The sequence below is a fragment of the Thermobia domestica genome, chromosome 10 (genome assembly GCF_964235325.1).
Source record: "Thermobia domestica chromosome 10, izTheDome1.hap1.1, whole genome shotgun sequence".
NCBI lineage: Eukaryota > Metazoa > Arthropoda > Insecta > Zygentoma > Lepismatidae > Thermobia > Thermobia domestica.
This window is the reverse complement of record NC_137463.1, coordinates 66,392,436-66,464,524: the sequence shown is the minus strand read 5'-3', so window position 1 is coordinate 66,464,524 and position 72,089 is coordinate 66,392,436. Positions and strand designations below refer to the sequence as shown.

Below are 72,089 nucleotides of genomic sequence, written 5' to 3'. Positions count from 1 at the left end.
CAGAAAACCATCACTCGCTATGCTTTACTGTTTTAAGCATATCGCGATAAAGGTTGAAACGATAAATCGTTAATTTCAACCACTTCCGGTTTGAAAAGATGGTTTAAAAAGCAGATGAAGCTTTCGTTTAGGAACCTGAATCTATTCAGAAAGAGATTGCATCTCGATTTCTCTTACCGTTTTTGCTTTATGGAAATCGAAGAAGTAGTAGAACCTTCCAACCACTTTCGGTTTTGGTAGAGTGCTGTGGGTTGTGACGATAAGTTTCCTTGACACCTTGAATCGATTGCAGAAAATAACTTGCCGCTATGTAATATCATTGCTACTCTATGACGATAAATGTTTAAACCGGAAGTTTATTTCCCCCCCCAAAAAAAATAACTGCATCTTAATATTCCATACCGTTTTTCTATGAAAACTACAGTAGTATTGAAACCCTGCAAGTAGTATTAAATTACAATCACTTCCTGTGTGTGCAGGTTGTGAAGGTATTTTCTCTTGACCCTTTCAATCGATTCCATAAAATAACTTACCGCTATATACAGGATTTGTCCAAGAACTAATGGGACAGTCTATTAACAGGAATTTATTCATCCGATTTTAATAACTCTTAACTTCAAAATAGTCCCCTTGGACGTTGATGCAACGCTGCCAGCGCGATTTCCATACTCTCTATAAGTCAGCTTCCAAAATGTCTTTTAAAGATTTGGTTACGGTCTTCTGGTCAGTAGCAACGTTATCAAAACGGTTACGTTTCCGAGCTGTTTTCACTTTTGGGAACAGGAAAAAGTCTGTTTTACCTTCCACAACCACCACCATTTCACGGCATACGGTCAACTCGTCGTCGTTTTTGTTCAACACTCAACACTTTTGGTACCAAATTTGCTCAAACTTTTCTCATGTTCAAATTGTCGGTTACTATATTGTGTTCCGTTGATTTGCACATGTTAAGTTCTTCCACTTACTAATGGCAGGCTCAACGACGGCCAGAGTCTAAGAGTTCTTTCACCTTTGACAGGTTTTCATCCGAAGAACTCGTCGAATAACGTTCAGATCGATCTTTGTTCTCAACTACTATGGTAATGTACGGTGTACCAGTACCGTGATTAGAGGAAGTTCCGTATTACTTGGACGATCCTACCGGGAGAGGAGCTTCGGATTCCTGCCTGCAGGGGGACTGAACGGAAGTGGCGGAGGGGCCAATCCCAGGAATCTGGGTAACGGCTCTGATTCCCTGAAGGGAGGAAACTCACGTCCGTGAACCTGCCCCCCCCCACTGTGAGCACTAACGATAAAATTAGTGTCAATCGTTAGTGCATCGTTAGTGCTTCTTATTGCACAAACCCCTAACGTTAGTGCTTAATTAGTGTAGGAGCTACAAGCAAAAAACCTTTGGGGGGCCAAGTTCACGCTGCCCTCCCACTTCAAGCACTAACGAAATAACTAGTGCCATTCGTTAGTGCATCGTTAGTGCTTCCTATTGCACCAACCCGTGACGTTAGTGCTTCATTAGTGTAGGCTCTAGAGCCAAAAAAATGGTACGCGCTGCCCCCCACTTCAAGCAATAAGGAAAGGAATAGTGCCGTTCGTTAGTGCATCGTTAGTGCTTCTAGAAAATACTTATAGTTTCGTTAGTGCTAAAATATTAGTGTGGTTATGACTTATTGCATGTTACGAAACTCCCATAAGAAATGCATGGGGAATTTTTCATTGCGTCGAATTACCGCCGAATACAAAAGCATTAATGAATTCTTGTAGTGCAATCCTTAGTGCATCGTTAGTGCTTCTTAGTGCACCAACCCTAACATTAGTGCTTCATTAGTACAGGAACTACAAGTAAAAAACACTTTGGGTCTAGCGTGAACTTGGCCCCCCACTTTGAGTACCAACGAAAATATTAGTGTCATTCGTTAGTATATCGTCAGTGCTTTCAGAAAATACTAATAGTTTCGTTAGTGCTTCACTATTAGTGTAGATATAGCCAATTGTAAGTCACGAAACTCCCATAAGAAATGCATGGGGAATTTTTCATTGCGTTAAATTACCGCCAAATTCAAAAGCACTAATGATATCTTTTAGTGCAATCGTTAGTGCATCGTTAGTACTTCTTAGTGCACCAACCTTAACGTTAGTGCTTCATTAGTACAAGTACTACAAGTGAAAAACTTTTTGGGCCTAGCATGAACTTTGCCCCCCACTTTGAGCACTAACGAGAAGAGTAGTGCCATTCGTTAGTATATCGTTAGTGCTTCCAGAAAATACTAATAGTTTCGTTAGTGCTTCACTATTAGTGTAGATATAGCCAATTGTAAGTCACGAAACTCCCATAAGAAATGCATGGAGAATTTTTCATTGCGTTAAATTACCACCAAATTCAAAAGCACTAATGATCTCTTTTAGTGCAATCGTTAGTGCATCGTTAGTACTTCTTAGTGCACGAACCCTAACGTTAGTGCTTCATTAGTACAAGTACTACAAGTGAAAAACTCTTTGGGCCTAGCGTGAACTTGGCCCCCACTTTGAGCACTAACGAGAAGAGTAGTGCCATTCGTTAGTATATCGTTAGTGCTTCCAGAAAATACTAATAGTTTTGTTAGTGCTTCACTATTAGTGTAGATATAGCCAATTGTAAGTCACGAAACTCCTATAAGAAATGCATGGGGAATTTTTCATTGCGTTAAATTACCACCAAATTCAAAAGCACTAATGATCTCTTTTAGTGCAATCGTTAGTGCATCGTTAGTACTTCTTAGTGCACCAATCCTAACATTAGTGCTTCATTAGTGTAGGAACTTAAAGTAAAAATCCCTGTGAGCCTAGCGTGAACTTGGCCCCCCAGCTTGAGCACTAACGAAAATATTAGTGCCATTCGTTATTGCATTGTTAATGCTTATGGAAAATACTAATAGTTTCGTTAGTGCTTCACTATTAGTGTAGATATGGGCAATTATAAGTCACGAAACTCCCATAAGAAATACATGGGGATTTTTTCATTAGGTCAAATTCTCACGAAATTCAAATGCAGTAGTTGTCTCTTCTAGTGGCACCGTTAGTGTTTCGTTGTTGCTTGCTAGTGCAACAAGACCGAACATTAATGCTTCTCATCGTGAATGCTTTTATTGGCTAGCGTATAGTTAGCTCCCCTTAAGTTTTATTTTCTACCGTCCATACTGTTGATGCATTAATGTTTGGAGTTCTGCAATAAGAGGTACTAGCACTACACTATATTATAACCATTTCACTATATGTGGTTATCAGTGCTTTTAAATATGTGGGAAATTTACAAAATGAAAAAAGCTGTGTCTAAATTTAGCCCCGCACGATTCTCAAGTGCTAGTAAAACTATTTACATGGTTAATGCTAAGTAATTTCAGATTAGTGTACTAAACCGTAACGATAGCACTATCATACTTTAGTAGTTATTAATGAATAACTCGTTCGGAGCTAACTTTAGATTTTTCAACTTTTACACATTTTTTTAGTAATTGTGCCACAAAAGTGGGACTAACACCAGTGGGTAGTGCATTAATACAGCCCTATTAAACACTGATGCTATCATAGTTTAGGAGTTATAAGTGAATAACACATTCCGGGCTAAATTTAAATTTATCAAAGTTTACAATAATTGTCTCACAAAGGTTGAATAATCGTCAAAGGTTAGTACAGCGTTAATACTCCAAAAAGCTCTAACGTTAGTGAAATTGTAGTTTGGGAATTATTAATGAATAACTCGGACGAGACTGAATTTAAAAGTATCGAAAAACACTAACTTTCTCACAAAGGTAGGTCAAACTTTAAAGGATAGTGCATCCTTAACGCTTCAAAAAAATAATAAGTACTAACGTTAGTGCTATCATATTTTTGGACTTATTAATGAAAACCCAACCAGGTCTAACTTTAGGTTTTTCAACTTAAACAGTTTTACACTAATTGTAACAAAAAAGTAGAACAAACACAAGCGCTTACTGCATTGCTAGAGCTATAAAACATTAAGCATTCTCGTTAGTTCTTTCATGAATAGTCCGGATAGGATTGAATTTAAATTTTCGAACTTCACACTAATTGTCCCACAAAGGTAAGATAACCGCCGAAGGTTAGTGACTGTTAGTGCTTCATGAAACACTAATCACTTAATGTCAGTGCCGTCACAGTTTAGGAGTTTTACCAAATAACTCAAGCGGGGCTAACTTCAGGTTTTTCAATTTTTACACAATTATTGTAAAATTCGATAAATTTTAATTGAGTTCCGTCCAAGTCATTCACTGATAACTCCTAAACTGTGATAGCACTATCGTCAATGCTTAGTATTTTCGAAGCACTAAAAAAGCACGATCCTTTAGCGATTATCCTACCTTTTGATTGACAATTATTGTAAAATTCGACAAATTTGAATTAAGGCTCGTGCGTGTTATTCGTTAATAACACTTAAATTATGATAACACTAGCATTAGTGCTTATTCAGCGGAGGACTAAACGCTGGTTTGGTCCATTTCTGTCAGACAATTAGCGTAAAATTGTACAAAATTTAAAGATCTAAAGTAGCCCCCCCCCCCGAGTTATTCATTTTTAACCCCTAAACTAAGATAGCAGTAACATTAATGCTTAGTGTCTTTCAGAGCACTAACGATGTTCACGCTAGGCCCAAAGGGTTTTTCACTTGTAGTTCCTACACTAATGAAGCACTAACGTTAGGGTTGGTGCACTAAGAAGTACTAACGATGCACTAACGATTGCACTAAAAGAGATTATTAGTGCTTTTGAATTTGGCGGAAATTTAAAGCAATGAAAAATTTCCCATGCATTTCTTATGGGAGTTTCGTGACTTACAATTGGCTATATCTACACTAATAATGAAGCACTAACAAAACTATTAGTATTTTCTGGAAGCACAAAAGATATACTAACGAATGGCACTAATCTTTTCGTTAGTGCTCAAAGTGGGGGGCAAAGTTCAAGCTAAGCACAAAGGGTTTTTCACTTGTAGTTCCTACACTAATAAAGCACTAACGTTAGGGTTGGTGCACTAAGAAGTACTAACGATGCACTAGCGATTGCACTAAAAGAGATCATTAGTGCTTTTGAATTTGGTGGTAATTTAACACAATGAAAAATTCCCCATGCATTTCTTATAGGAGTTTCGTGACTTACAATTGGCTATATCTACACTAATAATGAAGCACTAACGAAACTATTAGTATTTTCTGAAAGCACTGACGATATACTAACGAATGGCACTAACATTTTCGTTGGTACTTAAAGGTGGGGGATCCAAGTTCACGCTAGGCCCAAAGTGTTTTTTACTTGTAGTTCCTGTACTAATGAAGCACTAATGTTAGGGTTGGTGCACTAAGAAGCACTAACGATGCACTAAGGATTGCACTACAAGAATTCATTAATGCTTTTGTATTCGGCGGTAATTCGACGCAATGAAAAATTCCCCATGCATTTCTTATGGGAGTTTCGTAATATGTAATAAGTCATAACCACACTAATATTTAAGCACTAAGGAAACTATAAGTGTTTTCTAGAAGCACTAACGATGCACTAACGAATGGTACTAATTTTATCGTTAATGCTTGAAGTGGGGGGCAGCGTGAACCTCGCCCCCCAAATGTTTTTTCTTTATAACTCCTACACTAATGAAGCACTAACGTTAGCGGTTTTTGCACTAAGAAGTGCTAACGATGCACTAACGATTGCACTAGAAGAGGTCAATAGTGCTTTTGAATTTGGGGGTAATTTGACGCAATGAAAAATTCCCCATGCATTTCTTATGGGAGTTTCGTGACTTATAATTGGCTATATCTACACTAATAGTGAAGCACTAACGAAACTATAAGTATTTTCTAGAAGCACTAACGATGCACTAACGAACGGCATTATTCCTTTCCTTATTGCTTGAAGTGAGGCCAGCTTGTACCATTGTTTTGGCTCTAGAGCCTACACTAATGAAGCACTAACGTCACGGGTTGGTGCACTAGGAAGCACTAACGATGCACTAACGAATGGCACTAGTTATTTCGTTAGTGCTTGAAGTGGGGGGGCAGCGTGGACTTGGCCCCCCAAAGGTTTTTTGCTTGTAGCTCCTACACTAATTAAGCACTAACGTTAGGGGTTTGTGCACTAAGAAGCACTAACGATGCGCTAACGATTGACACTAATTTTATCGTTAGTGCTCAAAGTGGGGGGGGGTCAAGTTCACGGACCTAGGAAACTGTAGGATATGGGCCGGTACCATTCGGTCCGGGATGAGATACGGGAGTATGTCGATGTGTGTATGGTACTCCTACACGACAAGGCGGTTGCCAATTGAACGAAAGAGGTAGGCATGGCCGGGATTGAACAAGCCCCCTCGGGTATCGTCTGCGGCCCCGAATTTGGGTTGAACTCTGCCGGGCTCTGTTCATACCGTGTGATTTGGTCTCTCATGGGAATGAATCCCAGGAATCTGAGGAATTGGTGAACATTGCGTGAGGTAAGCTTGCCATGAAACGCTCGGGCGCCATGCCTGCAGGTGACTCGCTAGCAGTCTGCCACCACCAGTAGGTTAGCTGGTAGACATTCAGGACTTCGGTCTGGCCGCGCAGTGGACATATCCCACTCCCTCAGAGAATGGGGTTTACATCGCTTAGGCGAGTCAGGATTAGGGGCCAAATCCTGGCCGTACACCTCATGCACGAGGATTAAGGTCCTAACAAGAGCAACTATGGGCGGGGTGCATTGTAGTCGTTACCCGTCCATTAAAGAGACCGAACTTCGCGGGCATGCTCTCCATGCATGCAATTAAGCGTGGCAATAGTAGACCACTAGCATCAGAATGTCTCCTGCCCATCTTGGAAGTCCTTATGCCAGCAAAAATCTGAGATTTCGACATGGCATTGTCTTTCTGTAGGCCTGATCAATCAAGGCAAGAATCTCTGAAGCAGTTTTGTCAAAGCGAACGCAGAATTTGATGGCGTATCGCTGCTCTATCGTCCGCTCTATTTTTCGCTATTTTTTTTTATCCCTTTACCAAAATAAGAAAAAAACACTTTGCGCAAAGATCGATCCTCATTCTTTCACTGCTCAGAAGCGACCGCTATCACTAATACCACCCGTTGAGAGCGATCTGGTAGCGCTGCGCGACCGCCAGTCTCATTACTTCTTGGACAAACCCTGTATTGCCATTTTTCTTTCAATGGCAATAAATGTTGAAAGAAGAAATCGTTGATGAAAACCACTTGTGGTTTTAATAGATGGTTACTAGAGAAGACAGAAAACATTTTTAGGAAGCTGAAACAATTGCAAAAATCCACATCTCGATATATTGCTTTTGCATCTGAAGTAGTAGTAAATTTCAACTGTTTTCAGTTTTGGTAGAGTGTTCCGGATAATCATGATACGTTGCCTTGAGACACTGAATTGTTTGAAAAAAAACTTCTCCCTATTTATTACCGTTTTCATTAACATTGAAATCAGAAATTGTTAATTTGAATCACTTCTGGTTTGAAAAGAAAGTTTATATAGAAGATGCGACCTGTTCTTGTGATGCTGAATCGATTTCTAAAGACTCCATGTCTCTGACACTTTTTGCTAAGATAAAGTAAGTATTGAAACAGGACGTAATATTAAATGTAACCACTTCTGGTTAAGGTAGCGTGTTCAGAATAGTCACTGTGCATTACTTTGAGACATTTAATCGTTTGCAGGAAACCGCTTCTCAGTATCTATTTCCGCTTCCATTGAAAGTGATGATATGTTGAAACCAAAAATTACTAATTTGAACCACTTCCAGTTAGAACACCCAGTTAACGGAAAAGATGGTACCTGTCCTTTCGACACTTAATCGATTACACGAAACTGCATCCCGATATATCTTGACGTTTTTGCTCGTATACCTTCCAACAGACGGATAGACGGACAAATAAAGCAGTTCTATACGACATTTGACGCTCATAGCATAGTATGGATGTCTAATAATTAATATTATGTAGAATACATTCTACTAACATTTTCACTTTTCTCGCCTCCTGCTGATAGCGGCACTCTTCATCAGTGCTGCCGTGGGTGATAAGACAGTGAGTCACAACTAGAGGAAAGAAAACAGCTTGAGAGACTTAACTGGATTAGCCATTCATCCTACTTTATTTTACTTCACAACAACAATATTTCCAGTTAAATTTGTGAACAAAACACCTTCTAGAGTATGACACCTCCTAGAGAATATTTTGACCCCCTTTAGCTCAAAAACACAAAACGCGCTTTGTTGTGTGTTATGGTATACTAAAGGAGTAATTATTCCCAAAATTTCAGATTTTCTTATCCAGGCCCACTGACAGTAAAGTATGGCAAATTGGCATAATTCCCCAAATTTACGATATTTTTTCAGGCCTTTGGGAGTAGCTACAGGTCTGTAAAAATTTTAAGTATAAACGTATGACCCCAGACTACATGTAGACATAAATTCAGACCTCTACGTCAGTTGCTTCCTCTTCTCAAACATGTCTTCAATGTCCAAAAATGTTGCTACTGTAAGCCCTGATTTTACCCCTTTCAAATGGTTTTAGGCAAAAATGTTAAGAGAACAAAGGATTAGCTCTACACAAGTTGGACACGCCCACAGGCCCGTAGTCCCCCTAGACCCCTCTGGATACGGGCCTGCACGCCCAGCAATTTTCAATTTGCTAGGAGAAATACATGCTGAGATAATCAAAACAACGCCTGAAATCGAGAAAACGCAAAATTGCAGCAGAAGTTGCGTCGCTACGAAATGTTTTTAAAAATAATTAATTGTGGTTTTGAAGTACCCTGATATAGTATAAACATTTATTAGAAAGATTAGATTTTTTAGCGGCAATTTTTCTTTTTTCTCGATCACTTGGCTTGGATTGACCAAAATGGCAATATAAAAGCGTTTTTGCAACCAATTCAGGAACTTAAGGGCAGATTCCATTTTCTACTCCATCTTTTTACTGAGACCTCAAGTCATATAAATACACTACTTAACAATTTTCATCTCTCACTATCCCTATATTGCTGCTAGAGGTTATAGATGTGTTCCAGTTTTGAATTCGGATAGTTTGGGAGTCTACCGCAATTTCACAATTCGTAACGAAACTTACGTTTTATCACTGATAAATCGCCCAACGCGAGAATGCGCTTACGTTCATATTATGGAATTCGTTATACCTACAGTGTTTTTTTAATTGCTCCTAAGAAGGGAAAGGGGACAATAATATATACATTTCACATTATTTATTCGTGCAGTGCAGGCTGAAGTGTCCCGATTCAAGATTGTAGTTAATACTCTTGTGTTACTCTTGTAACTATTTGAATTAATATTTTGTGATGCTATAAACATGTGTTATGTATAATATTCATTTTTAATTTTGTTGTATTCTGTTTTGTGGATTAATTGGTTTGTATTTTTTTTCAAATTGATTTATAAGGTGAAAATTAGTCGCAAACTTATTGATATTGGTAGAGGGCGAATATGACCTGTGGTGTATTTTATTTGTGTATTGATTGGTAAAAGAATGTGATTTCAGAGGGTGATAGGTATCATAAAATTTTACTTGTGTCCACGTTAAAAGCGACATTATTATTATTATTATTAATATTATTATTATTATTATTATTATTATTATCACATCATGCTAAAACGGCTGAACATTTTAGAACATATTTAGTACCTACCACGATCTAAGGTTCAATCATCACTGATTAAGCGGCGTATCCTAAGTAGGGGTACGAGGTTCTTATTTAATGCGGAAAGGAGAGTACAACTTTCACCACATGCTCATTCCGGGCCCCGAACGTGGAACTATAAATGCTGTTATAACACTACATCTAAATAATATTCATTAGTTTTGATTGCTGAAGGCAAAATTACATGCGGATGCAATTTTTTTAATTCTTTAGCTCTTATGATTATTGAAATAAACAATAAAAAACGCAGAATCAGCTGTTTTTGATTCGTGACCTTGAAACTAATCGCGTAACTATTTACTAATTAACTATAAGAGCTGGAAAAGTTTTATTTTGGGAACTAACTATTCTCAAACATGTCTTTCAATGTACAAAAAAAAAAAAAAAAAAAAATCGAACTCTGAGATCATGAATTTTCATCATTGATTGACTTGAAATAGAATGACTCAAATGGACTTGAATTAAATTGCTATATTTAAGATTAAGCTTGGTAAACTATAACTTTCTATAGAGCTTAGTTTCAACAAATTACAAACCAAACTTCTTCACGTGCCCTTGTACCCTTGTACGATATTTCTTGTATCCTTTGACACAGTCACTTGTTTCAAGAATAATAAAAGCTTTATTTCAAGAGAAAGTCAGGAACAAATATTTCACCCCTTTTCATAAAAGGTGATCTCTCATCATGAGTCACAAAAAAGCAGTGCTACACAGAAAATCGTATTAATTAATAGTTAGGTTAAGAATTAAGATTTTTGAGCTATCGATAGCTACAGCCATATTAGCTCTTTACATATGAAGGATGACGTCGCACAGCGATTTGGCTGGTATGAATGAAGAAAACCAAGGTAAAAGATCACTCAGGCTCAAGCAACAAAACTTGGCCCAGTAGTGGAGGACACAACACACATATCTCAATTTACCTAAATACGAATGTTATTTAGTATGGATACACATGTTTCTTGTAATATTTTTCCGTAGATGAATTTGAGCATTTACGCGTTACTACTAGAGATTATGAGCTTTCTACTGCCAAGAAACATGTAATTCGAAGTAAATCTTCGTCTGGTAGAACTGCTTGTAGATCTTTCCTGAGCTCGGACATGAGTCAGTCTACCCAACCAAGACTCACTTGCCATCTAGTGGGTGTTGCGTGAATTACGTGCAACTTGGCACGAGCGAGTGAAACAGTGTGGCAAGGAAATTATATTTCTTATTGCTTTGTCAGCGACTATGGATTGTTTTTGTATTTTTTAAATAAAATCAGTATGACAGTGCATTCAATGTGGCAATTGGCCAATTAACAAAGAACACATACTTTTCCCACCGCCACATATTTTTGGTATTTGTTCTAGTAATGAGTATCACAGTTGCAGAAACAAAATTCATTGATATTAGCAATCCTTTATTGTTAGTACACACTGCAGTTATAGTTTGAGATTTAACATCTAACTAGTTTTTAATGCGCTCGTTTCATATAAGGTTCGACCGAAGCTTTTATCTTTTTTTTTTTTCTTATGAGAATTACCCTGGCAAAGTCATTCTTACACAATGATGAAAGATATACTCTATATACACACACTACACATATATATGAAAATGGGGAAATATTTCCCTGGCAATGAAGAAACTCTTCTTTGACTAGAAGGGGAAATCACTTTATCCCCCTAATCTATTCAAACCCTAGTCTCATATGCTTCCCCCTAATTCAGAGAGGCCTGCAAGATTTTACTCAAGGAGGGTCAAAATACCGATACACAAACACCGTCGAGAATACTACTTACAAGATGAGAATTATCGGCGGGATGAAGAGGGTTTCTCCACCCTATCAATCAAATTTTTCATACCTCTCAGAGAAATCAACTGAAGCATCCGTGCTCGAGATGCCCCCCCCTAGCATGTTTAATGACAAAATGTTTGAGTACATTGCAAAATTTCACTGCATAGATATGTTAGCTGTACCTATTTCGAAATGAGAGATGTTAAACATTTATTTGAGGTCTCTTCTAAGTTTTTAGGCCACTAGACTCATAACATTCTTCGTGTGGAGTATTGTACTGCAATGGGCAGAAATATGAACATTACGTAAAAATGATGAAAAACGACTGGAATCCTTCGAAACGTGGGTGTGAAGAATAATGGAAAGAATTAGCTGGGTCGAGCTTCAAACGATGAAGGGTGTTAGAAATGGTGAGGCAAAAAGAACTATTTTAAATATTATTAAAAAGAGGAAGAGAGAGACTGGTAGAAGCATTGGCTAAGAAAGAACTGTATCATCATGAAGGACGTGCTAGAGGGAGGTGGCGAAGGTGACTACAATTAATGAACAATATTAAAACAGAAAAATCATACGTGAAGACGAAGAGGTTAGCGGAAGACCGTGAAGCATGGGAGCTATTCAATTTCAGCAGCTGCCTATCAATAATGGAAGAATACTTCTCCCTGTTATATTACTTTCAATCGAAGATTCTCACTTTTAGCTATATTTTCTTTACCACAAAGGAGTAATGTAGTGTCTTGTTTAGAACTGGTTACCAATTTATCTTTGAGAGCTATGTGCCTTTACTCACAGTCAGAATTAAAGATTACCAATCTTTCTTCGAAGAGCTATTTGCCTTTACTCATAGTCAGAATTAAAGGTTACCAATCTTTCTTTGAAGAGTTATGTGCCTTTACTCATAGTCAGAATTAAAGGTTACCAATCTTTCTTTGAAGAGTTATGTGCCTTTACTCAGAGTCAGAATTAAAAGTTGCCAATCTTTCTTTGAAGAGCTATTTGCCTTTACTCACAGTCAGAGTTAAATAACCAATCTTTCTCTGAAAAGCTATTTGCGTTTACTCATAGTCAGAAGTAAAGGTTACCAATCTTTATTTGAAAGGTATGTGCCTTTACACACCTCAGAATTAAAGGTACAAATCTTTCTTTGAAGATCTATGTGTTTTTAATCACAGTGAGAATTAAACGAAACATATTTGAAAAAGTAAAATTATTTTAAAAAAATATTAGAATTTCTCAAGTACAGTTGTCAAAATGTGGCTTTATAAAGCAAGTAAGAGGCCAATACTTTTTGGACAAGATTGTAAGTATGTAGTGTAAGATATGATCAATGCAATATTTTAACACGATAGGGAAATTAGGTGCGATTATGTCAGGCAATATATACTAGTGAGTTGACCTATTGATTGATTATTACTTTAGTTTTATAGCAAGTATCTTTAATTAAGTACTATATACTTCTATTAAAATTTTCGTATTTATTACCACAGTCGCGTCATTGCTCTATTTTGAATTAGTGCAATTTTAAACATCTTTATTCAGCTGGACTTTATTTTACCTAATGTCAATAAAGTAATTCACACACTGACTTCACACTCTGATGTAAGCGTGTACAGTCACTGACAAAAGTTCCTTCTGTTTAATGAAATTAGTATCGTAAGTAACTTCAGAATTAAAGGACAATTCGAGTACAAGTAACAGAAAATTTAAAAGAACATGATTTTCTGTACGTTCCAGCCATACCAAAACAATTTTACCAATCGAAAAGAACTTTTGTTGTTGACTGGAACATAATACTTTATGTAAAAAAACAATTGTTTTCACATACTGGATAACTTTATCAACTACGGTACATACACTATAGTGTGTGAGTAGTAAAATCCAATCTTTTAATACATATTTCGAACACCTGAATCCAGTTCGAAAATACATGTAGGGCAGTTTTACGCTCATTTTCACACCCTGCGATCGGCAATGCTCGGAGTATTATTATTCCAAACAGAAGTGAGTAATTTCTTTTGGGAATATTGTTATAAGTAGCAGTTGATTTTCACCTGAACGTGTGCCGTGCTGTGAATGGAAGATGATGACATGCTGACGCACTTTAGCATTATTATTATTATTATTATTATTATTATTATTATTATTATTATTATTATTATTATTATTATTATTATTATTATTATTACAGTACAATGTGTTCTGGTATTGATTGTTTTTACGCTTAACAAATTATTTGAGTTGCCAAACGAATCGATGTAGACCCTAAAACCCAAGTGCCATCATTCCTGTACAGCAGCCACACGAAAATCAAACATGCCTCAAATGGAGAAATTTACATTAACACGTTATAGTATTTTAACACAGTATAGCCTTTTACTTTTGCTAATAAGTTTTCTTCGCACAATGGTTGGTTTCTTCTGAATATTTTAATGTTTCCCTTTCGTATTCATAACATTTATATTTTTGTTGTCTTCCTTGTATTACACTTCTAACTTTATCCATGCTTCTCTTTAACTTTCTTTTTTTCTTTTGCTTTGAAGTAATATAGTGAATTTGTCAAGTTTAGAATCTTCTCGGAACAAAAAGTTCGCGGAAGGTGGACAACCATGGCACACAAATTACTTGGCTACATTCTCTGCCGACAACAAACCATTAAATGTATTTTATTTTCAATTAATATCTTTGACGGCATAGTCATAGATGTAGGCTTGCAATCAAGCTCTTTCGAGGAAAAGACAGTCTTATGAGAAGCGGCCTATACACAAGGGCGTATTCAGAAATTTTTGTTGGGAGGGACCAAGTTTTGATTAGGGGGAGGGGCAATTTTAAGAGCCACTACGTCTATGTAATATTGAACGGGTATTATTATGCATGAAAAAAGACGATAAATAATTGTAAAACACTTCCATCTACATTAAAAAAGTTTGTTTTTATAACAGAAAGAGTACAAATGAAATGTAAGATCGAATTTTAGTGATACATGAATCATTTTCCTGTTAAGCAAGTATAGTTTTAATGAGAAAGAGTACAAATGTATGTTGAATTAGGAAGTTTTGGGGGAGGGTCCGGACCCGTTGGACCTCACCTAAATCACTTACGGCTCTGATGTTGTGTAATGGTTTTTGTATTTGCCAACAGCAGAGAATTCGATCCCCAGTCGTGGTATGGAGCTTATGTTCTTAGTAGGTCCCATCACCCTACGACCTCTAGGTGGCATAAGGAATACAAAACGTATAAATTAAGTATAAACTCACGTAACGTTTTCGATGGAGAAATAGCAAAAAGTTCCTAAACCTCCGAGGATTTAAAATAATGTATATGAGAATCAGGTGAGCAGCCAGAAATTTTCTTGGGGGAAACTTAAGTTTTGGGAGGGTTTAATACTACATGACACTGCGTATATGTAGACTTAAACCGGTGTTATTTTACAACCGAAAAGAAGATAACTAATTGTTAAATATTTCCACCTGTATTCTAAAAATAAATAAATAAAACCCTGGGTTGTTTTTAGAACGAAAGAAAGAGTAGGGGAGGCCGGGGCTGGTTGGCGAACTTCTCATTCCTTATTTTTTATGAGCAGATGGTGCACTGTATTGCAATGTAATGGATGTGTACGGACAGACCAATGTTTCCTCTAATAAATTATTTTTTGTTTTTGTTTTGTTGCTTACAGTTTTCAAGAATTTTTTTTCCTCCTAAAACGGAATATGCCAACCGACCCCTAGTAAGAGGCTGTTTGGCTGATATTGTAGTGCTAGTTGGCATACTTTTTAAATATAGCAAAACTCAAACAAAAATTGAATTTATTAGAAATAAATGTAATTTTTCTAAATTCGATTATATATATTGCAATGAAGTAGGCTATTTGTAGTTTGAAATGAGTTTTATTCACGACATTTAAAAGAATCAGCATTATGAAATATGAAAACTTCTTTCTTTCATTCTAGCTTGGTTGTCATGACATTGAAAGCTACAAGATTATCAAACCACGTCAGTTTTAATATGATTTGGTGTAGGTTAATTCTTCATATTATTTCAAAATGTAATTAAAATAAATCAACTATCAAGAAAGGTAGTTTATTTCCCGCTGTTCACATAGTAGCTAAGAGAAACTAAGAATATTTTAGCTGAATTATCGAGAAATGCAGTTTATTTCCTACTTTCCACAAAGAAAGAAAAAGCAATAGTTAGGCTTTTATTTTTGTAACAAAAGAGCACATACAAAATATTCTTGATCTGGAGAATTAGGCCTATTCAGAAAATTCAAAGTCTGGCATACAGTCTTATCTCGATTTTTAAATTTTGACAGTAATCCAATACGTACATGCTATTCTATAATATTGAAGTAAAAGATTGGTAGAACTGTAAACTACATAACAATAAAACAAACAATGTAACAACAATAAAATTAAAATGAAATAAAATTCCACACGGGGTTGTTTGGCGCACTTGCCAAGCAACCCCAAATGCTATACGCCAACTAACTCCAAGCCCATGTTGTGCAAAAAAGCCGTAATTACTCAGCAATTGTTTGGCATTTACGTTTTATTGTTTGAATATCCACAAAAACAAAATTCACATCTAACTAATGCTATATTACTTACCTCTGTACCAAGGACCCCCATTGTTCTGTAAATTTGGGGGGGGGCATTCAGATGCAGAAGGTATATAAAGGATTTTAAGACAAATTGCATTCAAATTATGCCAAATATTGAACATTCATAAATGCAATAGGGGGGCCCACATGAGCTTTGGGAAGGGGCAGGATAGGCGCCCTTGCTCTGTACTCCAAGTAGTGACGATTCTGTGATGTAACGGAGAACTGAAAAAAAAAAAAATACTTCAGACTGGCAAAAACACTCTTTATCCAATAGACGCTATAATCCGCAAGTTACACATTCCATATGAAGGTGGCAGCTGCATCTATAGGCCGCTCTTTTATGACTGCAGCAACAGCTCATTATGTTAATTAATGAAGGAGTTATATGCAGTTCGTCAACCAGCCCCTGCTGCCAACCAGCCCCGGTCTTCCCTACATATAAAGTTCAGGATGAAAATAATTAGACTACATCAATCATTTCTCTGTTCAGCATAGTTCTGCTAAGAAAGTGTACAAGTATATGTCGAGTTACCAAGTTTTTGTGGGGTCCGGACCCGATGGACCGCCCACGTGGGGGCACCCCTGTCTGTGAGAATTATGATGCGTTGCTGGTGAAACTCATGAGAATTATGGCTCTTACCTCCTGTCGAATTGAGTCTGTCTAATCATTTGTTTGGATTATCCCCCCACCAATAAAAGAAAAGAAAAACGTTGTAATAGTGTAGAGAAATAATCATGATTCTTTTGCAAAGAAAGGTAGCACAACCACAAGGAACCAGACGCAATTTTCTATACTTTTGGTTTATTACGCTCATATAAATAATATTTCCTCCATCAATGTGATTGTAATTGGCTTGTAACTTCTCTTTTTTTTATGTGACAATTTGATAAAGGTAAGACATCATCTAGGAAGATAACTTCACTCAAATATACAATTTCCGTATTAGCACAACCGCTTCTTATCCTGTGTAAAACATTGTTGTTATCTTGTGACGCGAAAGACTTATTACGTATTCAAAGCGAGTTAGAGGTGTAGCAGCCGTTGAGCAGATAAATTGTATTTCTTAACGTCCATCGGTCACCAACAAAGGAGGGTCATTTGTCTACTGACGTCGACCGATGTCCACTTGATTGCTGGACGAGGGATCCATTCCAGATGGAAAGAATTTGTCTTCCTTTCCATTGAAAGAGGGTTGAGCTTTCGTAGTTTTCAATTTTGTACACCATCGTTGACAGCTATTTGTTAGGAAGTTCAATGTTTTAATCCGATTCTTTTATTGCGTTGAATGTCATTGTTCTTAATACTTTAACAACAAATTTGATATGCAGTTAGCCTTAACTTAAAAAAGAAAAGATAAAAAAATGTCACATATACGTTTACCAATTAACATACTTCGTTAGTCGGAACTAAATCATATGTGTGCTTCTACATCCCCATGCGTAGTTTTTGAAAAATCACACTGAGAAAAATCAATTGTTCGGAGAGCAGTATATTGCACAAATATACGGAATCCATAAGTTCACTACCGAAATCTGCACGGCGCATATGCTATCCATATGCTTCATACTTTTCCCGCTAGGATGCGATTTTCTCGAGAACCATCACTGAGAAATGTACTACTTGTATTTAATGGAGTAATATGTCTATTGCGCGTTGTTAATTCGCACGATTTCGTTTTAAGATAAATATAAATACTAGCCGATATATGCATCATTTTACTCTATTTTTCTATGTATTTTAGGCTTCCAAATTACGCTATGTACACATATAGGAGTTCTTACAGAATGGCTCTGTTCATCTGTCTATTGACATGTATTCTAGGAAAGAGATAAAAAACGAATTTTCTCTAGGTGTTCATTATTTCAAGATTAGATCCCATGTCACTGTTTATCCCTCTTATAGAATAAGAAGTGATAAAAATGTTCATTTTCCAGTTCCTTGTATATTAGATCTACATACATTACAAATGAGCTTCATTTCGCATTGTGGAATTACGATATACTTCCAAACTGTGCGAGCGTGGCCGCGGTGGCTCAGTGGTAGAGTGTTCACCTCTGGTGCTAGGGCTCTCGGATTCAAACCCTGCTCCCGTCGAATGAACTTTGTGGTGGACACTCGGGGCTCTCCCGTTTCCTCCCACTTTCTTCATTCCACCATTTCATTCATTACTCATTATCACCGTCTCCATTAGCCTAACCGGCATTACCGTGGGACGTAAAACTCAAAATGTCATTTGATTTCAAACTATGCGAGTAGAATATTGAAACCGTAAGTGGCACTAAATTTCAACAACTTGTGGTTTTAGTAGAGAGATACGGCTGAAGATATTATCTTATAAGAGACGCCGAATCGATTCTTAAAACAGCTTGATGCTTGACCGTTTTGCTTCTATGGTTCAAACTGGAAATGGCTAATTTCTACCACTTCCGATTTTGAATAGAGGACGCCGATTTCTCTGTAAATTTAGAGGTGCCCATTCAGATGCAGAAGGTATATATATGAGGGTTTTAAGACAAATTGCATTCAAATTATGCCAAATTTTGTATATTCATAAATACAATAGGGGACCCGGGCCCCCTGGTCCCCCCAGGATCGTCGCCCTTGGATGTATAATGAAAAGAGAAAATCTATTTGTGAGACGCTAAATCGGCTCAAAAAGAAATGCGGAAACTTACAGTTTTTGCTCTATGAAAATCAGGCGCGCAAACAGAAATTTTTGTTGGGAGGGTCCAAGATTTGAGGACGAGGGGGGGAGTTCCAATAATACAAGACATTAAATTTATGTAGTATTGATATTCGGGTGTTATTCTACAGCCGAAAGAAAAAGCACGATAAGTAATTTTTAAGTAGGCTACTGACACCTACGCGTATATTCTCACGAAAAATGATAAATTAGGTTGTTTCTATCAGAAAATAAATAGTACAGATGATGATTAACGTCAAATCTTAGTCTATATCAAGGATTTATTTGCTAACAAGTATAGTTTAGTTAACAAAGTGTACAAATGTATACTTCAAGTTACGAAGTTTCGGATTCGTTGGACCCCCCTCGTGGTTGCGCCCCTGATGAAAATCAATATTGAAACTGAAAGTAATAATAAACTTCTACCACTACCGAATTTAGTAAAGAGATGCGAGTGAAGATAACACATTTTTCTTGAGACGATCAATAGATTCCAAAAACAGCTTGTCGTTGTATATTACTCTTTTTAGTTTTATCACGATCAAAGTTGAAGCAAATAATAATAATAATAATAATAATAATAATAATAATAATAATAATAATAATAATAATAATAATAATAATAATAATAATAATAATAATAATAATAAATAATAATAATAATAATAATAATAATAATAATAATAAATAAAAAGTCGGTATGAAAATGAAAAGAAATTTTTAAGTTTTACGTCCCACAGTTATGTCGGTTAGTCTAAAGGAGACGGTGAAGATGAGATATGAATGGAATGGTGGAATGAAGACAGTGGTCGGAAATGGGACAACCCTGAGAAAACCCACGAGTAGGGTGTTTGTCCACCACAAAGTCCACACGGCGCAAGCTTAGATATAACCAGGGACACTAAGCACCGGAGGTGAACGCTCTAGCACTGATCCACAGGTGCATTTCGCCAGCCCCCGCACCTTGGAGTTTCGAAACAAAACTTATGCCAATCGTTTGTGCTACGATTGTGCCGGAATGTACCGCAAAAATTTTCGTTTGTACCACTTCCGGTACGAAGTTATAAGGGTTTTAAAGTGGGGAACTGGGGAAATGGCAGACTCGAACCTTGGAATTTCGAAACAAAACCTATGCCAATCATTTGTGCTGGAGTGTTTTGAAGTGGAGAGGCTGCAGAAACGGAAGCCTGCAACCTTGGAATTTCGAAACAAAAACTATGCTAATCGCTTGTGCTACGTTTGTGCCGGAATGTACCGCAAAAATTTTCGGTTGTACCACTTCCGGTACGAAATTGTAAGGGTTTTGAAGTGGCGGGATGGGGAAACGTCAGCCCCCCCACCAAGGAATTTCAAAGCAAAATTTATGTCAATCGTTTGTGCTAGGTTTGTGCCTGAATGTACCGCAAACATCTTCGTTTGTACTACTTCCGGTACGAAGTTATAAGGGTTTAAAAGTGGGGGCTGGGGAAACGGCAGCCCCCCACCTAAAAATTTCAAAACAAAACCTATGGCAATCATTTCTGCTACGTTTGTGCCGGAATGTACCGCAAAAATTTTCGTTTGTACCACTTCCGGTACGAAGTTATAAGGGTTTTAAAGTGGGGAACTGGGGAAATGGCAGACTCGAACCTTGGAATTTCGAAACAAAACCTATGCCAATCATTTGTGCTATGTTTGTGCCGGAATGTACCGCAAAAATTTTGGTTTGTACCACTTCCGGTACGAAGTTTTAGGAGTCTTAATGTGGGGGCTGGGGAAATGGCAACCCCCTACCTTGGAATTTCGAAACAAAACCTATGCGAATCGTTTGTGCCGGAATGTACCGCAAAAAGTTTCGTTTGTACCACTTCCGGTACGAAGTTATAAGGGTTTTAATGTGGGGGCTGGAGAAACGGCAGCCTCCAAACTTGGAATTTCGAAACAAAACCTATGGCAATCGTTTGTGCTACGTTTGTGCCGGAATGTACCGCAAAAATTTTCGTTTGTACCACTTCCGGTACGAAGTTATAAGGGTTTTAAATTGGGTGCCTGGAGAAACGGCAGCCTCCAAACTTGGAATTTCGAAACAAAACCTATGGCAATCGTTTGTGCTGGAATGTACCGCAAAAATTTTCGTTTGTACCACTTCCGGTACGAAGTTATAAGGGTTTTAAAGTGGGGGACTGGAGAAACGGCAACCCCCTACCTTGGAATTTCGAAACAAAACCTATGCCAATCGTTTGTGCTACGTTTGTGCCGGAACGCACCGCAAAAATTTTCGTTTGTACCACTTCCGGTATGAAGTTATAATAGTTTTAAAGTGGGGGGCAAACTTCAGAAACACAAATTCAATACAAATAGAGATAGAAACATTGAGTTAACGGGAATCGTTAGTGCACTTATAAGCACTAAGCACTAACATTAGTGCTATCGTATTTTGTGATTTATTCAAGATTTTTGGTGGGGGGGCCAACTTCAGAAATATCAAATTGTATACAAATAAAGGTAGAAACATAGTGTTAACAGCAATCATTAGTGCATCATTAGTTCACTTAAACGCACTAAGCACTAACGTTAGCGCTACTATATTTTGAGATTTATTCAAAAAATTTGGTGGGGTGGTCAACTTCAGAAATATCAAATTCTATACAAATAGGGATAGGAACATAGAGTTAACGGCAATCGTTAGTGCATCGTTAGTGCACTTAAAATACTAAACACTGACGTTAGTGCTACAATCTTTTGGGATTTATTCAAGATTTTAGATGGGGGCCAACTTCAGAAATATCAAATTCTATACAAATAGAGGTAGAAACATGCAGTTAAAGACAATCGTTATTGCATCGTTAGTGCACTTAAATGCACTAAGCATTAAGGTTAGTATTACCATATTTTGGGATTTATTCAAGATTTCTGGTGGGACCAACTTAAGAAATATCAAATTTCATACAAACATTTAGTGCTTTCTAGAAGCACTAACGATACACTAATGAATGGCATTAATTTTTGGTTAGTGCTTGAAGTTGACGCAAGTTCACCGTGCCCTCCAAAGATATTGTACCTGTAGCACCTACACTAATGAAGTACTAACGTTAGGGGTTGGTGCACTAAGAACCACTAACAATTGCACTAGAAGATATCATTAGTGCTTTTGAATATGGCGGAAATTTGATGCAATTACAAATTCCCAATAAATGTCTTATAGGAGTTTAGTGACATGTGATTGTCCATAACTACACTAATATTGAAGGACAAACGAAACTGTTAGTGTTTTCTAGAAGCACTAACGATGCACTAACGATTGCACTAGAATAGATCATTAGTACTCCTGAATTTGACGGAAATTTGACGCAATGAAAAATTTCCCATAAATTTATTATGTGTTTCGTTACATGTAATTGGCCATAAGTAAACTAATATTGAAGTTCTAACTAAATTGTTAGTGTTTTCCAGAAGCACTACCAATGCACTAACGAATGGCACTAAGTTTTAGTTAGTACTTGAAGTGGGGGCGCTAAGTTCACTCTGGCCTCAAAAGGTATTTTAATTGTAGCACATTTACTAATGAAGCACTAACCTTAGGTGTAGATGCGCTAAGAAGCACTAACAATGCACTAACGATCGCTCTAGAAGAGATCATTAGTGATTTTGAATTTGGCGGAAATTTGATTCAATGAAAAATTTGCCTAAATTTCTTGTGAGTCTCGTGATATGTAATTGGCCATAACTACACTAATAGTGAAGCACTAACGAAATTGTTAGTGCTTTATAGAAGCACTAACGAATTGGACTATTTTTTCCGTTAGTGCTTAAAGTGTCGTGCGAAATTCACGCTGACTTCTCCATAGGTTTTTTTACTTGTAACACCTACACTAATGAAGCACTAACGTTAGGTGTTTGTGCTCTAAGAAGCAATTACGATGCACTAACAATTACACTAACAGAGGTAATTAGTGCTTTTGAATGAGATGGGAATTTGATACAATGAATAATTCCCCATGTGTTTCTTATGGGAGTTTTGAGACATATAATTGGCCATTTCTACACTAATGGTGAAACACTAACGAAACTACTTGTATCTTCTAGAAGCACTAACAATGCACTAACGTATAAAACTAATTTTTTCGTTAGTGCTTGTAGTGGGGGCTAAGTTCACGATAAATTCGAAAGTTTTCTTTCCTTGTAATATTAGTGCTTCCTAGTGCACCAACACCTAAGTTTCGTGCTTCATTAGTGTAGGTGCTACAAGTAAGAAACCTTTGCGGGCCAGCGTGAACTTGGTTCCCACTTCAAGCAGTAACGAAAAATAAGTCCATTCGTTAATGTATCGTTAGCGCTTCTGCAAAACACTCATAGTTCCGTTAATGCTTAACTATTGATGTAGATATGGCCAATTATATGCCACAAAAATCCCATAAGAGATTCATGTGGAATTTTTCATTGCGTCAAATTTCTGCCAAAATCAAAAGCACTAATAACCTCTTCTACTGAAATCGTTAGTGTTTCTTAGTGCATTAACACCTAACGTTAGTTCTTCATTAATGTAGGTCCTACAAGTAAAAAAACCTTTGGAAGCTTTCATGAACTTGGCGACCCACTTCAACCAATAACGAAAAAATTAGAGCTGTTTTCGTTAGTGCTTCACTATTAGTGTAGTTATGGCCAGTTACATCTCAGGAAACTCACATAAGAAATTTAAGGGGAGTTTTTCACTGTGTCAAATTTCTGCCAAATTAAAAAACACTAATGATCATTTCCAGTACAATCCTTAGTGCATCGTTAGTGCTTCTTCGTGCACCAACCCCTAACGTTAGTGCTTAATTAGTGTAGGTGCTACAAGTAAAATATCTTTGGTGGTCAGCGTGAATTTGCGCCCTCTTCAAGCACTAACAAAGTAATTAGTGCATTCGTTACTGATTCCTGAAAATACTGACACTTTGTATGGAATTTGATATTTCTGAAGTTGCCCCCCACCAAAAATTTTGAATAAATTTCAAAATGTGGTAACACTAACGTTAGTGCTTAGTGCATTTAAGTGCACTAATCACGCTCTAACGATTGCCGTTAACTCCATGTTTCTACCTCTATTTGTATAAAATTTGATATTTTTGAAGTTGGCCCCCCACCAAAGATCTTGAATAAATCCCAAAATATGGTAGCACTAATGTTAGTGCTTATTGCGTTTAAGTGCACTAACAATGCACTAACGATTACCGTCAACCCCATGTTTCTACCTCTATTTGTATAGAATTCGATATTTCTGAAGTTGGCCCCCCTACCGAAAATCTTGAATAATCCCAAAATATGGTAGCACTTACGGTAGTGCTTAGTGTGTTTAAGTGTACTAACGATGCACTAACGATGCGCTAAGTTTAGTGAAAATCTGTCTGCATAAAAATGGGTGGGGGGCTAACTTCATATGAAGTAGGTCCCAAACCAAAATCTTCAATATCTCGTAATCGCTGATAGCACTAACGTTAGTTCTAAATGCACTAATGTGCATTAACGATTTATTAACGATGTGCAACGTTTGGTGTGATTTGGGAGAGGTGAGGGGCCAACTTCAGGCACGTATTTTTTTTTTTTTTTTTTTTTTTTTTTTGCGGTACATTCCAGTAAAAACGTACCACAAACGATTGACATAGTCTTATCTCGAAATTCCAAGATGGGGGGTTCTGGAAACGGCAGCCCCCTAGTTAAAACTGTCATACTTTTGTACTGGAAGTGATACATACAAATATGTTTGCGATACATTCCGACACAAATGTTGTTAAACGATTTGCATAGGTCTCGTTTCGAAATTCCGAGGGGGCATCAAAACGGCAGCCCAGTAGCTTGAAACTCTCGTATCTTTGTACCGGAAGTGGTACAGAAAAGAGTTTATGGAAACGTTCCTGTTCAAAAGTAGTGTAAAGAGTGGGCATAGGTTTCATTTCGAAATTACTGGGTGCGGGGCTGCCGTTACCACAGCCCCTCTTGAAAACTCATATAACTTCGTACCGGAAGTGGAACAAACGAAAATGTTTGCGGTACATTCCGGCACAAACGTAGCACACACGATTGTCATAGGTTTTGTTTCGAAATTCCAAGGTTGGAGGCTGCCGTTTCTCCAGCCCCCCCATTTTAAAACCTTATAACTTCATACCGGAAGTGGTACAAACGAAAATTTTTGCGGTACATTCCGGCACAAACGTAGCAAAACGATTGGCATAGGTTTTGTTTCGAAATTCCAAGGTTGGAGGCTGCCGTTTCTCCAGCCCCCCCCCCCACTTTAAAACTACGTACCGGAAGTGGTACAAACGAAAATGTTTGCGGTACATTCCGGCACAAACGTAGCACACACGATTGGCATAGGTTTTGTTTCGAAATTCCAAGGTTGGAGGCTGCCGTTTCTCCAGCCCCCCCATTTTAAAACCTTATCACTTCATACCGGAAGTGGTACAAACGAAAATTTTTGCGGTACATTCCGGCACAAACGTAGCAAAACGATAGGCATAGGTTTTGTTTCGAAATTCCAAGGTTGGAGGCTGCCGTTTCTCCAGCCCCCCACTTTAAAACCCTTATAACTACGTACCGGAAGTGGTACAAACGAAAATGTTTGCGGTACATTCCGGCACAAACGTAGCACACACGATTGGCATAGGTTTTGTTTCGAAATTCCAAGGTTGGAGGCTGCCGTTTCTCCAGCCCCCCATTTTAAAACCTTATAACTTCATACCGGAAGTGGTACAAACGAAAATGTTTACGGTACATTCCGGCACAAACGTAGCAAAACGATTGGCATAGGTTTTGTTTTGAAATTTTTAGGTGGGGGGCTCCCGTTTCTCCAGCACCCACTTTTAAACCCTTATAACTTCGTACCGGAAGTGGTACAAACGAAAATTTTTGCGGTACATTCCGGCACAAGGTAGTACAAACAATTGGCATAGGTTTTGTTTCGAAATTCCAAGGTAGGAGTTTCCGTTTCTCCAGCCACCCACTTTAAAACCCTTATAACTTCGTACCGGAAGTGGTACAAACGAAAATTTTTGCGGTACATTCCGGCACAAGGTAGCACAAACAATTGGCATAGGTTTTGTTTCGAAATTCCAAAGTAGGAGTTTCCGATTCTCCAGCCACCCACTTTAAAACCCTTATAACTTCGTACCGAAAGTGGTACAAACGAAAATTTTTGCGGTACATTCCGGCACAAACGTAGCACACACGATTGGCATAGGTTTTGTTTCGAAATTCCAAGGTTGGAGGCTGCCGTTTCTCCAGCCCCCCCATTTTAAAACCTTATAACTTCATACCGGAAGTGGTACAAACGAAAATTTTTGAGGTACATTCCGGCACAAACGTAGCACACACGATTGGCATAGGTTTTTTTTTCGAAATTCCAAGGTTGGAGGCTGCCGTTTCTCCAGCCCCCCCATTTTAAAACCTTATAACTTCATACCGGAAGTGGTACAAACGAAAATTTTTGCGGTACATTCCGGCACAAACGTAGCAAAACGATTGGCATAGGTTTTGTTTTGAAATTTTTAGGTGGGGGACTGCCGTTTTTCCAGCCCCCACTTTTAAACCCTTATAACTTCGTACCGGAAGTGGTACAAACGAAAATTTTTGCGGTACATTCCGGCACAAGGTAGCACAAACAATTGGCATAGGTTTTGTTTCGAAATTCCAAGGTAGGAGTTTCCGATTCTCCAGCCACCCACTTTAAAACCCTTATAACTTCGTACCGAAAGTGGTACAAACGAAAATTTTTGCGGTACATTCCGGCACAAACGTAGAACAAACGATTGGCATAGGTTTTGTTTCGAAATTCCAAGGTTGGAGGCTTCCGTTTCTCCAGCCCACCCACTTTGAAACCCTTATAACTTCGTACCGGAAGTGGTACAAACGAAAATTTTTGTGGGACATTCCGGCACAAACGTAGGACAAACGATTGGCATACCTTTTGTTTCGAAATTCCAAGGTAGGAGTTTCTGTTTCCCCAGCCACCCACTTTAAAACCCTTATAACGTCGTACCGGAAGTGGTACAAACAAAAATTTTTGCGGTACATTCCGGCACAAACGTAGCACAAACGATTGTCATAGGTTTTGTTACGAAATTCCAAGTTTGGAGGCTGCCGCTTCTCCAGCCCCCCACTTTAAAACCCTTATAACTTCGTACCGGAAGTGGTACAAATGAAAATTTTTGCGGTACATTCCGGCACAAACGTAGCACAAACGATTGCCATAGTTTTTGTTTCGAAATTCCAAGTTTGGAGGCTGCTGTTTCTCCAGCCCCCACTTTAAAACCCTTACAACTTCGTACCGGAAGTGGTACAAACGAAAATGTTTACGGTACATTCCGGCACAAACGTGGCACAAACGATTGGTATAGGTTTTGTTTTGAAATTCCAAGGTTGCAGGCTTCCGTTTCTGCAGCCCCCCACTTTAAAACCCTTATAACTTCGTACCGGAAGTGGTACAAACGAAAATATTTGCGGTACATTCCGGCACAAACGTAGCACAAACGATTGGCATAGGTTTTGTTTCGAAATTCCAAGTTTGGAGGCTGCCGTTTCTCCAGCCCCCCCACTTTAAAACCCTTATAACTTCGTACCGGAAGTGGTACAAACGAAACTTTTTGCGGTACATTCCGGCACAAACGTAGCACAAACGATTGGCATAGGTTTTGTTTTGAAATTCCTAGGTGGGGGGCTGCCGTTTCCCCAGCCCACCCACTTTAAAACCCTTATAACTTCGTACCGGAAGTGGTACAAACGAAAATTTTTGCGGTACATTCCGGCACAAACGTAGCACGAACAATTGCCATAGGTTTTGTTTCGAAATTCCTAGGTGGGGGGGCTGCCGTTTCCGCAGCCCCCCCACTTTAAAACCCTTATAACTTCGTACCGGAAGTGGTACAAACGAAAATGTTTACGGTACATTCCGGCACAAACGATTGGTATAGGTTTTGTTTTGAAATTCCAAGGTTGCAGGCTTCCGTTTCTGCAGCCCCCCCCCACTTTAAAACCCTTATAACTTCGTACCGGAAGTCGTACAAACGAAAATTTTTGCGGTACATTCCGGCACAAACGTAGCACAAACGATTGGCATAGGTTTTGTTTCGAAATTCCAAGTTTGGAGGCTGCCGTTTCTCCAGCCCCCCACTTTAAAACCCTTATAACTTCGTACCGGAAGTGGTACAAACGAAAATTTTTGCGGTACATTCCGGCACAAACGTAGCACAAACGATTGGCATAGGTTTTGTTTCGAAATTCCTAGGTGGGGGGGCTGCCGTTTCCCCAGCCCCCCCACTTTAAAACCCTTATAACTTCGTACCGGAAGTGGTACAAACGAAAATTTTTGCGGTACATTCCGGCATAAACGTAGCACAAACGATTGGCATAGGTTTTTTTCGAAACTCCAAGGTGGGGGGGCTGGCGAAATGCACCTCTGATCCACCGCGGCCCCTAAAAATCGGTTTGATAGATTTGTAATGAAGAAGAGAAAATTTGTTTGTTAGATGCTGACTTGATTTTAAAACATCGCTAAAACTGACACTTTTTGCTCTATGAAATTCAATATGAAACCTTAAGTAACACTAAAATTTTACTACTTCCTCTGTAACTAGAGAGAGATGCGGGTAAAGATGTTATCTTTATTTGAGATGCTGAATCGATTCCAAGAACAGCTTGTCGGTATCTATTATTGTATTTTTTCTATAGTGATCACTGTTGAAACACGAAATGCCTAGTTTCTACCACTTCCGGGTTCAACAGACGATTCATGAGGAAAAGAAAACCTATTGTTGAGACTCTAGATCGATATCTCTTCCCAATTTTACTCTGATGCCTGTCGTCCGAAGTGTAAAATATAGTTGTTATATATACAATGTCCGATTAGTTGATTCGATTTCTGTCATTCTCCCTCTATTTGGAAACAATAGATGAAGTAACTTTTGTTGTCAATATAAATTTCATTCGGTTTGAAAAAAAACGGTAAGTGATGGAGAAAATAATTGTGTGTTTTTTTAAACTGGGATCTGTGTCCCTAGGGTAGGTTTCAGCTCCGCCCTTATCTTTCCTTTGAAATCGAAATTTGCCTTCTTTCACATAGATTTGAATACTGTATAATTTAGATTTTAATACTGAATCCGTGTAATTTTGAAGAATACTTTAGTTTCTCCTTGCAATGATAATCTCTAGTATATATTTGTTGTTCAGACAATGTATTTCTTTTAGTATATAGCAGAAATCCACCAACATGCATAAATACGAAGGGATTATAATTGACTTTTTAAACTGTTTTATGTATTGGAGAACTGTTTAAACTACAGTGACCCTTTAATGTGTTCATCAATGAAAACAGCAGAATACAAACCTTGCGACTTGCAATGCTCTTTTCCCATAGACAATTCTTTGGAGATTAACATCTTTTTATCTCATTGAGGCTATGCTAGTAGTACAGAATATATGCAGTTTGACCTGTGCACAATGATTCCCGTCGGGGATCGAATTCAGTTTTCTCGCGTCCGCGGAACTGCGCTCAAGATCAACTGTTTAGTTGAGCATTCAAGATTTGATTACGGTAGACATGATAATAGTGTCAAAAACAGCGAAAAAATATGTTATATATAGAGCTCTAGATTGAGGAATTGTCCGTGTCTCAGATAATATAACTGTTTTTATTTTCTCTACCCTTATATCACACACGTTATCACGAGCTTCACTCGTTACAAAATCAAATTTTCCAGCACCCTGCCCTTGTTCTTTTATCTTTTCTTAGAATCTTCTCCTCAAGATATGAATCCCTACACCATCAGAATACCCTAAATCTGTTTCCCTACATGTCCTTCTCCTTATTTCTACTGCATAATCACCAATGAATTCTCTTACAAATTCCCACTCTGTTTCATTTCCACATTAGTCTCCGTCGTACGATTTTATTTTTAAAGATTCATTTTGCTTTAATCGTCATTGGCGTGAATAATTGACTAACAAGAAAGATGTACAACGTTAATTTAGTTATCCAATTTTCTCTGATAAATATAAATGATCTCTTTGTGTTGTGCTAATTCCTTATATGTTACATTCCTCTCAGGATATAAGCTGGCGTGTAAACCTTAATAAGGACGAAAGCAAGTACGCATGTTGTGTAAATCCCAACGAGCATTGATCGGTGCAACATGAATCATACATTGAAAGATATGGTATAGAAGGCAATGCGAGACGATAGTATGATACAGAAGATAAAATATGTGAGTAAAAAACACATTTCTATAGAAAACCAATAACGTGCTTTAAAGCCACTGCAACTGGAATGCGGGCAGAGCATTTAGGATCGAAGCCACATTCAAAAGGAGATCTATTTTCACCATCATATATATTTTAATTCAACGGCGCCGACTTCCCAAAATTTATGTGGGTGCGGCCCATATGTTTTCAGGGAAGTCTCGATATTTCATTGATTTATTTTTAGTTACAATCTTTTATGAACACTATCATAAAGGGCTGTGCTGTGATAAAGTAAAATATGCCGGTACTATAGGGATAAGTTGAGGCTGCCCTTAGTCGGTAACACGGCTGACTTAAACGCAAGGGAAACGTGTTGAAACCTGGGTCCAAACTAAAAATCTTGTGGTTGCGGCGTACCCACAAGATTATTTGTGTGGGTGCTGGAGCCCAGGAGCACCCACGTACTTGGAGCGCATGTTTTTGTTCATAAATAGTTCTATCTTCCCGAAGTCTACATGCTAGGCGGGGAACTGTTCATTAGTTTTCCATTAGTTGTAAGCACCTAGTAAATGTAAAACTCAATGTTAAACTGGAATCGTTTGTATATAGTGCTTATGATTTGCAGTAAAACTTCAACTCGAAAAAAAAATTAAAATACAATTTACCGTGGCTTTACCTTATTGGCAGAAGAGGGATGATTAATGAAAGTGAATGCACATATGAAAGGATTAATGGAATGAGAATAATGTTGGTGGGATGAATTACTCCGAGAAAATCCACGGAATCAACGCTATATATTACGAACTCATCACCTAGGATCAACCCGGGGATCTCTCGCACCTTAGGTAAGTGCTTCACTACTTTTTCCGTTACAAAACTCTGAAACTCTTATTTTGTTCTTCCATACTGTTTTGATTAGTGCCAGACTAAACAAGGAAACCATCCTAGTAGTCTTTGGTGTGGACAAACACCATGTGCACGTTTTTTTCTTGGGTTCTTCAATTTTTTCTCAATTGTCTTATCCCACCATTTCGTCCATCAGCATCATCACCTCAGCATCATAGCCTCAGTGCATAATTGTGGAACTAAAATAGGCAAGGACAGTAACGAAGAAACATTGGTGATAGTTAGAAACACCCATGTTGTTCAGGAGGACTTGAATCGCTGACACATTATATTTTGAGGTCTGTAGCTAAACACCTCAAATAATCCCGTCTGCGGTCACCAGTTCATTGAGTCGGCGTATTTTTTCATAGAAATAAGGTCCTTAACAGTAGCTATAGTTTTCATATTATATCGTCAGAATGTAACAGTATCTTTCAACAGTTTTCAACAGTGTAAAGAACATTTCAAATGGAATAGTTTTCAAACTAATACGACAAATTTCTCATATCAAAATATTTCAATAAAAAAAATATAGAATACTTCGGCGACAGCAAATTGATGAAAGAATCCTAGCAGGAAGAAATAGAGACAGATGAAAATCACTCAAATGGATTTCGTTCACCAAATTTTGGCCTGATTTGGAGGTTAGCATATCCGATTCCCATTCAACTGATTTTATCAAATTACCAATGCCAATGATTAAAATCTGTCAAGAATGTGGATGGTTTTATTGAAGTAAGAAATGAATTATCCAACTTTTAACGTGTCTTCCACAGTAAATTTCGTTAAAAATAATTCATTTTAAATACATTGTATATGGTTTTCAAGGTTTCACTCCCTTCACACTGCTTGAGATTGAAATATGTCACGAATAAAGGATAAATTTACCCCATTCGAAGTTGTATTTTTTAAAAATAGGTCACATTATTTTCGTAAAATTAAAGAAGTCTAACTTTAGGCCAACATACTGTATATTTTTCCAACCATTCCCACTACATAGAACTTGAAATAAAGAAGTGTGTGAATAATGAGAAAGTGAATTTATTTGTTCTGATTATATAAATATATTTGTGTGTGCGTGTTCGTCGAAATTGTTGTAAATATTAAGTAAGTATCATGATACATTGCATACATATTCTTTCAGGTAGGCCCAGATCAGCATCTAGACCGAGTAGAAAGGTATATTTGGCTTTCTCTGTCTTCCCTGCCTTATATACTATTTAATAAATTAACTTTATTACACTAGAATATTGACATATTGTTTCTGCACTACAAAATCTAATATATAGCTATTTTCCTTTTCGAAACAAAAATATAACTGGATTCAAATATTAAATTTTCTTCATGTGTTGAAATAAAGTGATCAATAGTGCTTTTGAATACAATAGACCTAAGTAGAACCATACGGGTATTTAAAATTACGTTACATTACTTTTTTGGGAGGTTAGGGTAGAAGGTTTGGTTCCGGATGTATACTCTACGAAGTCAAAATGTGTGCTAATCCGGCCCTTGCTTTCCGGCCTCTTTAAGGAATCTAACATCATTCAAGAGCAAGAAGGAAAATTCATCCTAATTTTTTGAGAGTACCTAACGTTGGAAAGATACACCTAATTTTGCTTGAATTAAGACTGTTTTGGGAGAATGAAAATTGCCGCAGTAGATTGACTGGGTTTGAAATTATCGAAGGTTAAGGTGAAAGAAGAAATAGTTCTCTTCTATGATGCAAATTACTTAAAAAAAGAAAAAAACATGGATTCCTTTACGGAAGGAAGTCTAAAACTAGATATGTATATGCTTTGTAACAGTGGAGGTGAAACTTACCCGCAGAACTAAAAATCAAGTCCTATGAGAATAAGTTTCAAAACTTTGGAAGGCTTAAAAACCGGGGCTCATTCGCACTGTGAGATCTAAGTAGTCATTATCAACGCTTTTGTTATGTACTTTAAAATATACTTAAAATATACTGTTTTCTTAATCTGAAGATCAACAAAAAGCAGAAACAAATTGAAAAAAAAGCAACATCTCATCTATGAGCAAACTTATTTAGTGGATATTAGGGTTCCATCAGAGCTTCTTTTACAAAGTCTTAAATTTGATTTTTTTTTTCTAAATATGATAATAGTATAGTTTTCATTTGCTCCAAATGTATACTCATGTTCACAATGATTGTTGCATATCTATAATTGTCTGCTTGTAAGAATATAATTTGATAATGATTATGCAGGGTACTTTTAATACTGATACTATGTGTATAATCGGGAAATGTATATTTTTGACATATTTCATAGGAAAATAATTATAGATACTAAAATTAGAATGAGTAAAACAAAATGTTGCTAAATAGCCAAAATAGTTTTATTTTCGTTTTATTGTTCTCATTTACAATTCTTTTGATATGAAATTTTCCACATAAATGTCTTTGCAGATTATATGCATCCTAGCATTACAAGAAATACCGGGCGAATTCGTTATCAAATTATATTTCTACACTAACATATTTATAGACATTCGGCAATAATTTGTGGATATGAGTGTACATAAATATATCGCATTGAATCTAAGCATACTTTTTAGGCTAAATTATTACATCAGATTCTCTGCAAGTAATGCCACTTATGTTAGATAAATGTTCATTAAAATAAAACAATGTCTCTTCACAATGTTCTTTTGTATGTTTGTGCTTACGTCAACTAGAAAACAAAAACATAGTTTCTTCCAAACCTGCTCATTGGAGGAAGAGATATTTTATATGATTGAAACAAAGGAAAATATAGACAATAAGAAAAGCGTTTCTGCGTCATAAATGTTGTACAAAACAACTAAAGTCTTGAGAGATACTGGTCTTTTGTATAAAACTCAAGCCATTAATTAAAGCCACGTGTTTCCTGCACGTGATCTATTTACTTTAAATGAACATACATCTAGTGACTATTCTTTCAATTGTCACAGATACCTTTCAGATTTCACACATCGGATCGCTGAAAAATGGATCTACATATTTTGATATTTGTTTTACTAGTTGGTCCCACATTGGTAAGTGATAGTATACCTTAGCATTAGATTTGCATTTGTTGAGATATAATGACCCCCTCGTGACAAGCGTAATATTAATGCATGTGATTATAGGACTAAATCGCAATTAAAAGCAACGTCTGACCGTAAAGAAACGAACATTATTTTCCTTTTTTTTTTCTTTCGAACGAAAACAAGAAAACTAATTTATCCGTTGAACATATTCACCAAAGCAGGCAATACATATTGTCTACTGTTCGTACACTCAGCGACAAAAGTTTTTTCCCGTATGATAAAATTGATTTTGGGAATAACGATGGTATAGCACACAGAAAATTACATTCTTTTTAATTTACTGAAAACTGTACGCAAATTATCCTTCCATTCTAAAGTTATTTACGAAACTATTTTCAGCAAACGGAAAGAGCTTTTGTCACTGGCTTTACATGTCTTTGAAACACTGTTAACAGTCATTAATTTTTCACATTCATTTGTTGCCCTAGGAGAGCACTGTGGCTCAGTTGTAGAGTGCTTACCACTGGTGGGTGAGTTCCATGGTCGGAGCTATGGGGGAGGGCATTGCCCCCAACTTTTTGACAAAAAACAAAAATGCTACTTATAACATCCTTCAATTCTCATTTGTATGAACCGTGACCCCCCCCCCCAAGCAACCAACTCCTAACTCCGCCTATGGTGGGTTCCCTGGTTCGATACCTTGCAAAGTATGTGGTAGAAAACATTATGTTCGTGGGTTTTCTCGGATAATCCCGTTTTCTTCCACTTTTTCATTTCATCATCATTTAAGTACCTTAATCATCGTATTCCTTAGCTTAAAGAGCATAAACATCGGACGTGAACCTGAAAACTTTCTTTTCATTTTTCATTTATTGTTTTATACATTTCTCTTTATATTACGGCCTTACGTAATGTACAGGCCCTATGTAAAGTATGGCCGTCTACGGCCTTAAGATCGTCACGTATGGCCCGAAGAAATGTGAGGGAAAAGAGGGAAGGAAGAAAATTGCCTGGAAAGGGTGATATTTATATGGTGTAAATGAGGAAACCCCCACGAAAACTCTTACTCAGGATGTCTGGCCTAAAAAAAGCTGTTACACCTTTTCTACGAGTGCTCCCACCAGTAACCGAATCTGGAAAACCGCTCGCACCAAAGGCGAAAACGCTAGCGATTGCGTTACGTGGGGCCCAAGGGAGTAGGGATGCGCACGGGGCAAGATTTGAGACTGTCTCGTCTCGAAAATGTACTATAAAAGTGATGTCTTGACTCGAAAAATGTATTCTTCTCTATTGGAAGAACTGTGTCTCGACTCGAATTTTGTCAGGAAAATCCTGTCTCGACTCGTCTCGTGAGCATCCCTACAAGGAAGTGTCATCAAAACACGAGTAATATTTAATTTAATGTCTGACATATTTACAAATCTCTCTACTTTTTACATGGCTATCTTGAACTTGGGAAAGAAAAAAGGAACTTAGTATTCGCATTGGTAATAAATGCATAGCAAGTTATGGCTATGCAGACAATGCTGCAAGGCATTGTGCAAACAAGTACTTATTTTCTTTGTTGTCAAGGCTCTTGGTTAAAATTAACTTGTAGCTTTCTTTCCTTATTTGATGCATGGCTGACAGTTGTCGCCTAGTTATGTGTCTGTCAGCTGTGACAATTACACGAAAATTTTCCACATTTTGCTCATTCCTTGACGTAGAAGATCGTTCTGACCTTGAATCATCCTCAACATTTTCTCGTCTAGTCTTAAAAAAAAAAAAAAAATGTAAGATTGATTCAGCTGGGCTCGTTATAATAGTGCAATCATCACACACCATCTGTAATATCTGCAATATTTCCGTAAAAGATTTTTCCACTTTGTAACAAACCTTAATGCTAGAATGTTGTTAGGACGATGCAAGCTTTTCTTACGACTTCACACTATGTGCATCCGTCAAAGCCTTACCCAATACAAAGGCAAGAAATCGGTTTGAATCTTCCAACAATTAGATTTTAGATTAGGAAAATCAGGTCTAGATACACGATAGCGCATAGCATTGAAAGCAATTGATGTTTTGAAAATTAAAAAAAAAAAAAAATGAACGAAATTGGACATTGGAAGGGAAGAATCTTTCAAATAGAAAAGGAGAGCCCTCAAAAATTAAGAAAAAAGATAAATAAAATTAAATGGACAACGATGTAAAAATCTATCGAAGTCTGTAGAAAAGTGGTGTTATAATTCAGGAGGAAAATAAGAATGAGAACATAGTCCGAGAACACAATAAAGTCTTTTTTTTTTTTTTTTTAAGTATAGGTGTTAAAGAAAATATTACAATACAAATAGTAAAAATGATACTTTGGAGAAAGGATGTCTGAGAAAAGAAACTTGCTGAACACGGAATGTACACACTAGCGAATATATATATATGAATGTGCTAACTTAAATAAAATAAAACTTGAGAAAATTACTAATTTATTACGAATAGTTATAATTTGTGTTACAGTTTCGGCATCATATCATTGCTTTTATTAGACACATCAGAAGATATAGACCTATTGCTGAAAAGGCAACACATATTGTAATGTGTTTCCTTTGGTCAGACTTTTCGTCTAACTTACACGTAGTTTGAAAGGTAGAATTAGCAGCACTGCAACGGAAAATGCCAAGATTTTCTTGAAAATAATAGTGATACCCATGAAAATAAAATAGAATCTAGGTGAATATGAGATCACCTGAGCTATTATTAGTAGGGCCTATAAAACAAAAATCGAAAACTAATCTATAACTCTGAAGACTGTTTGAACTACAAACGAAGAGATTTACAAAAATAAATAAATAAAATAAGTTGAGTTTAAATGAGTTGTGAATAAGATTTAGTAAGAATCCATTAAATGTTTGCAGGGAAAGTCAAGCTTGAGGGGAGGTGAGGGAAGTTTGAAATATTGAATAGATTCTAGAGAACATTACATTGAATTGCAAAGACTCAAAAGAAAGTTATACATGAACCAATAAGAGAAAAGATAGAGGCAATTTATAAGTAAAGGCATATCGACGCAAAATAAGATGTTTTATCACTTCAAAGTAAGAGCAAAAAAGTTGCGTGATGCACTAATTGCTGTGTGCAAGGGTTAGGATACTAAATAAATTCCCCTCCCCCTTCATTTCGAGCAACAAAATATTAATTTTGATAATAGTATTTTCTTCACGAGCAATTTCTAAAAAGAGATAACAGAGAAGACTGAAACTAAAAGGAGATTAAAACAATGGGAATTAGTATTCTTCTAGGCAGGGGCAAAAGTGAGAGGAAACGCAGGGTACTCCAAAATCCGTACGACGTCCCCCCAGTTTCTAAAAATAATACAATGGGCAAAGATAGGCAGGGGGACCGCGTGACGTCATGCCGCTACTTACCGTCCCCCTACCTTTTCAGATCTACTTTTACCCCTGCTTCTAGGTGATTGAAGTTTAAGTGTATACAGTCTTCAAATAGTGTGGCTGTTGTTTCAGAATGCGAACGAAATATAAAATGATGGAGAACTCTAGGACAAATATTGATGATTTATAGGATCAAATTAAATCTTCAATAGTAGCAGTAATAGGCACCAATTGATCTGCATCAAATATAGAAATAATAACGGAGCAAGGTTGATAAATGACTCGAGAGCAACGTAGTATGATATTATTAGTGAAGACATGAAGTAAAACAAATCATAGGAATGGCGAAAGAAGCATTTAGAAAGAACAAAATAATATATTTATGGCATTTTTGAAACAATAAATAAAAACGTCATATAATTTTTTTTATGTAGACTGTTATACTCAACGGGTTAACATGGACACTACCTGAAAGAGTTGAAATGATCAATGACTTCCCAATGGAAATGTGGAAGAAAAGGAGAATGCTACGTTGAATATAAAACTATAAGAAAGCAGTAACGAAACCAGAGAACGAAGATACAACTTAAGAACAATAGAGGCATCTAAGACATGAGTAGCTTCCAGAGCAGTATTGTACCTGTACAATTCCTCATCCAATTCAGCACTCAGTTGTATTTAAAAATGCAAAGACTCAAAACTTTTTTTTCTATGGTATTTTACTTTGAAAATTTTAAACTTATTTTAAATAGTGCAACTTTCATGCAGAAATAACGGCACGTTTCACCTTTGCTTGGCAATTATAACATGAACACTGTTGTAACAAAATACTAACTTATTAGTACGAATAAATTTAGTAATATAATGCCCAACAATAAATATAATTTAGTGATAATTTAATAATGTAGGTAATAACTGTTCTGCAAATATAGTAGTTTGACTCAATAAAACAAACTTTTTATTCAAAATTTATGCATAAATCAGAACTTTGAATAGTGATGTTTTTGGAGCTTAAAATACATTTTGTGTTGGATGTTAAGCGGGAGAAGCGTTTCGAGCCATCTATTCACCTTTATCCATACTATTTATTTAAACCGTTCGAAGCCCAGGGGGAGAAGGTTCAAAATATTATAGCCAAGTTTCATATTTCAAATATATTAACATTATATAATATCAAAGAAAGAATGTAGTTTGTAAGTTTCAATACCGTTAAAATAGCATCGTTCAGTAAATGGCTGTTCATGATTTCATGTAAATACCATTTAACTCGAGGGGTTTTAAAAGGAAATTGTAGATGTTCAGTTAAGTTGTCCCTGCTTCAGAACTATTTATCCAAAATTCTTTGTCCGCACGTCATTTTCTTCAGAATAGAACCGATTTTCGTAGGTGCAAGCGACTATAATGCCCTATAAATGATGCGTGCGGATATTCTAAATGTTTCTGCCAAGCACCATTCCGACATTTCTTTTAGTTTAGGAGAAGAAAAAGATATTTCCCCAATCATATTTGAAACTGTGAAATTTCATAGGACATAAATTAAAATGTAGACTTTTAGTTTAGTTCTTACTGCTTCAAAACTGTTTACTGTACGTCACTTTCTTCAGAATATGGTATGATATGCATGCTCCCATGAGTTACATGGAAAGAGTTATTGATGGAAAATCGGGGATAATCCCTCCAAAAATCACTATTTGGAAAGTTGGGATCCCCTGAAACTGCCCCGGTTAAATGTATGCAACTATAATACCCTGCAAAAATGCGTCTGGATATTCTAAATATTTCTACCAAGAACTATTTAGATATTCCTCATAGTTTCGAGGGAAAAATATTTACCAATCCTATATGTCTCCACTTTCTCGTCCACTTTTTTCATCCACAGAGACAGACACGGTATGTAGTTTCTGCGGCGATTAGCAGAGATGAAAAATATATATCTGCTTGCATTATAAAACACAACCAAAAACCAATGCGAAACAACATCTTCTTTTCTGCGAACACAGACACGTATCCGCAAATTGTCTCTATTAATATTGCCTGGAAAAATCTTTCGTACGCACAAAAATCAACACAAAAGCAGGAGAGGAAGAGAGGGAGGGAAAGAGAGCGACAAGAGGTTCCTGTTACTGTTAAATATATCAATTTCTAAAATTTAATGGGTGGTCCTATGTATCCCTCCCAAAATTTAGCGGATTAGCCAAGGTACTCCTGCCATAATCAAGAGGACGTTGAGCCCTACGTCATACCACGTGTTCACGTAACTTGAGTTCGCTCAGTAAATCAGAGAAAAGTGAGTCAAAATATCGCCAATGCTACTGCTACCCAACACAGAATCATAGTAAGACGTAAGAAAGTTGGATCGTTGCAAATGTGAGGTTCAGAAGAGGTTAGGAAAACGAGAAATGATACTATCGGTTTATTTTCGTAGCTTTACAATTTCCGTGTTTGCTGAATACACCATCGCTAAGAGTTGTAGAAATTACTATGATGATATCGATCTTCTGAATGAAATCGTACATGTAAAGGATAGGATCCCAAGATCTTGTTGACTTCTTGTTCGAGGCTGGAAGAGGGCTCTCGAGAATATGAACATGCTTCTGGCGCTGCACAGACTCAAAATTGTACGAAAGTCAAGTGTTTACTTGTTATCAGTAAAGCATTGAAACACTATTAACAAGAGCCCTGATGTTAAAGTTGATAACTATTTTCTCAGTGTGATTGTAGTAGCACATATATGAGGAGCTCCGGAAATATCCAATCTCGAACGAAAACATATTTTTCACTCGAGTAGTAAACACATGCATACAAGAATAAATGTGTGTTCATATAACTGATTTGGAAAATATATTGCGCATGAAATTTGAAGTTGCTTTTTATTTTATAATGTTATATTAGTACTGTTGTTAATTGCATGTGAAATGAATAAAGACTTCGGCAATTGCCTGTAATTTGTAGAATATCTATAAAATAATAATGTTTAATGGGACATACAAGAAAAGTTCCTCAAAGTACTGCGATAGTTCGTGTGAAAAGGTAATGTATTAAAGGTATAAAGTATAAAATAACATGTACCATAAAATGACCATTTTTGTTTAATTGAGCGATTTGTATGCAGGGAGTACAAGCAGCATGACTGCTGTTCTCTGGAAGGAGAATCGTGGTTACCAAATATTAACCATTTTAATCAGGAAAAATACTTCAACCGCATATGCTGAATGTACTGTAAGCTTGTGCAGATACATTTTGGTTAAATTGAATGTTACTAGTTGACCTACAGTCATTAAAAATGCATTCAAACTGTAGTGAAAGTTTGTGTCAAAACTAATTACCAAACAGAACGTAAGACAAATTTATATAGAAAAACTCAAACTTGCTTGATTGGGAACTAAACTTACCATCTGTGATTAATGCCTCATAGCCACTAACCAGCACCACTCTAAAGCGGGGTAGGCCAAGGAAACTGTTTTTTGAGTGTTTCACTAGACTAAATTATAAGGTATAACGTCTCTAGCTACCGATATAGATCATAAATTTTTATCATAAGCTGTTAAAAATAAGAGAAATTGAGAAAATAATAGCTTGACAAAGAGTGGAAAAGAGAACGGCTACTGCGGTTTAAAACTTACGACAAATGTCTCTTCACGAAGACTGAAAAAATTTATATTATTCATATGGAGATGTTTCCTACCGTAACACCATTTACGCCAAAACTAGCATTGTCACAAGTTGCACACTTTATTCATCGGTTGTCGATTTCGTCCTTTCTGGTCTTGCATCATTCTTTACGCTCACACGACCACTACGGAAACAAGTTGTCCATGGTCTGCTGTTGTTTCATCACAAACTTTACGTGAGGCACTGTGAATTTCTGTGGGGATTTTGTCTCTTAAAGTTTCAATCTTTATGTAAGACCTCTGATCTTCAATAGACACGTTACCCGAGACACTTGTCTCCTCCGTTTCCAACACTTGTCAGGGCTACACTGTGTTCACTAGAGAGCGCACAAGCTGTCACGAGACACCAACTTAAACTGACGAAATGTTTACCTCAATTTTATTATCTACTGCGCAGTGTTGTCATAGTGTCCATTATTTTTGAAATGACTCTCGTATTATCGATTCAAATCTGAGTAAAGAATATTCCAAGCAAATACAAAGGTGGGACTCACCTTACAATACTATACCACAGGTGAAACAAGACTTTTTATCCGGAGAGCATCTCCATTTCGTTGCTCATATTCTGTTAGAAAAGCTGCTAGATCATATTATCAAACGTTTAATAAAAATACGATCAGAAGTATTGGAACAATGTCCACACAGTCAATATTATCTTCAAGTATGGTTTGAATGGGAGTTGCCAGGCACAGTATTTATAATCAAAACTTCACAAGTAACGTTAAAGTTTGCGACTCGAATTCTAAATGTGGAAACAATCACTGTTTGGCGCAATTTGCTTCTACTCGAGATGTCAGTAACGAGATGAACTACTAAATGCATCCTGTGGTGAAACGAAAGTACTTCAAGCACTAGATATTGCCGTTTCATAAAATTTAAAATATGAAAAGAAAACGAGCATCTTGAGACGCAAGAATTTGATAGCAGACACACAGAGATGGTCACTCTTCACTTCACAACTACTACCCTGACGTATGAAAAAGAAATATCTTTCAAATACACTCTTGTTCGTACGATGCTGAATGACACAACCGATAACCAGTTAAACTGTTTTTTTTATCCGCTGAAACGTGCAAAACATTTGCTAAGTTAATCTAAACATGTGAACAACAGCAGAAATTGTCAAGTGATAGCTACTACGCATTTAGAAGTTCACGCCACGCATATTCACGACATTACGAGTTTTGCTAAACATTTCGTACAAGGAAAACATAACGTGGCAAAGAACGGACATTTAAAAAAAATTGTGGAAAAATACAATAAGTTTGAAGAAAAAGCTGCTTTAGTTGTTAATCCGTAAGAATGGGGAAAGAGTAACAACGGTAACAATCAAGAAAAATTTTTCAATGTTCCCAAAAAGGTATTAACTATAAAAGTCTTGACACTACGGTTTTTTTTTTTTTTTTTTTTTTTTTACAAAATTTTCGAACATTTTGAATGTTTTGTTAAGCTGTCATTAACAACCAAGTCTTCAAAATCCACAACTTAGACGCTATTAATTTATTGGTTGAGTCATATGGCTGGTATAAAATAAATACAGCTATACAGAAACTTCTCATATATGTCACTAACACAATTGAATCACTATCGCTACCAACATGGCAGTTGTATAAATATATCACAAATAATATAAGAACATCCGATTCTTCACTTGCGAAACACCTATAAAGTAAATAAATAGTGATATGCTGCATCTGACGTTGATATGATCAGATTCGGTAATTTCTGTCCTCAGGACAGGACATAGAAGAATCAAGAAACTTATTTCGAAGAAAGTGTTGACATGTTAGACATACCAAACTTCGTAAAAGATGTTGCTATGGACCACGCTGACGACATCAATGAAGGTGCTCGTGATTACGACAACAACTAAACTGATATTTTTAGATGATAAATAATACTCACAAGGGAACATCTTATATTGATAGTAGCATTAAAAAAAACGCTCGATAGAAGAGTGAAGGAAAGTGAGAAATCCAAAGTTTTAGGGGCCGACACCCAGAAACACAGGAGATACAGAGGAAAGACGGATCTAGAACCATATGAAGATAGCAATGCGAAAGATACACTGACACAGAAAGAACTTCAAAATGATTAAAGTAATCCAAATTACATTTACACAATAGTATAGTAAGCAAACATTGTATCTACAGACCTGCTCAAGAACATAATACGTAATGCAGTGTTGCCAACGGAGCACAAAAATATGATTTGTTAAATGGCACGGAAAACAAATTATGTAGCAAATTATGAGTACAACCATACCTGTGAAGTCTTGGTGTACAGTGTTGCCAACATTTGAAGATAGGCCTATACAAATTCCTATACGAATCTTGGATGTAGAAGAGTACATACAGCACAAGATTTGAACTAGTAACAACCACAATATGAGACGAGAAACTACAATATAATCACTGAAGTACAGGCCCGTATCCACGGGGGGCTAGGGGGCCAGGCTCCCCCTAAATTTTCACTGGCCCCCTAAAATTTTCACGGTAGGCTTGCAAATGAACTATAATATGGTGATGAACTACGTTATGGCTGGGTCGGGCTCCCCCATAACTTCTACCACCCCCGTACATTTTTGGGCTGGCTACGGGTCTGCTGAAGTACAAAAATAAGGGACGAAGCACAGTGTCTAAAGTTTTGCCCCAGTGGAAAATCACCTTACGTGCTGTGTTTTGGTATTATTCTGACATTTTCCCGTGACAAAAATGCCTCGATCCTGTTGTTCGTTCCTTATGTTTGTACTTCAGTGATTATATTCTTGTTTGTGGTCTCATATTTTGGTTTCAACTAGTTCGAATCGTGTACTGTATTTACTCTTCTGCATCCAAGATTCGTATAGGAATTCATATAGGCATATCTTCAAACGTTGGCAACACTGTACATCAAGTTTTCACAGGTATGATTCTACTCATAATTACATTTGCTACATGTTGTAATTTGTGTTCCGTGTCATTTATCAATACTTCATTTTGTGCTGAATTGGCGACACTGCATTACATATGATATTAGGCATGTCTGTGGATACAATGTTTGCTTACTATACTGTTGTGTAAATGTCCTTTTGATTACTTTAATCATTTTGAAGTTCTCTCTGTATCAGTGTATCTTTTGTATTCCTATCTTCACATTATTCTAGATCTTTCTTTTTTTCTGTATCTCTTGTGTTTCTTGGTGTCAGCCCGTACAACTTTGGATTTCTCACTTTCTTCACTCCTCTATCGATTGGTTATTGTTTGATTGGGGAATGCTACTATCAATATAAGATGTTTCCTTGTCACAATGTCACTTGTTAATAGTATTTTATATCGTTAAATATTTTTCACTTTCCCCTTTCTTTGACAGTTATTAATTATAACAACTCCAGTTATGTATAGGTTCTCTTCACTCAAAATCATCAGTGATAAAATAAGATTTGTATGAGAGATACTAGTACCTTTCCTCGAGTCTGCTAAGTTAGTTTACAGTAATAAACCAATCTAGAAAGTATGCGGCACAAAGTATTGCATACTTAATTAAAATAATAGATTATATTTACTATAGAGAAAGTATATTATTGTATTGTACACACTATTTAACATAAAAGGATAAGAAAATTTAACTTATTTAAAGAACCATCTGTTAACACTTACAACAAAGCAGAATATATATATAATTTTATGCTCGATCGATACATCATAAAGTTAGTTATTTATAAATTTTCAGCTGATGTGAACTTCTTAATGCTGAAAAATATATGAATAATAATAATAATATATAAACTTAATCCGTCAGGGTAAGCTACTTCAGATGTCGGCCCCAGATAAAACCCACATGAATCTGTTTTCAATGTTGTATTACCGGTACCTGTTCTTGCTTTCATATATCTTACCTACAATTACCCCTCTTTCATTTCTGGCCTTCACTATTCAGTATTAATTACAGATATTTCTTATTTTCATGCCCCTCTTACTCTTTCCTACATCAGTATACATCAGTATAGTACTATTGCGCAAAATTAGTAAATTGGAACTGCTAAGTGTTGCAAACTACACACTATTCATTAATGACTAAAACAATGCTGCAAATTAAATATCGTCTTAACAAAGTGTGAGATTAAATTTACAATGAAGTTGTACCACCCGAGTGTAACATAATGTTTCGTGGTACTTAGTCCACTTTGCATACACAACTTTATTCATTAAAAAGTGATTTACTTACGTTGTTAAACTGTAGCAAGCGTCAACGAGCGAAGAGGGTTAGAAGAACTGCAGGGCTCGTTTTGTTCCACCTTGAACCAAATGATAATACAGCAGCATATGTATTCTAAGTTAGTTAGTAACACAGTGGGTTTGAAACACTGTCAGATTATGATCAACTCTCACCTCACTTCATACCGCAAGTAGATACAGCCCACAATTTAACTTTCGTTTTCTTCATTACATATCCCCCTACAGTGATGACCTTTCTAAGTTTTGTTACTCTCATTATCACGTTTAGTCTTATTCTGTTCATTTCTCCGTAAAATTTGTATTTCGGGGCAGGTAACCCATCTATTATATTATTATTTATTATCGAAATATAGACAATTCAAAGGAAAATTAAAGAATGATTCGTTTTAACCGATCCCTAAATGTTGCTATGAAAAACAAAACATCATTTTGAATTTCTTATCAGTGACGTACGCAAAATTTCGTCAGAGGCTAGTTCAAGAATCCAAGTTTATATAATTTCAGATTTTTGTTTACATATAAATCTTTGAATTTTACGTCCCACGGATACACCGGCTAGGCTAAAGGAGACGGTGATAATAAGAAATGAATGAAATGGTGGAATGAGGAAAGTGGGATGAAACGGGAGAACCCCGAAGAAACCCACGCACACGGCGTTTGTCCACCGCAAAGCACACTTGGCGGGATCGAACCAGGGACCCCAAGTACCAGAGACGAATGCTCTACCACTGATTGGTTAAATATATCTTGAAATGGTAAATGTTTGTTTTTGCATGTCTTTCTTAATGCATGTAACACCCAGACGCCCCCTTATGTACACCACTGTTTTCCATGTACATATCGACTACAAAGAAAACCTACCGTTAGATAATTTTGCTGAAGCATTCTGGTTGGAATCAAGACAATTTCAGATTTGTGTACACATATAATCTTAAAATGACAAATTTATTTTTGCATTTTCTACTTGCGGTGGTTAACACCCAGATGCTCCCTTGCGTATACCATAGTTTGCTATGTGAAATGGACTACAGAGAAAATTATCGTGGTAATTTGACTGAACAATTCTGGTTGGTTTCAATGAAATACTTTGTTTCAAAGAAATTTAAATTCTGGTATACAATATGCAACATATTCTTAAGTGAGATTAATTTCACACGGTGAAACTACAGGATGTTCAACTTACAACATACAATCAAAGTTGAGGATGGTATAACTTTTAAATTAGAAGTGGTAGACATATAATGCTTATCGTAAAATGAAACCCTATTCCGGGAATTTACAGATAGAAATTTTTCTCTTTAGATTTTCACTTTAATTTGTGTTATATTTACATCGAAAAACAATTATTGAATTTCATTAATATGCGTCCAATGTTGCCAGATATAACGAAAGATGTTAATACATTTTTGTACAAAACTTGTAAAGTGGCACATAATACATATATGTATGTATCCTGTCATTATTTTCAGTTTCGTTAGATGGAATATCTCGGCATCTATGACAGCAAACTAAAAATGTTCATTGCTATCGATAGTCAATCAAATGAGACCACTATAAGTGGGAACTATGGAAATTCTTGCTTCTATAAATTAAAACTTGAATTTACAGCACTGCTAGTGTTTCAGTGACAAAAGAGCTTTCCTCAAACTGTATATATACACGTTATGTAGTTGCTGAAAACGACAAAAAAAAAAAAAAAAAAAAAAAGACTTGGAGATAACAATTGTATTACATGCATCTGGCAAGACTGCTAAGGAACAATATCAGTTACTTTCCTGCTTGAAAAGAAAGGAAAGGAACGGCCAGACGTGGTCAGTTGACAGTGCATTTTGTTATTGAATATCGGTGATCTTGTAAGGCTTGTTTTGTGTTATGCGTTTTTTTTTTAACATTTTGTATTATATTACTCTTGTTTCGGTCCCGGCGTAAAATGCATTTCTTCCTAGTAAAATGCATTTCTTCCCCTTGAAAATCAATTGTAAATCTCTGAGAAGGATCAGAAATATTTGCTGCTATCTACTGACTGAAAAGACAAGTATTGCTTCTGTAAGTGGTTTGTATTATCAACGCTAGATGTCACTAGCATTCGAGTGTGTAACAGAGTGCAGCCACATGTGGAACTTGTTGCGTACAATATACCTTTCACGATTTATTATAACAAAGAAAGCAGTCAAAGTTAATAATATATTTACATGTAAATAATGCTAACAGTTCAGTGAGAAAATCAGTACAGTACACCCACATTTTGTTCTCTTGTCTTTATGTCATGTAATATGAAAAAGTTAAGAAATAAAACAATACAATCAAAAGTCGCCAATAAGATAATACCTAACATGTGCAAAATATATGTACACTCATGTCCAAAATTATTGTCGCATGTCTATAAATATGTTGTTGTAGGAATATAATTTGATAACGGATTCGCCCGGTATTTCCTATAATGTTAGTATGTGTATAATCGGCAAAGGTATCTATGTGGAAAATTTCAGGTCTAAAGAGCAGTTAATAACAACAATAAAACGAAAATAAAACTTTCTTGTCCATTTAGCAACATTTTGTTTTACTAATTCTAATTTTCGTATTTATGACTTTTTTCCTATGAAATTTACCACAAATATACATTTCCCGATTGTACACATAGTATCAGTATTAAAAGTACCCTGCAAAATCATTATCAAATTATATTCTTACAAGAAGACAGTTATAGATATGCGAAAATCATTTTGGACATGAGTGTACCTAATATATTATTTGTAGAGTATCATTATTTGAACAATCACAATTTCAATTAAATCATCTGTTTCAAGTAGACAGGAAGAAGGAAGCATCAGGAAGGAACCAACTTCAATATGCCACTGAAATCAAGAAGAAACCTGAAAGTATTACTGACGCCTGCGTGTATACCAACCCCAAATACCCATGAGGTCCTTTCAAAAGCCACTAATGACACAGAACAAGCTTCTACTCAAAACACTAAACTTGGAAAGGATGAGCAAATAGACGATATAAAGACCAAACGTTGGGCGTTACCAAAAAATGGATATACATACGTATATAGTTGCCCTCCTATCCAGGACTATAAATTGCAATAGTTAATAACTAAAGATTGTAGAAAATTGCCACTTTTCTATTTATGAAAGGATACACAAAAAATAAATGTAAGCTTCAGGAAGATTACGAAGTTCTGCAAGATTTTGTTTCTACAACAATCTTGAACATGCCACTGAAATCAAGAAGAGTACTCTGACCATCATTCGCCATCTTCCAATTGATAAAAGTATTGAATACATTACAATATCACTCAATGAGAAGGATTGCCCAATATTCTCCGTTTCACAAATGCGAACCCGGAATTGTGAAGGCAGGAAAGTCCTTTCAAGCTAAAAGCTACAAAGACTCTAAAAACTACTAGAATCTTCAAAGAAGACATTATTAAACAGTCTTACTACTTACATGAGCGGGGATCGAACCAGGGAGCTCACACACCAAAGGTAAACGCTCTACCACTTAGTCACCCTGTCCCTCAGAAACGATAATAGGAACTGCATATTTAGGAAGTAATAGTGACATTACAGTAATAGGTTCACATATTCTTATTTTGAAGAATAGCCTTACTTGTAATTAATTTTTATCTATTATCATTTATTTCTTGAACTTCAGTCAATCTCTTCAAGAAAACGGTAACACCCCTTCTTTGGTAGACGTACATAGTATGAATTTTTCGATTTTCCAAATACATATAGAAGGCCAAAGTGATACAATGTAAACAACTATTATTCGTTTTCGTTCTCGTGTTCGTTTTGGTTCTCTGAAAAACGTTACAGAGTATCTATGAATTTAAGATAGAGAAGAATTATGATAACGTAGAGATTTCTATGAAAATTGATGGTTTTTTATCATATGTGGTTTCCTGATAGCTGAGATTCCAAGATCTAGCGTTAGGAACAATTCAAACTTTACTCCTTTTAAAAAATATTAGAAGTGTTGTAAAGAGATTTTTTTAAAAAATATAAACTTTTTATTTCCTTTATTGTTTTCTTTCATAACTATTTTCTTTCATATAAAATTTCAGACATATACGAGTTAGTGCCTAAAATATGAAGTTACTATCTAATTTATCTTTTTTTTATTTACAGGCCAGACCAGATACTCCTCCTGATATCGTATACGTAAAGAAACGAGATCTTGTTGATAAATCTCTGAAAGCTGCGGAGGACGTATTATTAAATCGAGAAGCTCGAGATCTATTATTGAACCAACGAGAAAAAAGAGATGTGCTACTGAATCCGCGAAACAAGAGGGATGTGTTATTGAATCAAAGGGAGAAGAGGGATGTACTATTGAATCAAAGGGAGAAGAGAGATGTACTATTGAGTCAAAGGGAGAAGAGAGATGTGCTTTTAAATCAAAGAGAAAAGAGGGAGGTACTATTGAATCAAAGGGAAAAGCGAGATGTATTATTGAATCAAAGAAACAAAAGAGATGTATTATTGGATTCAAGAAGTAAGAGGGATGTGCTATTGAATCAAAGGGAGAAGAGAGATGTACTATTGACTAAAAGGGAGAAGAGAGATGTACTATTGAGTAAAAGGGAGAAGAGAGATGTGCTTTTAAATCAAAGAGAAAAGAGGGATGTGTTATTGAATCAAAGGGAAAAGCGAGATGTATTATTGAATCAAAGAAGCAAAAGAGATGTATTATTGAATTCAAGAAGTAAGAGAGATGTGCTCTTAAGTCATAGACAAGAAAGAGATGTTTTATTAAATCCACGATATAAGAGAGATGTTTTGTTAAACCAACGAAACAAAAGAGACGTTTTGTTAAATCAACGAAGCAAGAGAGATGTTTTACTAAATCAACGAAACAAAAGAGATGTTTTGTTGAACCAACGATACAAAAGGGATGTCTTACTAAATCAATGAAATAAGAGAGATGTGTTACTTTAAGTGTTATTTTGCATGACAAATAAGTCAATGTTGTTTTCTTGCAATTATTAAAGCACTTAATACTATGCACTAACTTTGACGAAAACAAGAACTAAAAAAATAATCAATGAACGTGAAATAACTAACTTTGGCATATAATTGTGGTATGTTTATCCGTTGTCAATTTTAGCATTTCAATGATGTAATTTCAAACATAAGACGATACTTTACCTAAACAGTGAAAACAATTGTTAGACGAATTTTTCAAGGTTATAATGTACAACATAATTACAACGAAAAGTTATCGTTAAAGGTTTTGTAAACTGAATATTAATTGTGCATTTCGAAATTGAATTTAAATAATTTGCACAGAATTATATTAACCATGAAATAATTGCATTGTCAAACAAATTAAATAGAAGAAATGTGTTATGTTGATTCAAATCTCATTTGAGGGTCAACATAGATGTTATGATTTTGTTACATTAATAAATAATCGATATGGATTTTTTAGAACAAACTATTCTAATTACCATACATCTTGATAATCAATGAATATCAAATTATTTTTTCCAATGATGCCATATCATATATTATGAAAAGATAATCATATGTGTGCATGTAATCGACCAAGTTTTTATAATATGACATAGTATTTTAAATGAAAATTTAGTTCTGATATACGTGTAAAGAAGTATTCATTTCAAGTCTGAACTTACATGATCTTGTAAAGAATTCTTGAGTCCAGAATTATTTCTATTAATCAATTTGTGATAGACAGAATATTAATGATTCACAAGCTATTTTTGGAATCCCAAACAAATCTCCACGTAATGGACATGTAATAAATGAAGTTCGTAGTATGAAGTATTGCATCCTGTTATCATTGGTAAACCTGCACTTACTAGTTATGGGTTTATATTTGAATTAGCTTCGTTCTTAATTAATTAACTTCAATTAATATTCATTATTGGAATTCAATAAATTACAAAAAAATCTACTTATTTTTAATTAATTGTCAGATCATTTCGTTTTTGTATGAAAATAGATAATATTTACATTATATTTTAAAACTATCACATTTTTTATAGCACGAGTAAAAAAAGTTCTGTTAAATACAGAATGTGAACATGATACGAAAAATAAACAATAAATTTTGTAAAATTACTTATGGTTTTCTTTGAATTATTTTGTATCTTTCTGCAATATTATGAATAGATTGATGGTTTTTTCGTGAGTTCCATTCTTGTCTGTATACTCCGAAAATAGAACTTTAACTTATAATATGTGAAGCATAGATACTTACAAGAAGATAAGCTCTCAATGAAATTGACAAATGATAAACCAAACATGAAAAAAGCTACTGTGAAACTAGAAAGAAGCAACATTCTAATACGCACCCATTTCAAGTTAGTTTTGAAAATTTTAATGATATGGAAAGCTTAGTTGCCCTATTCCATCGCCTAGTGAAAAGAAAGCCCAAGTTTGGTGTAGGAATCGATTCCTAGTAAGACAAGTTTGCAATTTGAAAGCATCGCGATAGTTTGGATTTCATATTAAAACATAAACAACTCAAACTTTTTGTTAATACCTGCTTATAGAGAGGTTATAGAAACAATCCTTAGCTCAGAAATGCTAGTGAAACTTCAAAAAGTATTTTTACTGCCGGCACAACAAATTACCGAGAATATATATACTTGAGTGAATTGTGCTTTTTGACTTGACTGAAATTAAAATGTCAAGGAGGGAATGACTTAATTTTGCTGGAAGAAATGAAGCTTGCATTGCCAGTGATTCCTCTACAATAATGTGTCCAATTAAGTAGGTCTAAATATCACAAGCTCTGTGTCACACTAATTCCAATAATAAAAAGTCACGTTAATTGATGTCGCTACTTACGCTGCCAATGAGCAGCCAACTTAAGAATTAAATTTTTTTATGTGTATAAGAAGTACTCGAATAACTGCATACATATGGCGTTGAGTTTGGATCTGTTTGTAAGCTAACTGAGAAGATAATAAATAAATAAACAAACTAGTCAAAAGTAAACAATGGGAGCTTGCGATTAGGAACGATTTTAATACAGTGATTCAGAACCTTGGGTCAGCAACCAGTTTAATAGTAATGGATATGGTGTATTTTCTGCACTTTAAGAGCATCGTACATAGAGCTTAAATAAATTACACTTATTTGCAATAGTAAATTTTAATTCATGTTTATAAATTAAGAGTAAATACGATGTTATGTTTTTACTCAATTTATGTTTTTACTGCTATTATTATTATTATTATTATTATTATTATTATTATTATTATTATTATTATTATTATTATTATTACTATTATTATTAGCTTGATTGCAATACGAGTTCATAAATTTTGTCGTATAATACATTTTCTGAGGGAAATAATGTTGTGGTATACCGAGTTGAGTCACAGATAATTCATGCTGCCGCGAGTAGAAAAAGGTTCCAGAACAAGTAATCAACAATATAGCGCCTCCTGTTTGACTGGTGTGTCAGTCTGTTTTTTGTTAACATGTACGGAGGAAGTGACAAAATACGTGTGACCATTGGTTGCATTCTAGTGTATAGTTTCCCATCAGACGTAAACAGGACTTTCAATCACACCAATTCAATAGTTATGGATCGGTTTATTGAACATTCAAAACCATTGATAGATTTAGACATTATTAATATACTATAGGAAGCACATTCGTATCATTCTGTTGCATTTTACTATTTATATAAAATTCTATTGTTTGTAACAGCCTTCGTGCAAAATACATCTTTCAGATGTATGTTCCATTAAGTATAATGAGATTTTTCGTAGGATATTACGCTATGAAAAAAATCTACGAACATCTCAGTATGAACCTGAGACTTTTGGTTTCACATGACAATGCTTTCCCGTTGAGCTACTATCATTTTTTTCCAGTGACCACATGATCGCTTCTCTTTGCCATGTGATTGAGTTAGATAGTTATTAGGTTTATTATATTTTTAATTTATTATTACTGGTTTTATTATTATCGTTCGTTAGTTATTTTGTATTTTTTCTGTTGCTTTTTCATGACCTCTACTTCATTTTGCATTTGATTCATTATTTTATCCCTTTAATTCTTCGATCTGATATCCAATTTATACTTTATATATATATATATATATATATATATATATATATAGGTTTTGGACACTATTTTTATTTTATTTTGTGAGCATTTTTATGTGAAGTGTATGTTGGTCACTGGCTTTTTCGTAATAAAACAAATTGCAGGCCGGGATTTATATAGTTAGATGACCAGGACAAACCTTAAACCGTGCAACGTCCTTCCGGCAGGACGTAACGTCCTAGAAATCCTACCATGTTTACATATAAGTTAGAGTACTTGTATACGTTCGGCAGGATACAAAGTTCTCCTGATGGAAATAAAGTCATCACGTTGTTGCGAATGTTAGTTCAATAATGGCGAGATGTTTTCTAAAGGCTCCTTTTTTGATCCATTAAACATCAATCATGTGTGGAGTAGATCGAATTTCGCTGATAACTGGGGAATACTAAACCTACTCTTATATTTTTTATTTTATATTTTAAAATGCGCACTGCTGGAAGGTTTTCTGCTCTTCCGGAAGGACAAACTCATATTCTTTCCATTGGGGATATGTGTTATACCAGCAGGACGACACAAGTCCTTCCGGAAGACCCTTCCAGCAGGACAGAGGCTAGTATGTTCTATCACTAATAGTATTGTGTGGCTCCTGCTGACTAATGTAAGAATAACACGGTATCAGATTAAATAATCTGATAAAATACATCCAAACTGATAACTGATGCATCCAAAGATAAGTTACACAACAACAACAACAACAACAACTACTACTACTACTACTACTACTACTACTACTACTACTACTACTAATAATAATAATAATAATAATAATAATAATAATAATAATGTTTTAAAAGTTACGCAATCGGTATTTGGAAAGTATTGTCATATTCAAGTTTTCCAACTTTCAAAGTATATTTGGCATAAGGAGTACCAAACATCTATACCTATAGGTATTTACATGTAGGGATTTACCTATAGTAATGCAATTTAAAGACTGATTTAAAGAGAGAGACAGAGAAGAAATATGACTGAATTGTTTATTTTTAGAAAGATTAGAGACAGAACTTCTGGGAGAGAAGTGAACAATGCAGTATTTTTCAATGTAACTATAGGTTACAATAAGAAGTCACAAAATTAAGAAGAAACAAGAATGAACTTAATAAACTAAACCTACTTCAATGGTGTGTGTGCGTCTTCAAATTATGTCAATAATTTAGTGATAAATATCTGTAATGTGAACACCCTTTCGGAGCTAGTCTTCATTTATAGTGAAATATCTTCCCGAGTGAAGTCTCGGGAGGAAGTACCATCAACCCTCCCTTAAATTAGGGCCTAATAAATGGCATCAGTTTTGATGGCCACATTAAATACCTGAACAAACTAACTGGGCTTAGTGGTAGAGCTTATTTCTAATGTGAACAGTCCCTGTTCAACCACTTGGTTTTTTGACATTTCTTCTTTAATTCCACCCAATTTGTTCTATCCTTCACCTGTAAATAGTGTACATCTCTACTAATCAACAAAGAATGAAGGTGCAGGGTAAAATTTTTATTCCATTATTTTATAGATTCACATCAGTGGGGAAATAAACATTAAACATAAACATTTAATTATTCATTGAATCTTTGAAAAATAACGAAATCTTCAAAACAGTTCTCAGGGAGGAAATTTGCCCAAGGCAAGGCAAAATCTTGCAAATTGTTAATAATATGTTAGAAGTTTACATATTATGTTTGTTAACATGTGAAACTGAAAATCTCATGCTCGAATTTAGGCGCTCATTCCTTTTCTTAGAAAATAACAGCTTGAAATAAATCTCATTACATTTAATAGAACTGACTTTCCCTTATCACTTCAGAAAATGTAATTTCATATAAAGGCTGTAAGGAACAAAACAATATGACGTCAGTAAAACTGGCCTGCATAACATAAAGAAATTTCCCAACCTGTAAAGGATCAATAATTTTGAAAGTTGTGTAAGGAATCCATAATTGTTGGAATGGTGCGAGTGAAACTCCGATTTTATTCTAGTAGTAACCGGCTCTCTATAACGCAAGAACAGGATGACCTGAGGTGATGTGAACTGTATCAGAAACTTCGTACAAGTTCAGAAAATAAACTGGGATGTTCCCGTCTCACAGACAGCACTGTATTGTTTATTACAGTCATGTGAGTGTATCAAATGTTTTATCGCACTAGAAAAGAACGTTTGATTGCGCCTTTTTTATGTATTTTTTTTTAAATATCAGCTATTCGCTCTACTATCATTTTTAGAGTGGTATGATTTATGCTTATATGTATGCTATTCTTTCGAAGTACTCTGTTTCGTACATCTAAACTTTAAAAAATTGTCTATTTATTTGAAGAAAACAAATCATTCTTGAAATCTGTACCAAAACTTGTGGATATGATCGTGCTCCTTGTTTAGTGTACCTACACGAAGAAAAATATTTTTCAATATGTTTAAGAGTTGAAAAACCCAGCTACAGTAATGCGCCATCGGCTGGTTTGAGAACGATACTATTTTCTAATTCATTCATGGTACTAAGGCTTCATACCAACCTGTGAATTGTTTCTTGTCTGTGCCTCAGTTTTTCTGTTTATGTGAGTTGGAAGTTAATCTGTATGCCGTGCTACGAAGAGATAGGAGGAGCAACTATACAAAAGCTATTACTGATAATTAGAGACCGGATGTTTAAGTATTAAAAACCTGGAAAATAGGCAGGCAAATAGGCACATAAAATTTAAAAAATAGGTGCTAAAATGTAACTCGAAGTAATTAAGATAAATACTTAATACAATTAAAAAATAAATTCAAGTCACAGGTAATGTTCAAAGAAGATTGAAACATACCTGTTTGTTAATATAAGCTTGGCATGTAATCCATGTATACAGGGTGTTTCAAAACAACACCGACAATGTTTGGGAGATGATTTCTGACACCAAGATAAGACAAAAAGTATAGACCAACCAGGGTGCACAAATGCTTCCTTTCCTAGTTATAAGCTGCCGAAAACACGAAAAAATGAAATTTAAAGGTCCATAGTTCCAAAACTATGGGACCTAGGGTAGTCGGGTTAAGACTACACTTAGGAACTAATATGTCCGTTGTCCAAAATTTCATGTTTCAGAATCCAGCGGTAGTCAGGCAACAATTTGTATAGAGGGAGTTCGGCTACGGGCATGTAACTTCAGGTACTCATCTACTCCCTTTATAAAAACTGTTCCGAAAGTACCGTAGGATTCTGAAACATGAATATTTGGATAGTGCACATAATAGTTCCTAAGTGAAGTCTTGACCCGACTACGGAAAGGCCCATAGTATTGGAGCTATGGACCTTTATAGTTCACTTTTTTCATGTTTTCGGCTGCCCATAACTACGAAAGGAAGCATTTGTGAACCCTGGTTGGTCTATACTTGTTGTCTTATCTTGGTGTCAGGAATCACCTCCCGAAGTTTGTCGGTGTTGTTTTGAAACACCCTGTATTTGGTAAAGACATCCTATACAGTACTTTATCACTACACATAACAGTCCAAATTTGAATAGTCTACAGTTTTACGGCATCTTATCACTACATACAGCATTTATATTTCTTGGAAGAGACATAATTCTTACTTGAAATACGAAATTACATATATTTCCCAATAAAGTCTTCTTTTGAAGAAAATACGTAAAATAGGCAACATTAGGTACTAAACAATTATTTAGGCAGGAAGAGGCGAAATAGGCAAAAACTATAACCCCCATATAAACTTTAAATCGTTATTTTTCATCATATTTTTAATATTAAAGAACAGGCATTTTGCCTAACATCCGGTCTCTACTGATAATACTCTGCTTCTGTGTAGATAGGCAGATTAAAAGGAAAACTTAACAAAAATTACTTTCTTATTATGTTGTTTGAGTTCTTACGGACTCGAAGATCTTATAGATATCCTACTATTCTAAAAGAACTACTAAAAAGGAAATAAGGAAAGAAAGAAAAGCGAATGGAATTCGATTCATTGTCAAAATGTGTTGCGAAGTTGTAGCTCTTTACTCTGTTCATTCACCCACGGGGACTTTGAAGAAAAGATTCCTAGTTTGTAAACACATTGAGCACTTCTGGCCGTAGCACGTCGCTTCGAGCTTTTAGAGAATGAGTTTTTCTTTGTTTCTATTCTATATTTGTGTAAGAAATTCTAATTACAGAAGCTAACACATGTTTGGCAAACAATCTACTAACTTGTTTATAACAAATAGACTCAATATTGAATTGTATAAGAGAGCTAAAGAGGAGTATTTGGATTTTAATTCAAGAAGCAAATCTCATAGAAATTTTCGAACTCAAGGTAGAACAAATCTCAGCGTAGCAATGAAATGAAATGAAATGAAATCTTAAGTTTTACATCTCATGGTTATGCCGGGTAGGCTAAAGGAGACGGTGATGATGAGAAATGAATGAAATGGTGAAATGAAGAAAGTGGGAGGAAACGGGAGAGGCCCGAGGAAACCCACGAGCACGGTGTTTGTCTACCACAAAGTCCACACGACACGAGCTGGGATCGAGTAAGGGACCCCAAACACTGGAGGTGAACGCTCTACCACTAAGCCACCACGCCCCCTTGGTAGTAATGAGTCTCTAAATAGAAATGCAGGTGATCGAGACATTCCCTCCAGGACGTCGTTAGTAGTTTTAAGATTGAAAATAATAATAACACTAATCTGGTTTCGAAATCTAATTGTACTTGATCTATTGGAGTAATATCGAATGCACCTAATACTAGTTCGAAGTCTAAATTTAATCAATTATCCTTATTAGTTGGTGATCAGTCGGGAATTTGTGATAATTCCCACCAAGGTCATCCTAACACTAGTCGTATTTTTTCTAGGATGATCCGCAACATCGAGTATTGGAAATACCAGCTGATTCCGACGATTATTCAGCAGTCCACAGCTCAAATTGGAAATTTGAAAATTCCATGCTGTTTGAACAGTGGTAGTATTAGTAATTCGATTTCAACAGTAACTTGTAGTTATTATTACATAAGAAGTATCACGTGAAAAACATTCGCAAAGATATTTATATTACAATATTTAACATTACTATGTTTGGAGCTGTAAATAATGAAAGGTGAATTATATAGATATGCATTAATTCAAGGTAAAAGGAAGTGATGATGAGAGAATACTTTTCTATGAATCGAGAAGAAATAAAACAAATATCCTCGCATATGTTTTTTTTTCTAGGTCACTTCCGAGGTTGGAAAAATTAGAACGTTGCAATGCATGTGTGTCCTTGTATTCAAGTTCACTCAACAAAGTGCTCTTAATTACATTAAATAACAAAACATAATATGAGCGTCTTAGTGCATTAGATACACTTTGCAATTCTATTGAGAATAAACTGATAAAAGCAGATATTTTTGCCTATTCAATGGTTAATTGTAACTGTATCGTTGGTGAGAGGAGTAGGTATTATCTTCTTCCGAAACATGTTCTTGAGAATATCAATCATTATCGCTGTGATCTGCTTGACTTTCGTAAGTTTTATATTTCCAAATTTTATGTAGTTATTTGTATATTCAGATAGTCCATAAATTTATATTCATAAATAATCATACATTCATATATTTAATTAGTTCATAAATCTATCTTTCTATCTACCTACCCATATATATTTGAGGCTAACTGAGAAATGGAAGTTCAAATTTACTGTGATATCAATAAAAAGTAGATGCGTTAAAAATAGAAGTCAAACCCAACTCTCATTCCGAAGGTGCATATGGCACCTAGATATGTGCACATAGCCCTCAATGAATTTTAGATCACAACTGTCTAAAAACGTAAAAGTCCTTAACGAATTTGATTCCTAAAATTATAATCAAATAATCAATTTTTCCCTGGATTAGTAACTAAAGTAGTACCGATCAATAGGATATTCTTATCATCGCATTAGATAACTTCTTTATGCCTCTAAATTATTCTTCGGATTGCTTTATCATATTTTCTTCTGATCTTGGTAAGGAACTTGAATAATTTCTAAGTTTGTTTACTTGAGAAAATAAATAAATAACTCATGTTGTTCCTCCATGTATAAATTCATTAAAAGTGACATCTATTATAACTTGTTTACATAGTATTTAGAATGCAGCAAATCAGAAAACTACCACACTCGATTGAATAAGAAATATCAGCTAAAGCAGTGATTCTCAACTTAATTCCTATAACGACCCATTTTATCACATCTTCTTGCCAACGACCCCTTTATAATTTCTGGTTTGTGATAAGCTTGTGTGAGACTTTTTAATGTACCTTTCGATATCCATCTATTTCTGTAATAGTAGAATCCATTTCTTGTATATAGTGGATACACTAACTTCCCTAAAAGCGAATGTATTAAAACTAAATTTGGCCAATTCATTCATATTACAAATATCGAGTGCGGTTCGTCATACTGTTTCAAAATGGAGGCCGTTTGAAAAATGTTTAAACTTCATAACTCCCTTAATTTTGGGTCATATGATTAAAAAAAATAAAGTGATTTCTAATTTCGGTTAACAAAAACTTGGACAGTTGTTAAAAAAAGCTATTGCGTATTTACATGGCTTGATAATGTGCGTCACGAAGGCTGAACCGCACATTGCCGCACTAGTGAAATCATACCATGCTCAGATATCTCATAGCTCTAAATTTTAATTGTATCTCAATGTAAAAGGTTTTGTTGCATTTGTATTTTTCTGGCATTTCAATATGCAGTCCTCATTAGTTTCATATTGTACCTCTTTCATTTGAATTTATTTTTAAACAACTCTGCACCTGTTGAAAATGTTTAGTAGACGTAATTTTGTTGTTGTTCTTAACAATATGTATAAAAGTAAAATTATGCCTACCAGAACAAAATTCAAAGTAACATTTTAAAATATTTTCCAGCATTGGATTTTAATTATATTTGTCTTCCCATTACCAGAACCATAAGCTAAAGTCAGAGCCGTAGGTAGTTATTACAGCGCCAGGGGCGAAGTAGGAATCAGCGCCCCCTACATTTACCTCACCAAACTTTTCTATTTTGTTTTTTACATGTAAGAGAAGCAGCTTTCGTTGTTATCCAATTCTGAATTTCTACCAAGTTTCTTGGACAGAACATTGCAACAGCGGGTAGCGATCATTATGTATCCTTTTACAAATAAGAGCTACTATTTATAATGTTTCATACTATCGATAAGAAATGAAATTTCAATACATTAGAATCTATGCTTTTCTTAATGTTCGAAATCGGTGACAGCATCAATTTCCAGTAATAATTGAGAACCGTTTCTTTAAAATTTGATTTGTGAAAAGATGATTTTTTTCAGTAGGAATAAAAAACTGTTTTTCGTTAAGACGAGGTTAAACATAGCATTCTTGTTTTTAAGTTAATTGATGTTGCATATTGAGACTATCATTTGGGTCAATGTACTGTGAAGCAAAATTATTGTTGTAGTAAACTACGAGCCTTGCTGTTTCTACAAAACATGCTTTCTACATTAAACTTTCTGATGTACTACTGATGGTTTTTCCAGATTATTTTTAGATTTAATGGTGGTTTATCATCAAGGAATTAATTTTATTTGTACTACACATATTTTACAAATTATTACTGTGTTTTTGTAACAAGTACACTCAGGGTTAATTTTTTTATAAAAGTTAAAAACATATAATCAATACGAAACCTTGACATGACCACAGTATGAATGCTTAAGTCTTTTGTAATCACTGTGGGTAATTTTGTTAGGAGAAAGAATAAATCAGGGCAACCACAGTCCCTTCAGCAAGAGTATTTATGTTTTTGTGTATGTTCTTCACTCAATTTCAGTGTCAGAGTCTTCGACATTAACACAGACGTTGTTGGTATTCATAGAATTTTCTCTCGTTCTCTGGAACGTCAAAGTATTGCATCAGCTTTTTAAATGTCTGCAATTGTCTTGTTGCTGACGTGTTTATTTGCTGACGTGTTTGATAATAGAATCACTCAAAGCCTTAAATCCTTTCTTCCCTGGCTTCAGTACTTCAGCCTCAGTTATGGGTCCTGATAATGTGTATGCTACTGAAAATGTCACAATGCCTGTCTTGCTTGCTCTGTTGTAATGCATAACTTGAGTTTTCAAAAGTTTGAATGGTTGTCTTGTTTTGAGAACCGAATTCGATTTTTCTTTCAGATCACACACATTCCAATCCTGTCCTAATATTTTCACAGTTCCATGACTGCTCATCATGTCAAAATATTGACATGGAGAAAGAATTTCTTCTTTTCGTTTATATGATTTTTTTCTTTTCAAATTACCAAACAGTCTACCTGGAGGCATAAAACCGTGATCCCAAATGAGGAAATAGTGCTAAACTTTAGAACATATCCTGGACCTTTCCAAATATCTTGCTACGTTTGCCATCAATATGTTATTTTTATTCTGAGCCACAGAAGAATCGAAAAATAGCGAAGAACCTAGTTTGTCTTTATCTCTTCTACTAGGTTCCTCTCAAGCTCTTCCAGATAATCTCGTAAGGCTGAAGCTACTTCATTTCCATCTCGAGCTGATTGAGTTTCCAACCGAGTGTAGAACGATACCTCTGACTTATCTATAGATATCTTATTTCTCATTATGCAGAGGTTATCTGCACCTGTCTTGAATAGAATTCTTTATTAATGGATAACTTCGGGAGAAGCTGAATTCTGCATATCAAAAAAATACATCTATCTGTGGCTCGATACTTTCTTTGATTATTTGAGAAAATTAATTTGCTCTTAATTTGTGCACTCAGTATTTTATCAAGATTTTTCTCTTAGCTTCGGAATCATTGCAACATCTTTTGGCTGTAAGTAACAGTGCTTTACATGTAGAACGTGCATCTGAATGAGGATTCCCAAAGCCAGGATTAAATTAATATTCTTTTGAATTATTAGAGTGGACACTTCTTGCGACCTTTTTTCTCTTGTTACTTACAAAAACGCTTAAACATAGCATTGATATTTAGCTCAGGTGCAGGATCTTTTCCATTTCTTTCGAGCATGGTGAACTTGCCTGTACCTGTATCTTTTAATGAGTCTTATTATTATGTTTTCTGTAACATGTTCTTGTTCTTTCATTTGTTGAGACCCTCCACGATTCTCTGTAAGGAGACATCCAGATAAAAAGCGTGTCGCGATAAGACAAAGTCTGGTTCGAGACACACCTGTTGTGTCTTGAAAATATTTCGCACACAAGCAATCGTTGTGTCCGTTTAGTTTTCTTAAATAATATTTGACAGGTGTTATCTTTGGACAATCGGCTGTATTAGGATCAACAATAGTTCTCTTCTGCTGATGAATCTCCATGTATTTTAATAAAATTGCATATTTTTGAATTTTATTTTTGTTCAGGTAGAGAAGCTTCCTGAATTTGTCCTTATCTTGATAAGAATGTTCGGAGACAAAAGATCCGCCTAAAAAATTCAAAGTTGTCCCATCTGCTGGCAAAGCGTTTGACATTCTGTCTCATCTTGCCTCGCGCCCTGCGACTTGTGGCTCTCCCTCAAACTTAAGGACCTACGCTATAGTTGTGACGAGAAGGTGGAAGCAGCAGTTCGGCCATATGTCGCCAGCAGCCACCACAATTCTTCGCAGACGGCAGGAAAAACCTTGTTTCACATTGGCCCAAGTGTGTTGCCCGTAATGGGAACTATGTTGAAAAGTGCTTCCACCATTTGTAGCTGACATTGCAAGCTGTCTACTGATACCTCAGTGGCGTATTTTATGGGCTACAGTTCCTACCTGTGGTAGCCCTAGAATATTACAAAACAAAGTTATTCTAATATAAATTGAATTATATTGATAATTTTACACTTTAGTGTCTTCTTTCAATGATACAACTTTCTGAGAACTACATGTATTCCGAATGATCGACTAAGATCTTACGTAGTCTGTCTCGCTATCTTAAGAGGTCTTCGATATGACAACGCAGCAGTTACCAGTATGTAGCTACTACAGCGAGAATCGTATCGGCGCATTCGCCTTTGCTTCACCTCCGCCGACAGCTAACGAACGGACTGCCATGTAACAGCAGTTTCTTTTCGAGAAATCGGTTTCTTGGTCGTGAGCGAAGAGTAAAGGAAAACTACACAAAGGAATGACCAGGCAGTTTGGAGGTCTCGCGGAATTGTCTCGGACATCTTGAGCCTCGTTCGGTAGTGGTTTGCATCAACGCACATACACAAAAAATGTTTTACAGAATTTTGTCATAGTTGGCATAGCTGTTGTAAATATTTGTTTCATTATTTGTTTTCCGTTGGCAAGGCTCTTACAGACTGACGTTTCTTCGTTGGCTAATTGCTTATTTCAGTGTTCTTTATTACTGGATTAACTTCCATTTTCTGTGGTGATTAGAATTACCCCTGCAAAGCAAAATGTAGGGTGATTTCGTGGAACAGAAGAGGTAGAAACGTGCGATCGTTGTTCGGTAATACTAATAAGATATATATGTCTTGCTGGTGGAGAGAAAATCATATTTATCTACTTGATAAATGGAAGGTGTGTTGTAACGTTTTCTTGTGTTTTGAAGACTATAATAACGTGGATACTAAACTGCAATAATAATAATAATAATAATAATAATAATAATAATAATATACAGATGCTACAAAGGTTAGTGGTAGCCCAAACCATGAAATCTGTATACGCCACGGTGATACCTGTGTCTTTACTACCTGTAAAAGACAAATAAAGGTATCACCTTGGATTCATTACTTACTGAATAATCCTCTTATATATAATAGTCTTAATTTTCAATGCAAAGTCAAATGAAAGGCAAAAAACCAGTAAGAGATACAGTTAAGATTTCAAAAGAGAAAAGAAAATAATGTTCTCCCATGCAAATGAATAGGCTCAAAAACAAAGATTGGGCAAGTGCAGAGCACCTATTAAAAACACACATATACAACGCATGTTTAATCTTTCAACTGTTAATAAGGTTAAATACATACCTTGAACACTATTATGTTATGAAGAGTTAATAAGAATTTCTTTGAATTAGTAATATATTGGTTACGCTCTATCATGATTATGAAGTTAGCTTTAACTTCTTAAGAGCGGAGAAGATTTAAGTTTTAGTCTTGTTGAGAAGCTATTCTTTCAGAGTCTATGTTTAGATGTTTGCGCACGTCTAATATTGCCTAAATCGTAGATGAAATCCGACGATGAATTCCCAAACAATGACAACAATATACTGCTAATAACACAACATATTTTCGTTATTAATCTGTTTTCTGTTTCGATAGAATGGATGATCAATTTGAATTTACAGTAATAATGTTTTTCAGTTCCGGAACTATAGACAGAAGTTATTGCTATTAGAGTGGAATGTGAATCATTATATTTGCTTGTATATCCGAAACTAGTACCATCATCAATGTGGAGCACTCGTAGATACACATAAAGCACACAAATTAACCATTCATCACGCTCCAAACCTCCATACTATTTATACTGATGGAGGCAGGCACGTAGCCAAGGGGTGGGTCCGGGGGGTCCGGACCCCTCCCCCCCTTCGGGACCAGAAATTAAAAAATAAGGAGGGATGAAACAAAAAGAAACAAGAAATAGGAAGAATCAGCGTTAAAAATAAAGATAAAATATAAAGATAAAAATAAAGCTAAAAATAAAAATAGCTTTTTATCATCGCTTCCCTGTAGTATCAAACATGTTATTTCGAAAACAATTCTCTACTGCTCCTTTTAGCTTGTCATTTGGAACAGGCAGTAGTTGACGGAAAAATAAAACAAAAAAGTTATGTGGAAAGCAAGTCCTGTTAACATTTGATTCAACAGAGAAAGGAACGCAGATATTATAAATATTTTACCATACATGATTGGATAGTACTTTTTTTAATAGTTGAGGTCATAATGAAAGGAAAATTGTTACATTTAGATGAAGAAAAGAAGGAACGTAGATATTGTAAAATTTTAAAAAAAGTATTTTTTAAATATTCTTTTATTCGAGATTTCTTCATAGTTTGTTACTAAAATACTTACTAACATGCATGGGCGCCGATCCTGGGGGGCCGAGGGAGCCCGGCCCCCCAAAGGTCATGTGGGCTCCCTTGTTATATTTATGAATATACAATATATTGGCATAATTTGAATGCAATTTGCCTTAAAATCCTCATATATGCCTTCTGAATGAACCCCCCTCCAAATTTACAGAGAAATCGGCGCCCTTGCTAACATGTCCTAATTTTAAAGTCTTAACATACCAATATATGTTGCTAGTAAAATAGTTTAAAATGATCAAGCCCCTGGTGTGACAACCACAATATTTCATATCAAACTCCCACCCCCCCTATCACGAAATCCTGACTAAACGAACCAATATATGTTACCAGTAAAATAGTTTAGAATAGTCGAACTCTGGTGTGATAACCACAGTATTTCATGTCTCGGACCCCCCCTATTACGAAATTCTGGCTACGTGCCTGATGGAGGGGTTACTTCTCAATGTACTAGTGTGTATTAGTTTTTAAATATGTGAAGCTATACTTAATACTGGGTCTCACTTTCCCTCCTCGTAAGCAAAAAGCCTTAACACGATAAAACAACACAAAAAGCCTTAACACAAATTTTATTAACACGATAAAAGTTACTGAACAAAGCGACGTAGTAACTGTGGAAGCATTTCAGCAACTAACTGAAAATATTGGCTTCATAAGACACTGTAAAATCTAGAGGGTGTCGCATCTAAATGTAACAGAGCTGGTTCTGAACGCTGATTGGGACAAAAGTGAAACTAAACACCACAATTCCCTTTCTCTCCCTGGTCCAACAGAAAATTAAGCTACATGTTGCCTTCTTTCTAATAACTTCAGCAACAGTTGAGGCAAAAAATAATTTTATAGCAGGTGCTATCGACCATTCTGAGTAAGTACCTAAAGTATTCCGCTGGCTCATTTCAAATTTAAGTTAGTCAACATAAAAACTTTAGAAATAATTAACAATCGTTGTATCTTAAAATATAGTACATTAATTCTACTTTCAGATCGAGACAAATGGTTCGTCAGTTCAAAGTGCAAGAGTGGTAGATACATCCAGCAGACATCGTGTCCGATACCCTGGATATCCACCGTACTATCCACCACCATACCCTTATTACCCACAGGTGCAGCAACCAGGACAACAGTACCCAGGAAATGTTCTCAGTCAAGTGCAAACCGTTGGCAATTCAAGTACCAATAGCACGAATCCTGGAAGTGTATCACAAAGTGCTACTCAAATTTCAGGATTCCCATTTAATGCTTTTGCTGGTCGGCGATAACACACGTTCAGTTTAAAAAATAGTATGGCTATAATATCCTAAATGTATTGTTATATTTAAGCACACGATATTTAAACTATAGCATATTTCTGAACTAAAGTGTATGATTATAGTATAACATTTAGTTACCAATAGAAAATGCACCATACTTGTTTTGGATTTTTAGGGCGAATTCTTCTTGAATAATTATAATATTGCTATTTATTATCAAAATATTGATAATGTTATTAAGGTTGTTAATTGTCCTTAAAGTTTATCAGGTTTAACAACTATTGAAAAAAGTTTTCTGTACTAACATTTTATCCACATGTATATTAATAAATACTTTTAATAAAAGCAAAAAATATAATAACCAAACAAAATTAAATAAAATTCGGGATATACAGGGTTATTCAAAAAGAAAGAACATATTTCAAACATTTATTTCTTCCGAACTACAAAAGATAGAAACATGATTCGAACGTTACTTGATTAAGGAAAGTATACAATTTAAACAGCTCGGATAGAAGTTCCAATTACGGCCGCATTGGCGCTGCTCTTTGTGTGTAATGCAATGGCGGCGTCACCACAGGAGAAGTCTTTTTGTGTGCTTCAATTGGCAAAACTTGAGTCCATTGTTGCAGTTCAGCGAGCATTTCCACGTCAATTTAATAAACAGCCGCCGCATCATAAGCAAATTTACGAGTGGCATCGAAAATTCGTAGAAGATGGTTGCATCTGCAAAGGGAAGAGCACGGGACGTCCACGCACATCAAACGAGAATGTCGAGCATATTCGTACACCCCGTGTGATTTTTATCTATGGGGATACGTAAAAGACCGTGTTTTAATCCCTCCTATACCTGACACTTTTGAAGGTCTACGACATCGAATTGTTGAAACTGTGAATTCGATAACTAGAGACCAGTTGATTCGTGTGTGGCAAGAAATGAACCACCGTTTTGACATTTGTCGTGTAACACACGGTGCTCATATTGAATGCACACCATAATTGCTAGCAATAAATTGTTAAATTTTCTTAATCAAGTAACGTTCGAATCATGTTTCTATCTTTTGTAGTTCGGAAGAAATAAATGTTTGAAATCTGTTCTTTCTTTCTGAATAACCCTGTACATGTACAAAGAATCAGGGTTTCTGAGTGTCTGATCGAATGAAATACTGAAGAAATACAAACTTCTGTTCAGAATTGTCGAATATTAAATTTATCAAATAATATAAAAAAATGTTCCATTGTCTCTCAAACGTCCCCTATATAGTCTGTCGCCACCCTAATTGTCTCTTTTTGTTCCAGCTTCCCTTTTTGAAACAAGGATGCTCACGTTGAGAACCAATGATAATTATCGAAATCTATGATGATAAGCATAGAATGTTCGACTTACAAAACTATTTTTTATATATATTTTATGTTCGTTTTCTATATTAACATTTCTATTGCAAAGCAAACTATTTTCAATGTTAAACATGAAAAAATTAAATATCGAATGCAATAACAGCATACTTACGTTCAAAACGTAGTTAATATTCAAGTCTCGCAGACCATCTAAATTATAGTTAAATGCAGAATAACACAATTTTGCTACTGAAGAGACGGCTTAACCTTATAAAGAAAACAAATATTTATATAGACAAGAAGGTTTTAACATTTAAGACCACTCTGTATCCCATGTGAGGCTACTGGAATGAATTGATGGGGGCTTCGGTAGTTCAGTGGTAGAGCGTTCACCTCTCTTGCAAGGAGTCCCGGGTTCAATCCCAGCTCCAGCCAAGTGAACTTTGTGGTGGACAAACACCGTGTGCGTGGGTTTCCTCGGGGTTCTCCCGTTTCCTCCTACTTTCTTTATTCCAGCATTTCATTCAGTTCTCTTCATCACCGTGTCCTTTAGCCTAGCTGGCATAATCGTGGGACGTAAAACTCTAAGATTTCATTTTCAATTTTGGAATGAATTGCACATTAAAGAATTTATCTATACCAAGTTCGATGATACAAGTTTGCAGGTCCCAGCACATAGACACAAAAAAGAAAAAGATGATCTAGTTTCTTCATAGGGCATACTGCTACGTAGTAACTTGAAGATCTTGGGACTACAAGACAATCTTATTTATGGATACGAATTCGTTGTATGTGGATTATTTCCAGTGCATGTGATTCCAAAACCATTTCATCCAACACGTATTATTGCAATTGAAAAGTTTCTAACGTAGTGAGCTGAAAGTTTTTGATCTTATATGTTCGTTTTATTCTGGATCTCATATTCTCTAGGCTCTTGAAATTGAAAATCTTCGAAAGTTAAGGTTGATGGAGAAGGAAGGGGATTGAGGACATGAATTGTAAAATCTAGAAAACGTTAACTGACCGAGGTGTGAAATTATAACAGAACTGTACGCGAAAGAAAAAAGGGGAGGAAAGATTAGAGGAGCTAGTTGTGATAGAATAAAATTCGTGTTGCCGGGATGCCATTATTCATGAGGACTAGCCCAGTGAATCGAAAACAGGGATGCAAATAAGCAACAAAATGTTACTCGCCCAAGAATAAAGCTACTAGCCCACATCCCACAATAGAAATCATTTACTTATCTTCGATATGATATTACATACTCGCCCGCACCGATGAACTACTCGCCCCGGGCGAGTGGGCGAGTGGTTATTTGCATCCCTGATCTAAAACGACACGTATACGATTTATATGGCAATGTCTTCCATCAACGCCTGGTAAGCTCTTTGTGTATGGATTACTGCAAATACCACGAGTAAAACGCGAATTTCAGAGCATCCAGCTAATAATGATTCTATGTAGAGGTTCTATAAAGTTATACCCTTATTTTTTGCCCTGCATTGTTTCCTTGTTGACTGAAAGAAAAAGTATGTTCAATATGGAATGAATAGATTGCAGATTCTCAAATTCCCACAATTCAAGTTAAGAAATAGAGTGAAAAAATAGTTTAATTTGTACACGACTTCAAGAAAAAAGTAATAAAGGGTACAGACCAATGCACTAAACTTTCCTCTTCTAATTCCTTATACAGAATCGTGTTATGTTGCAGTTATTAACGAAACATTTTCTTGTGAGGTAAGAAACTAAATTTTAAAACATTTTTGGGGAAACTTCGCAAGAAGAAATACGCACCGTCAAAACAAAACAAACTTTGGGATTTTTCATAAGAGATTACTTATGCCAATTGTTAAGGTTATGAAGGATGTATTTCGTTATCTATAAAGGTAACCAAGAAAGTTCTGTCGCTTGTTGTGGAGGTCTGTATTCCATTGGACCTCATACCATCAGTTGAAGCTAATGGAGATAAGGCCAAAGTCAGTTGTTGGTATGGGTATATCCCACATATTACCTGGTAGTGGGATATACAGTCCAGATTTAAGGAAAAAACGAGGATAATACGCTTTCTGTTGGGAACATTGTGACAAGACGTTGGTGTCAATCATAATGATGGATGAAACATCCTATTTCCTGTGGCGACGTACGTCAGTATGTGAGAGCACTAATTACTTCTGTGAAAACAGTAATCACCGATCTAATTCATCTATTTCATCCATTATTACAATTGACACCACCGTCTTGTCACGGTGTTCTCAACACAAAGCATATTGTCCTCGCTTTCTCCTTAAACCTGGACTTCGGTTTTTTCAGAATGACAATTCAGTTACACCCTGAACTTGCGTAAGAACACAGTGAACATGGAACCTCCACAAAGCGTAGAAAGGGCGTCCATACTGTACGAGTTCAAACTCGAGTTCAACGGCGCTGCATCGGGGCGGAAGATATGCCAGGCCTTTGGTAAGGGTGTTGTAACTACGCGGACAGTGTAGCCGGTGGTTTAACAAGTTTAAGGACGGTGACGAAACACCCGCAGACGCACCACGTGTCGGAAGACCAACCCATGTAAAACTGAAGATCTTTAGGCAGCAACTGAGGCGAACAGTGACCCATGTAACTGGGACTAGAATTCAGTGTGAGTGGAGAAACCATTCGGCAACACCTCCATCAACTTAGGAAGTACTATAGGTTGGGTCGATAGGTCCCACATGATTTGAATTCGGGCCAGAAGCCAACGCGAGCAAACACCTGTGTTTCTTTGCTGTCTCGTCTGATGAAGAAACTATTTCTGGACAGGGTGTTGACATGTAAAGAGAAGTGAGTCCTGTATGAAGTTACACACTGCCGTCATTATTGGTTATCACCCCATGAACCGATTCCAAACCAGACGAAACCAGCACTGCGCCAGAAGAAGCTATTCCTGTGAGGTCGGTGGATAGGTTGCTTCAAGGTGCAACAGGAACTACTACCAGCTGGTCAGAGCCTCAATGCAACTGTGTACTCTTAGCAGTTGAGCTGTGTTGAAAAAAACTCAAAATCCTGGACCCAGCACTTCTGAATCGCAAAGGGGTCCTAGTGTTACAGGACAACGCTAAGGCGCACGTGGATATGATGATGTGGAAACACAATTCTACGCCTTGGATAGGAAATACTATTGCATCCGCCATAACCCCTAGACATTGCACCGTCCGAGTATCACCTGTTCCATTCCTTGGGCAATCACCTTACAGGACCCCAGTTCAAACTCCTAGTAAAGGTGGAAAATGCACTTGATACCTTCTTCGCTTCACGGCTCACGAAGTTCTACCGCGATGAAATCCGTGGCTTTTAGAACTTTGGCAAAAGGTCGTTGATGCTGATGGGGTTATTTTTGATCTTTCTGGTAATCCTAGATGACATATCTATGGTTGAAGCTGGTAGGTGCAGAGGCGACAGAACTTTCATTGTTACATTCTACATTACCAACATTACATCTCTACATTATCAATATTACATCTCTACATTATCAACAAAATTGCATGTTTTGTATTTGAAAAATCTGTCAAGAGTAATAGTAATAAAAAAATCACTCACCCCGAAGAGTAAACATCCTATTGTGGATATATGTATACGTAGGGATTCATTTATTCATCATTATGGAGTTACTAATTATTTAAATATGAACTAAATAACACGAGTTATTTTTGATGAAATCGTCCGAAAAGACTCAGCACCAAGAATAAAATATATCTCGTAGACTTTTTTCTATGACAAATGAGTTTTGTTTTTTTCAGGGTGTTAATCAAAATTTTATTTTGAAATGTGAGCAAAATTTCATGAGTCATTTTTTGAGAAAATATTCCGAACAAAATCACTATCCCGTAATTTGTTCAGGATAAATAAGTTATACATTATCATGTTCTTAATGAAAAATATGTTTATGAAAGAAACCGAAATGAAATCTTTAAGTTTTACGACCCATGGTTATGCCGGCTAGGTTAAAGAAGACGGCGATGATGAGAAATGAATGAAATGGTTGAATATCCAACACAAATTGGGATTGAACCAAGGAGCCCAAGCGCCACTGGTGCACACTCTACCACTGAGTCACCCGGCTCCGACTTTATTTACGAAATATAAACAAAATTATCTAAATCTTTTTTTGAAAAAAGTCATTCGGAAAGTAGTCACTACTATGAATAAATTATCACTTCTAGGTATTTCACAGAATAGTGATTTCTACCACGGAATAGAGTTGTTGATGTACGGTAGTACTGGTATATGAAACAAAATAAAGGAATCTTTAGAGTATTCGTAAGACGGAGAATCGTGAAGGTCCCTGAAT

At 35.9% G+C, this 72,089-nt stretch overlaps 2 protein-coding genes across 2 annotated transcripts; both read left to right on the top strand.

The window, feature by feature from the left end:
* Positions 1–33,772: 33,772 nt before the first annotated feature.
* On the top strand, positions 33,773–51,057 carry LOC145662011 (uncharacterized). Its single transcript, XM_081727350.1, has 2 exons — positions 33,773–33,859; positions 49,240–51,057. The coding sequence occupies exons 1-2, from the start codon at positions 33,812–33,814 to the stop codon at positions 50,023–50,025; spliced, it is 834 nt and encodes a 277-aa protein (XP_081583476.1). The 5' UTR covers positions 33,773–33,811; the 3' UTR covers positions 50,026–51,057.
* A 7,508-nt stretch (positions 51,058–58,565) lies between these two features.
* On the top strand, positions 58,566–66,599 carry LOC145662010 (uncharacterized). Its single transcript, XM_081727348.1, has 2 exons — positions 58,566–58,663; positions 66,163–66,599. The coding sequence occupies exons 1-2, from the start codon at positions 58,616–58,618 to the stop codon at positions 66,436–66,438; spliced, it is 324 nt and encodes a 107-aa protein (XP_081583474.1). The 5' UTR covers positions 58,566–58,615; the 3' UTR covers positions 66,439–66,599.
* The last annotated feature ends 5,490 nt before the right edge of the window (positions 66,600–72,089 follow it).

What these genes read in the sequence shown, in the direction of transcription:
- LOC145662011 (XM_081727350.1), top strand. Translation starts at nt 33,812, where the DNA reads ATGGATCTACATATTTTGATATTTGTTTTACTAGTTGGTCCCACATTG. An exon ending in TACTAGTTGGTCCCACATTG is followed by an intron (nt 33,860 to 49,239) that starts GTAAGTGATAGT and finishes TTTTATTTACAG; the next exon opens with GCCAGACCAGATACTCCTCC.
- LOC145662010 (XM_081727348.1), top strand. Translation starts at nt 58,616, where the DNA reads ATGTTCTTGAGAATATCAATCATTATCGCTGTGATCTGCTTGACTTTC. An exon ending in CTGTGATCTGCTTGACTTTC is followed by an intron (nt 58,664 to 66,162) that starts GTAAGTTTTATA and finishes TTCTACTTTCAG; the next exon opens with ATCGAGACAAATGGTTCGTC.